This window comes from Tachypleus tridentatus, chromosome 13 (assembly GCF_004210375.1).
Source record: "Tachypleus tridentatus isolate NWPU-2018 chromosome 13, ASM421037v1, whole genome shotgun sequence".
Classification (NCBI taxonomy): domain Eukaryota; kingdom Metazoa; phylum Arthropoda; class Merostomata; order Xiphosura; family Limulidae; genus Tachypleus; species Tachypleus tridentatus.
In genome coordinates, this window is record NC_134837.1 from 217,467,841 (window position 1) to 217,539,929 (window position 72,089).

The 72,089-nt window shown below is 32.8% G+C and overlaps 1 protein-coding gene across 2 annotated transcripts; it reads left to right on the forward strand.

Moving 5' to 3' along the window:
- The first annotated feature begins 1,840 nt into the window (after nucleotides 1-1,840).
- Nucleotides 1,841-48,021, forward strand: LOC143238085 (tyrosine aminotransferase-like). 2 transcript variants are annotated; one of them, XM_076478022.1, is made up of 13 exons: nucleotides 1,841-2,048; nucleotides 11,904-12,036; nucleotides 18,798-18,960; nucleotides 26,475-26,579; nucleotides 27,960-28,027; nucleotides 31,380-31,538; nucleotides 32,363-32,554; nucleotides 33,565-33,647; nucleotides 34,912-34,981; nucleotides 41,233-41,361; nucleotides 44,839-44,922; nucleotides 45,697-45,795; nucleotides 46,841-48,021. In XM_076478022.1, the coding sequence occupies exons 1-13, from the start codon at nucleotides 2,023-2,025 to the stop codon at nucleotides 46,994-46,996; spliced, it is 1,467 nt and encodes a 488-aa protein (XP_076334137.1). In that variant the 5' UTR covers nucleotides 1,841-2,022; the 3' UTR covers nucleotides 46,997-48,021. The 2 variants fall into 2 exon arrangements, with proteins under 2 accessions (XP_076334137.1, XP_076334138.1); XM_076478023.1 differs by having other exon boundaries at nucleotides 1,842-2,048; nucleotides 11,900-12,036.
- The last annotated feature ends 24,068 nt before the right edge of the window (nucleotides 48,022-72,089 follow it).

Below are 72,089 nucleotides of genomic sequence, written 5' to 3' on the forward strand. Positions count from 1 at the left end.
AAGTTTACCTAGACTGGATTGCTTTAATTTCACCATATAACTTTCTTCTCGAAACTATTACTTTATCTATAGACGTACACCTAATCGTGTCAAGAGAAACTAAAACCGCTTGACAAGTTGATAATTCAGTGTCAGTCCTTCAATAAATTATATGCTTTTTTATTCTTTTTTGACAAGTAATGAGGTCCTATTTAGGAAAATTCATGCAATCATTATAAAATGTTTTCTTACTTGATTCTAGTTTCACTTCTAACATTACAAGTAACACTCACGGATATTAATTTTTTACTTAAAACGAATTTCGGTAATCATGTGCAGACACAAGTTATTTACTTGACATAAAGGGATATATTTTGTACAAATTTTCAAACAGATACTTAACTTCAAACCACTTTTTGAAATAACGACCTTCTATAAGTTAAAACTAATATTGAACTGAAAATAAATACTTCTCTCTTAGTAATTTGATGTTCTATTCACGAATACAATAATTTCTATAATACATATGTATATAAGTAATCAGTAAAGATAGATAACATTAACGTTAATTGTATAGTTGTTTAATATGGAGCCAATTTTGTGCTAATTTTCTTTCATTTTCTGACTCAAATTATTGTGAGCTAATGTGAGAATGGTAATAACTGAATATAAGTATAGAATTTCTATTTTATATTTTGTTTCTTTATATATATATGTGTTAATAAAAGCTATTATCTTAAGTTTTTTTTTCCAACAATTTGTTTATCTTTATAACAGCAATTGAAATAAACGAATTAATTATTTATGTACGTATAAATCATAGAAAGAAAAGTTAACCGAGATCTTATAAAGTGAACAAACTAATTGGTATTTTTTTTTCTTATTCCATAGGTATGGAAGAAGCACGCGAGGCTGTACCAGTTTACACAGTTCAGGAGCGTCAAGTGAGGCCAGGGTAAGGTAGACGTATGTTTTTTTTTTTTTTTCGGTGTTTATAAATATTTTCTACATTCTGGTGGTAGAAACTACCCAAGACTAAACTTATTATTACTTAGATTTGCCGAATAAATTATTTTATAAACGTGGGTTTTTTGTTTTACTTAATTGACATCCCGTTATAATTGTGTAAAAATTCCACACTAAAGAAGAAAAAATATATAGAAGGAATGTTTATCACATCATGAGAATAATTTTTTCATTCTATGTCCATTTTATGTGAAAATATAATGTTTTCTCTATAATATATGATATTTGGTTCATATTTTTCCTAATAAAAATAATAATTATAATAAGTTTTCCGATATTTTGCACAATATTAATTATCAAATAAACTAATTTTTCTTTAGATGAGATAGTTGAGTATTTCGAAATTATTTTATTTTGTTCTGAACATACCGTTTTTTGTTGTTGTTTCTTTTTCTTTGCTTTTCTGTAATAAAGACTTTTGCCACCTTGCAGCTGTTTTCAAAATCTTGCTTGTGTCACACCGTGAAAGAATGTCACAGGATTGTGTTGGTTTGTTTGTTTTTCGAATTTCGCGTAATGCGACACGAGGGCTATCGGCGCTAGCCGTTCCTAATTTAGTAGTGTAAGACAAGCGGGAAGGCAGCTAGTCATCACTATCTACCGCCAACTCATGTGCTACTCTTTTACAAAGGAATAGTGGGATTGACCGTCACCTTATTAAGGCCTCCCAGGCTGAAGGGCTAGTACGTTTGCCTTTACGGCGATTCGGATCCTCCACCCTCAGAGTACGAATCGTATGCTCTAAACACCTGGTAAACAAATTAATCCTCCCACGGAGCGTGCGATTGTTTATGCGCATGTGCTTACTACTCAACTTGTAGCTGTACCAGCTAGATAAAAATAAAGTTGACTACGTATATTTTATAGATCTAGCTACGATATAACTTATGAATTTATTTTTATATATATCTGACTCAAAGGTTTTATATTGGATAAAACAATTTTATCGTAGAAGTCGGTGCTGAAAACGTGTAGACAAACACTATCACTCCCATAGTCTGGCACGGCTTTCCTCTAATGCTCCGGACTGAAAAACAAAAACGGTAAGTTGTATAACTTACCTTCGCCTTTTTTTTATGAAAATGTAATTTTCACGATAAATTTTTGAAACACTATAACGTTATTAGCTATGAATGTCCGTATACAATATATAAAGATGTATATCCATGTTAAGGGTACACTTATATGATAACGAAATCTATTTAACTGAGCGTCTACTAGAAATTGAGTGTTTAAAAATGTGACACAAACTCAGTTTGTTCAAGGTAATAGGTAAAGTTGTTTTGACATCGGTTTAAAAAAATAACGAGAACTTATATCAACCTCTATAAATTGTAACGGGTTTTTTAAGTACATAGAAAAAATAAATAAAACTGGTAAAACTGTTTCCAGATAAATACAACTCACTCTTTGTTAACATGTTTCCTCGTTTAGTTACTAAAGCAACTCTCTACATGAGTACTTGATATCACAGCAGGTGTTTACACAGAAAGTATATAAAGTGTTCCACATACATAAATTACCACAAACTCAGCGTAAATGCATTGTGCAAACTCCATCACGATCTGTTTTGTATTTTAACCTGAGCTAACACATAGAATTTTACTTTAAGCAATGTGTGAAGTGGATACTCAAAACAAAACCTTACAACAACAAACTTGAAGATTAAACGCAACATCGTTCCAGTTTTCATACATTTCTCAAGTTTCAACGCACATATGATACTAAATACAATTTCAGAGTGAAAGATCTTGTTGTAATTTTCATATGTGTTGTTGAAGTGTGAGTTTCATGTTACACAAAATGTGTGTTAAAAATAGTATTCCGTAATAATTGTGAGACATTTCTTCTGAGGGTCGCGGGTTCGAATTCCCTCAACCCTAATTATGCTCGCCCTTTCATCTGTCTGGGCGTTATAAATTGTAGATCAATCCCACTATTCTTTGGTAAAATAGTAGCCCAAGAGTTGCCAGTGGGTGATGATGAAGTAACTGCCTTCCCTCTTGTCTAACACTGCTAAATTAGAGACGACTAGCGCAGATAGCCCTCGCGCAACTTTGCGTTAAGTACAAAACAAAGAAATAAATATTCTGTGTTACCATATTTCGTGATACAACAATATCATGACAAGAAATATTTAATACTTTCTTTAATTAATTTATACTTATAATGAACTAAACTTTGTTAATAAATTGCTTTTTTCAATCGGCGTCACTGCAGAATTATATAGAATTATATAGCTTTGAGCGAAACTGAAAAATGTACACCTTTAGTTCAACAAAGACCATAAGTTTCTGATATTTTATTTAATCATGACAATTTCTGCAAAATTTCACACAGTTACAGTTTCAGTGACTTTAGAAGCCAAATTAAAAAACAAGTAATTCTTTTCTACTCTGTTATTACAATACAATCCGTGATTATTACAATTTAAAAGTCATAACAACACACTCTTTAAGCCAAAACTCGCGACTACTCAGACTATATACTTTTTCATCTTTTTATAATAAAAACGTGTAAAAACTGATAAAAACTTATCAGTATATATATATGTTCGCAGCAAAAATCTACACACTACTATATATTATGTGATACTACTATACTCTACTAAAGAAACGCAAAAGACTCAAAAGGTTTAAGTAACGTGACACCAATTTACAACAATTGATCTACACAACTGTTAGGTAATTAAATATGCCAAAATTATTGCTTCTAAAATAACGTACTTGAATATTTGCACTATCTAAAACAAACAATACTCTCCTATTAAACTTAAACTGAATACTCATGCATTCCTAACGATAAGCCTCTCTTCAAGAAAATATTTACAGTATATTTTTATTTTATATACAAAAACCATTCTCAGTTCATGCACTTTGTTTACTCACACAGTCGGAACCAACATTTGCAATTCCATTGATGGCTATAATGTTGAACTAGTTGGTACAATGCTCACCTCATGATCCTTGCACTGTCGTTTTATACCTCTGAATGTATGCAAATGGATGATGGTCTATGTGAATCATGAACTCTTTTCTCTAGAGCAGTGGTTCTTAACCTTGTTGGAGGTACCGAACCCCGGAAGTTTTGTACTTGCATTCACTGAACCCTTCATAATTGCAAAAATAAAATATGATTTTTTTCAAATTCAAAACATAAATAGATATTTTATTAGTGCACAAAATGAACCATGCATCAGTTGCACACAATATCACTGTGTTCAAAGAACAAAACCAACAAAACATGAATTTCACACAAAAACAAAAACATAACTCAATGACTAGTTACTGCAAATCAATGTGACTTTTGCTGTTGCCTTTCAGAGAGAAGTTCAGAAACGTGCGGCTTCACCTTGGCAAGTGCCACTCTCATATCATTTTCGCAACAAAGTCTGTTCCTTTTCTTCGTTTTTATGTCTACCATCCTCGAAAAGATTGCTCTCAAAGATACGTTGTAACAAACGGAATGAGTATCTCAAGGGCTTTCTTAGCAATAAAATGGTACGCAAGTATTTGGTGACATCAAAACGTTGAGAGCGTTGTTGTTCTAAAAAGTTTCTGTTGAACCTGGCTCTGCTGAAGTTCAATGATTTCGTCGAGGTATTCATCATTGACATCCGCTATCGCAACACTAAACGTGAATGGCTGTCTCACCCATGCTGGATATGACTCTCTGGTGGGGAAGTATCCGTCGAGAGACTTTGCGAGCTCATCTAAGTGCATGGCAATTGCTTAATTGCTTGTTTCAGTTCCCCGGGTACAGAAATGTCTCTGATTTCAGACACATCTTTGATCTTACTTACACAGTCGTCCAGCAGGGGAAAGTTTGCGAAGTTATCATTCTCTGTTTGTCGTTTCCATAACGGTAGCTTTTTTTGAAAAGTCTTCAGGTTTTCTTTCGCTTCGATGATGTTGACTTCACTGCCCTGCATCTGTTGATTGACTGATTGAGAACATTGAAGATATCGGCCATGTTCACCAAAATGAGAATGAACTCAGATTTTTTCGAAGCAATCTGCATGACAATGTTGGTGCTCTCGCAAAAACAGGGCTAATACCACACGCATGGCAAAAACACGATTCAGCACTTTTCCCCGGGATAACCACCAATCGTTAGAATGGTACAGAAGTACCTCGAATACAGAGCCCATTTCATTACACAGCTCTTTGAAGATGCGGTGCTTCAGGGTACTATTTCGCACAAAGTTCACACATTTCACTGCAATTTTCAATACTTTTGCCAGTTTTGAAGGCAAGGTTTTCGATGCCAACGCATGTCTGTACAGAATACAGTGCGTTACAATGATGTGTTGTCCATCGGCTTTCACCAGCGCACTAAAACCAGAGTTTCGTCCCAGCATGACTGGAGCTCCGTCCGAACAAACTGCAGAAACCATATCCCACGAAAGATCGTTGTCTTTGAAGAAGTCATCCACAAGTTTCTTCACGTTGGCTGCCTTAGTTGTTGTTGTAAGAGGCTTACAAAATAAAAAATCTTCATATCTCGTCGTTCTTCACATAGCGCACGAATACAACAAGCTGGCTTAGATTGGAAACGTCGGTCGTCTCGTCAAGTTGAAGGCTGAATTTTGCTGGGCTTAAAATTATATCTGCAACTACTTGAGCCAAGATGTCATCGTTCATGTCATCTATTCTGCTGCTGATGGTGTCATTTGAAATACGAATTTGGGATAACTTATTTTCAGCAGCTTTTCCAAGCATGATATTGGCCATCTTCAACGCAGCTGGTTTTACGAGTGCTTCACCAATGGTGTGTGGTTTGCCCTGCTTTACGATCAAGTACGTAACTTCGTACGACGCGGTGAGGATCGGTTTGTCGATGGATACAAAGCCAAGAACAGGAAAAATAGCCTTTTCATCGAACCTAGCTCTATTTACCTCGAATTCAGCAAGCGTTGTGTTCTTGTATTTCCCATCTCCATGCAGCTTTAGGGAGTGTTATCTTAGTTTTGCTGGTGCTAGACTAGAATTGCTCAACTTGGCATTGCAAATCATGCATTGAGGACGTTGACTCCCATCTTGTTCCGTTATACACGTGAATCCATATTGTATGTATTCGTCCGACCACTTTCCGTTTTTGTTCGACATAGTTAGTATGAAGTGATTGAAAGATTAGAGAAAAAAAATTACCCACGATTACTACAGTCACAAGTCGAATGCTAAGCGCACAAAGTTCCCTGCAGCACAAATATTAAGGCCAAATGATGTGACGTAATCAGCCGCAGCCAATGATGGCTAAGTGGAGCATAACGTCACGAATCATACGAGTGGGGTAAACGGAATGGACACACACACAGTGTGTGTGCCTTGACCTCCGCCGAACCCCTAAGACTGACTCACAGAACCCCTGGGGTTCGATTGAACCTAGGTTAAGAACCACTGCAGTCTAGAGGTAGTTCTGAAATTTCTGGATGACAAATATGATGGCCAGATACTCTTGCACGACCACAGAGTAAGTAGTTTTTCACATTACTCAAACAGTTTTTCTACTTACGTAAATTACCTGAAAGAGTCCATCTTCAGATTCTTGTAGAGTACTGGTCCAATTTCAATATCTTAAGCATCGAATTAAATGATGAATGGTTTGTTGAAGTTTGTAGAACACTTCTAGGAGGGCTTCTGCTACTCTCTCTGTTTTCGACAATGATATGTCTTCTTGGTAACATGTTACATAGTTAATTATTGTCAGAATGTACTAGTTCCCTTGTCAAATACATGAGTTCAATCAAGTTCATACTCACTCTGCTGAATGGATATTCTATAAGAGACATCTCACCCAGTAATCTAAATATTATTCTTTAAGAGATGTCACATGACACGCAAAATATCTCGAAACCTTCTGGCCAATGGAAGTTGCTGGCGATTCTTTACGCTATCTTCTTTGTTCCTAGATGTTCCACCACAATCAATTCGTGAGCCAGTTTCATCACTCAAGGTCTCCCACGAAGTATGGAGTTGCACCTTTATTCTTTCTGAGGGAAATTTACTCACAATTCCACCAATCAGTAAACACAGATGTACCTTACCACTCATATGCCCATTAGATGCTAAACTAGTTCTCAGAAATGCACCCAATGTCTCAAAGGACGTTTTATTTCTTCTCTTCAACATAGTCTTCACGTATTGGCATGTTGGTGGTTTCTTCTCAATGTTTGTCATATGCTCTGATCCTTAGTTACACTGTTGATCTATTTACTAACTTTAGCCGACAAGCAACCATGTACTGTTTATCATGGTGAAAGCATGGCGATTCTAACAAGTTTTCTCAATTTTATTAGCAGAAGTATCCATGGTGATAATCAATTATTTCTTGTTTCTTGTCAGGAATGTCTACGTAGATACCTCCAACTGCTTTATGTTGACTTCTGTGGCTGCTTATTGGTGACAAACGTTCACTCATTTGCAATATGCTCCTTTCATAAAAAACATAAAATTTCTTTTCGCTTTTGTGTACTAATATCTTGACATCTTTGGTGACATCTTACTTCTTCACAGCCTGATTATTCTTGGACTTGCTAGTTATACTCCCTCCATGGTTTGTTTGCAAACTTTCTTCCTTAGCCTTCATGTACTGTTTTGTTTTGTTTCTTGTCAGGAATGTTTACGTAAACAGCTCCAACTGCTTTATGTTGATTTCTATGGCTGCTTGTTGGGTACATATTTGAAATGTGCCCCTTTGTATAACGAGCATAGAATCTTTTCTCTCTTTTCTGTACTAATATCTTGTCACATTTGGCGATATCCTTCTTTTTCTGAGCTTGGTTATTCTTGGACTTGCTAGTTATCCTCCCTCTGTAGTCTTTTATGTACTATTCTGCTATTTCGCTCACGTCTTAAGGTGCTCTCTCCTTTAGGAACAGTGATATGTTTGTTGAACACATGATCATTAACTGCTCACGCATTAGCAAATCTGTCAGTATTTCAAAACTATTTTCACACTCCTTCTTGTCAATCCATGTTGTGAAGTAATTTTGTAGCCATGCCTCAGACTGAAATGTAGTTTCTCCAACGTAAGGTGTGACTTCTATGAATTTCCATTGAAAACTTTCCATAATACGTTTATAACATTTTAGGAATGCCACATTTAGCTTGTCATAGTTCAAGGGATCTTTTGGTGTCATTCTTACATAGGTCTTTCGTTGTGAAAAGTGGACTGAAACAGATTACGCAGTTGTCTTTGCCCCAGTTTTGACATTGGGCAAATCTTTTATATCTCTCTACGAAGTATTTCATATTGTCTTTCTGTTCATTGACCCTAACTGCATTGTTATTTATGTGTTCTTTCTCTTTCTATCGGGTGGACTTTGTAATATCAGTTTGTATTCTCTCTAATTGAATATTACCAGTGGCACAGTGGTAAGATTTATAATACTAGCAACTGGTATTTCACACAAGTGGTGGGGAAAGCACATATATACTATTGTGTAGTTTTGTGCTTAACTTCAAACAAACGAATCTAATTTCAGTCTCTATTTATTTTCATGTATTTCGATATATTTATATTATTATTTTCTGCCTTTCTCCTGTGTTGAAACTCATTTCTCTCTTGTCTCAGTTTAACAAAATCTTATAGATTATTATCTTTGAAACCACGTCACTGAACTCTATCTAATTATTAAATTCAGTTGACATAGTTGGATAGTGTGGTGGGCAACATTTCCACTATCATTACTAGTTGTTTTAAATTAGTTTGCTATGCATTGTTGGAAGTAAATTTCAACGACAAATGTACATCATGTTCTCCACTTGTTTTACAATAATACGGTGAAAACAAGTTAAACATATATATATGAAGGTTCGTTATACACTTAACTACTAAAGTTGAATCCAGAGCTTCTTCTAATTCTTTTATCGTCCAGGTCCACACAGGCTGGTTTAGTTACTTTACAACTAAATAGACAAGACGAATTATTCTTGCCTACTCTCTTATTTCAATACAATCTATGTTGAATATCACTATACACTCTTTACGATTAGACAGTTAATATCTATCTCTATTTCTATAGTACTTTAGAACTATATACAAACAACTAGAAGTTATATGTAGCAACAATAATCGATTAAAGGAACGAGAAATGTTTAGAAGGTTCGAGTAACACGAAATGAATTTGCAACAATTTAACTACACTACAAATCCCTCAAAAATCACTTACGTAAGTAAACATGCCATATCTATCGCTTCTAAATATAACTTATTTTAACTTCCCACTACGTAAACAAAATAAGACTCTAGTATTAAACTTCAAATGAACACTTGTATATATCTAACAGAAGATAACAGACCTTTAGATTTTATAGTATATTTAGGTGGCTACCCGGGATTATTCTACAAAATTACAAGTTTGTATAAGTCACGGTGACAAACCATAACGTAACCCATTGATCACATATATTGTGGTTCACTTTTATAAATATTTCTCCTAATACTCCCTTTTACCACCAGGTTCATTTGTTTGTTTTTTTCACGGATAGAAATTCTGACCTCAGTGTAAATTACATTATGGATGAAAAATTATGCACTCATTTCTTAACCAATGCGCATAGAGATACAGATAATGCTCGACCATCTTAACCAATGCGCATAGAGATACAGATAATGCTCGACCATCTTAACCAATGCGCATAGAGATACAGATAATGCTCGAGCAGAGCTCATTTTGGAATAAACTTATTGTATATACTTTTTGGAAATTTGGTTTCATTGACGGAATCTAATTACTTTAAACTTCATATAACTCTATATCAAAACACATTGTGTTTTAATTCAAATTTGATTAATCTCATAGAGATAGTTCTCTTGGGATTTAACGTATAAATATATACTGGTAAACAGACAATAGAAAGATAAAGTTAACAAATTCTGCTTAAATATTTACAGTCTCCACTTAAATGAAGCATCTTTTTTTTTTATTTTATATCTTATGATTTCCTTTTTCGGAACTACAGATAATAAAATACTTTATATATGTTTTATTCTCTGTACATTCCATTTATGAGATAGGTCGGTGAATTAACTACAATGTAAATATTAGAACATATTCTACTCTTGTAATATATAGTAGTACGTGCATTTCGTGACATTAGATGGCGAGTTCAAATTTATAAATCTGAAGGCTTTGAACTGTTATTTGAAAACTCTAGCGAAATTATGCTCTCTCGAATGCAGAGAACCAAAGGACCTGAAAAATATAGAGTTAAAGTAGGTGTTCCAATTACCTTTTTGTGGGTGTGGGTGTATTTTGTAGTTATAGTTTATAGAAATATATTATTATATTTGCTTTCAACAGAGTTAAACAACATTGTTCATTAAAGTTTTCAACCTGATTTGTCTAAATATTTTTAGTATACAAACGTTTCAGTTACCACAATTTATCTAAGATCAGTTGTCCAGTATTTCCCAGGTTATTTTTATTTAGATTTACTGTTGTTTCAAAACTCGAGAATGAAATGGGAGTGTTGGGTATTTAAACTTGGCTTAAGTAACACCAGGACGAAATTCGTAAAGGAACTACATTAAGATATGGTATATATCTAAAAATTAAATAAAGGTGTTACACTCTATGAGTCCTACATTGGATGTACTGGTTAATTTAAAAACAACTTTTTGAATATAGGTGGTGTTTCATTACCAACACGAAATTTTGGACATTAACCAAAATCTTTTGCATCTTTAGACTCTTTACAGGTCTCTGTTGAATGAGAACGTGAATAGTCCAGCTATTAGAAATTTTCCAATGGAAACACACCACTAATATTCAATCAATAGAAAATCTTTCAAAACATCTACTAAGAGCCTAAAACTAGAGCTCGAGGAAACCTTTGGAACGCGACATTATATATATATATAGGAGGTATTACAAAAACAGCAAATACATTACAACTTAGATAGGTCAACGAGCGAAAGGTTGAAAAATATCCATGTCTTCTTGAAACTGAAGGGAATAAAAGAATCTCACACTTTCACGATCTGAAGATTTGGTAGCAGAAACCTGACAAAAAAAGAAGCAGTTCAACCACTGTCTTTTTTTTATTCTGAGTTAATTAGTGTTTTTCAATTCTCTTACAATTTGTGTTTACTGATACAGAATATTTAATAGATAGATAAGGATTCAACGCTTTATACCAATTTATTAATAGTTTTCAGGTATGAATAGGTTATTGGAATTGTTTTAATTTTATTAAGGTATAGAATATGGTGTTAAAAGGAAAATTTCTGCTACTCATTAACAAGTTATGATTCTGTTAACATCCTTTAGGCTATTCTTCACTTTACTGGAATACAAGCTCTCCATTCCATTTAAAGCTGACGAAGTTTCTTTATTGTGGATGACAAATTTGAAAAATAAATAAGGTAAAGACAACCATTACAGTATCGTTGTTTCAAAAACTTTCAAATTATTAATAGATTTCCGATACTGATGGTTAAAAACATTTATAATCATATTGGACAGTCCAGTAACTTGCATCAGCTCAGTGCTTCTCTGTGACAGCGGAAATCTTTGAATTTAAAATGTTAAAATCAGGGGTTCGATTTCCCTTCCTGGTCATAATAAATAGACCAATTCGGCTTTGGTATAAGAACGTTTAGAAAAGAAAGGGATATTGCACTAATAATATCATTTTTCTGAAAATACAAACTCAACTTAGTACTAATTAAATGTTTTATCCAAAAAACACATACAACAGAGAGTTATTGCTCTAAATGAAGAAGATTGCTCCAACAAATGAGTATTGTATTAATTATAAAATATACATATGAGAGTTGTGATTAGTGTAGACTAGAAATGTATATCGTGCTCAGTAGAACATTTATAATAGAGAGTAAAACCAATTACTATACGATTAAATAATTAAATCCGGGTTTATTTCGCCAGATAGATTACTATCATATAAAGGAATAAAGATGTCTTACTTTTCAACGGAATCTCTTCCTTCTTCATCATGTGAACGAAGCTTGAAATTGTCAAGACCTTATAGAGCTTGCGACAACTTGAAACTGAAGGTTTTACAGGTAATATAAAAACAAGTTCCTTTTCTCCAATCTTACCTTATGTGAATTTCATTATTGTTTTTGTTTGCTTACAATACTGGGTTTAATATTTGATACTTATCATACCTAATGTTATATAATAACGTTATTCATTCTTCTTTCCTATTCAATCGTTGACTAACATTGTGTAACGAATTGTTCATTTATCACTCAAAATAAGAACTAGTCAAGGCGACTACTTTTGAATAGTAAATCAGGTAGTCAAGCGGTGCCAAAAAAGACTCTCCAAGTAGTCGCTACAATCGATGACTACCTAATATGACCATTAAATATTAGTCATTTGTACTATTGTGTAGTCGGGAAATAGTCAGGTGATGGTGGCAGGGATACCTTTCAAGTAGTAAATTTAACTGCTCTATGATAGGCGTTATGACTTTCGTTAGGTAGTCATTCTGACCAATGTTGACCACCTGACAATAGATTCATTGCCTACCTGCAAACCACTACAGAGTAGTCATGACATAGTCAGTGGGACTCTATTCGTCCAAGGAGCGGTTGTCATAATGACTATCCATTAACAATGGACTGTTGCCATTATGACTATCCAACGACCATGGAAGATAGGTCATGTTGACCCGGTCAGGACCACCTCTGCAACAATGTCACTGTTAGGCAAAGAGACCATCTTCAGTCAGTTGTGGTTAGCAGAACCATCACAGAACAGTCAACCCCGCTATCATCTGATGATTCAAACGAAGTCCCAGTAACCTGCCACTATCCTGAAAAATATAAAATGCATTTTAGCAGCACCATTTTTATTCCAAACTGAACACAAGTGTACATCAATATACATGTACCAAATGAAAATTCAAAATGCAGCAACAATTTGAAAATAAACAACTGAACTTTACACTTGATTTTTGAAAATTCGCCCTGGATCAACTACACATGACAAGTTACTATTACCAGATCTAATATAACTTTATGGCTTTGAACACTGTCCTCTTCCTTTACCTTTGGACGTTTTGATAGATTTCCCGCTGCTATATTTTTTGACATTCAAGAGATCAAGCAACTGAAGAACACATCTGTCTGCATCTTTTTCAGATTTGGTAATTTTCCTGGACTCATCATAGAGCTTCAGAACAACTCTTTCAAAATTGAAAGTTTTCTTGAGTTTTGTTGGAAATGTAAAGTTGAAGATATAAAAACATACATAGTGAATGCTTCCACAAAATCTTCAGTGACACAAATATCAAAGCCATCAACATATAGCTTGAATTCCTGATCACAAAACTGAGAAACTGAAATACATTGAATGTATATACCACTCTCAGCAAGTTCCCTAACATCAGTAACCACCATGATACTTTCACTTTCTTTTAGAAGAAAAGGGATACCAAGAATGGCAATACTAGATGTAACATCAGGCATGTGTGAGGACTGTTTCATAAGAAATGCAAGCAATGGATTATTTGCTGGTGATATGTTTCTGCCCTGCAGGTGAGAATTTACTGAGTTCTTATAGTGAGAGAGAAAGTTGGACACTCCTTTTTCTGCATCATTTCCTAGTCGCTTAAATTCATTCAATAGCTGTGCTGATGATGCCACAAGGAAGGATAATGCTCTATAAGTTCATTGACAGGAGTGTTGTCAATGACAAGTTTCCTACGATCATGCAGAGTTTTGTCCATAAGCAAGTCCACTTTACAAAGATCACCCTTTTTTCTGCAATGCAGATGAATTTTCATCCATTCCTTGTGTTTTTCGGTGGAAGTTTCATCCACCCACTGGCTTTTTACACAAGTATTGCTTTAATCCATATAGACTCTGTTCTGTATAGTCTTTTTCTTTCTCTCTTGGACTATAGGCAATGATGAATCCTTCCGCTTTCTATTATTCTGGAATTTCTGACGAAGCCTCATCCTCCACAGCTCCTGCAATTAAAATCGACAGAATTAGTTCTATTGAGAATGAATAACAAACCTGCCCTGGAATAACTATAATTATTTTAAACAGTATTTCTTTTAAACCACTTTTGGCATTTTTCAGATTTAATCTGAGAAACTGAAAGTCATACACATACTGGTTAATAACTCAGTTGTACGAGTTCATCTTGACAATGTATTCTCTTTAGCGTCAAATTAGTTGAGTTTCATTAGTTGAGTTATGTTACATCGTATACAAACAAAACAAATATGTCAAAGTATCAAAATAGTATTTTCCACAGCCCCTCCTTATGTACTTGTGTGTATCTTAAAAAATACAACTTCCCACAAAATTTTCACTTGTTTCTTCACTAATATTATGCAACACAAAAAATGCCATTTATTTTGTAACTAATGAATATATTTCTTGCAAAATACATTTACACCGTTACAAGTGGTGATATAGTCATTTCTGTTATGCACTTTAGGACGAATTTTATTGTGCTCATGAAGTCATGTGTATAGATAAAAGAATATATTTGTGATGAAAATATATTTCACAACAAACATAACATAATGCACATGTGGATAGTACTTACACGAACACCTTGAGGTGTTAGATTTGGCAGCCATAATAGAACAGGACTAATTTTAAAACATTACTTGCAGTTTTGTAAGTAATTTTTTGTCATTTTCATGCAGCTGCAGAATTGTTTCAACTTAGGTTCTTCACTTGCCTGTGACAACCATCTTCTTATTACCATCAACTGCCTCATCACTGTCAGAGTTTTTGTACCACTGTTCCATAAAGTATTCGGCACATTCACCACCAGCTTCATTATCATGTATACTGGTAGTAGCAAACCATCCATGCTTTTTATTTATGTGTCTTTTCAAACATCTGATGCTTTTGAATGGTCTTTCACATCCATTAACCCCACATGGGACAACAAATCCAGGCTCATGCTTATGAACCAAAGAAAAATGTGAAAGAAGCTTGCTAAAATGCCTAACCTTATAATTACATTTAATGCAAGAGAAAATATTGAAAACTTCTGACTCTTCTGCCATGTTTAACTCCAAAGTTTACCAAACTTCACAGTGTTTATTAATAAATATCATGAAAGACATGCATCCAAATGTCACGGGTTTTCATAATGGAACGTAAAATGTATAATTTATTTAACTAAATTTAATGATAAATTTCAACAATAACAACCAGCAAATGTCGGTCGCCCGCGAACCGACGGTGTATTCTCGGACTTGCCCTCAATCTAGCGAATAAAAACGTGCTTCAAAATGCAAATTCTTGCCACAATCCCCCCCCCCCGTGGGTGGCCAAAAACATTCATTGGCCAGACCTCAACCTAACTAACATATTCACCAAATTTGACAGAAATCCGAAAGGACTTGTGGACTGTAGAGGGAACACAAGGAACTCTCTGCAGACGCATATGCATGCTGATGCGTGATCCATAGTATCCCCCGATTTTCGTAAGGGTATACAATTTTCATTATATTATTTTAACTACACAACTCGGCTGCTCATGATTCGATGCAATATCCCCCGGATCCTACATTTCTCTCACCGATATGGATGTGGTATGGATTATGGGAGGGACTCAAAGTCTGAGACAATTCCTGGGAGCAAAGAAGGGAGAGAGGTTGGGGAATATTTTGCAGGATCACAGGCCTTCTATTCATAGTGTACGGCCTGGCACTGGCTCATATCTCGCACCATTCGATTTCAAAGTATAGAGTTTAACATTTAAATACATTTTGTACCTAAAGAGATTTTTAGATAGTTTGTAATATTAAATTAAAGAAACACACATTAAACACAATATATGTTTCACTTTTTCGCTGTTTTCAAATGATTTGTCTTGCCGCCCCTATTTGTAACTCCATTGTTGGCTGTGTCAGTGGATCCCGCCATGATACACACGTTGCATAAAGTGTGTACGCTTTAGCATTTGTGGCTCTGCTGATTTATTAAAAATAAGGATTTATTATTTACGTATTATTGTATGTCATCTTTCATTATCAAAGGTCTATAAAATAATAACAGACGAGGTCCCTTTTAATGAGTATACAACTTTCACCTGTGTAGCGGTGGCCGTAAAAAATCTTTTTAGCTGCGGTGTAGTTGGCGCTAAATTTAACAGAGCAGCAACATGGATCATTGCGAGCTTTTGATTCTACCACAGGATGTGCATTCACTTTATAGTGTCATCCCTACCTTCGGCTGCCGCTAAGGAGTGGACCGTGCCGTCTTCACTCTCCCCCTGTGTATGTGAGCCCCTAAATCCCCCCTCGACCACCTTGAGGAATGATCAACCTCTCTCCACAAATAACACCTACAGCCCTCCTTGCACAAGGAACTCCCTACAAATAAACTCGACCTGATACACCCCTCTGGAAAAGAGAGTCTCGCTCGCGCCTGATGTAGCTGCTTTCCATTTGTACTCGATTTGCGCTCGGACCCACTAGACGAATCAGATGCATTTCCCGGACGTGTAGTGTTAGCGCGAGTGTTAACCACGTGGGGAAAGCTTATTTCAGTCATGACTTAGATCGTTGTGCATTGTAATAATAAATGTATTTATTATTGGATTTCATATTCGAATATTCCGACACACGCACACAACAAATAAAACAGTGAAGAAATAGTAGTGGTAGATAAATAAGATTTATTTGGGTAGGATTTATTTTGTGTGAAAGAAATGTATTCCCCCTCAAATAAAAGTAAATAAATAAATAAATTCTTGTAAAGTTTAGTCCTGGTCACGTTTCAATTGTTGTATTTATGAAACAAGATGCATGTATACAGTCATTTGTTTGAACTGTGCCTTAATACTATAAGAAACATCAAGAGTACCAATTCATAAGTTAATGCTTACTGTGGTGTTGATCTTCCTAACCATAAAGTAATCCTTGAGACTAGCATAGCAGTGCTGCTATGAAGTAGTCAAGGTGACTGGGAAGTAGTCAAACTGACAAGTAATAGATCATCGTTACTACTTAATAGTCAATTTCATATCCACGACTACAAAATGATAGTCATCTTGATTATTGATACATTTTAGATAGTCAATTTGACAGCGACCACGATATCTCTAAAGCAGAAAATAGACCTGACTATGCCGTGGTAGTCATAATGAACAACTTTTATTTATAGTGATTCATTATTCTATAAAAGTGATAGTTTGAGGTTGTCCATGTTTTGTGTGTGCTGAGTGTTTGAATGATAACAGTTATTCTTCCACGTTTACTCTACAGTTATAAGTAGAAAGGCTGACCAGTCAAATTACAAAACCAAGAAACACACTAGATTGAAAAGGGCGTGCTACAAATAGAATAAATGAAAATAAAAACTTTAAAGTTTCATTGTGTCATAAGGAACTTTTTCAGGTGTTATTATTATTTTTATTCAATTAATAGTGCGTGAATTCCTTGTTTTTGGAACCGACATTTTAAATGGATTTATATTTCCATTATTTTGTTTATACTTCAAAGTGTTTAATAGCGTGTAAATAATACTCGCTGGTAACTAAACTATTTTTCAAGGAAAGGAAGCGTTCTGATTCTAAAACACCAAATTCTGATATTTTGTGAAAGACTTTTGTGAAGCGTTATCCGGAACAGATAATACGAGAATAATTAAACAAAGAAAAGTGAGATATATGAGAGTACAAACGTACAGATTGAATGAAAACGAAATATTTTCTGATGTGAAGCTATTATGAATCATTCAATATTTGATAAAAATGAATAAGAGAAGAAGAAAAAACAACAATTTGGAATCAGATAAAAGATTCAAAACATCTTAATTCAAGCGTTTCAAGAGAAACAAATAATTTAAGTAATGATGAAGCAATAAATTAGTTATTCGATTATGAATTCTGTTCACGTTCAGTCTAAGTTGGGTCAGCAAGGAGGGCATTTCTTAATCACATATTGACCCTCAGGACATAGATAAATAACACGTCTCAGCGCTGTTAGAATATACATTAAAATTTATTGTAATTAGCAATAAAATAATAAGTGGAATTTCATATCCCATACCAACAAATTCACAATTAAAGGAAAGGAAGAATAAAACAGTCAGCATTGTTATGTTAATACTTAATCACAAGCAGAAAAAATAAACCATTTTACTTAACCCTGATTAGAAATCTTTCGGCGGGTGGGAATAAATTGTTCGTTTTTTAATTCCGCGCAAAGCTACATGAGGGCTATCCGTTCCTAATTTAGCAGTGTAAGACAAGAAGAAAGGCAGCTAGTCACCACCACCCACCGCCAATTCTTAAGCTACTCATTTACCAACGAATAGTGGGATTGACCGTCAGATTATAACGTCGACACGGCTGAAAGGGTGAACATGTTTGGTGTGACGGAGATTCGCACTAGCGACCATTGGAATACTATTCGAGTGCTTTAACCATCTGGCCATGCTGTTTGGAAGCTGTCTCTCGTTGACTCTATAAAAACATTTTTTCGCATTTTTATTGGCCCTAATTAACCATCTTAAAGAAATTATTGTTTGAAAGTTGTTATTCGTTGATACCATAATAATATTTTTGGTGTTTTTATTGTCCATAGTGAAACATCATATGAAAATTATTGTTTGTTAACTGTTATTTGTTGACTGTATAAAAATATATTTTTGTTACCACTATTTAACAATTTTACGGAAATTTATTTTGGAAATCCGTTATTAATTTATTGTATTAGGATATTTCTGATATTTTTAATGTCTCTCGTCGTTAATTAATAAAAGTAAGATACAGCAGTTCATAACTGAGGTAGGACTTACGAAATAGGTCTGATGAAGTTGTTACTATTTCTTCTCAGATTCATGATTTTGATGACGAGATTCCAAATCTTGTGACCAGACAGTCCTGGAATGTTATTCCTTCGCAGTTAGCTGTCAACATCGTGAGCTCAATTCGCAGTTTTCTGGAGAATATTGATATCAAACCAAATCCAAATAAATATATGATCGCTTTATCAATTGGTGAGTTTTTGGAAATAATTTTTCCACTTGTTGTTTACGTGCTTATGTGCCTATAAAGGATGTGCAAACTTTTAAACCTGTTTACATCTAAAAATTAATCCTTAATAAAGATAAATGTCTTAACATAAAGAGTTCATAGCCTAAATGACAAATGCTCTAAACTGGTTTTTATAGAACCTTATGTCAGTCTTACGAAATGTACTTTCTTTAAAAATGGGCTAATTTAATTAATTATTTATCTATCAGGAGTTCACTATCACCAAGAAAATCGTCTAATATCGATTAGTTCAACGGGTTATTACAATTTAATTTATTATTAGATGGAAAAAGTAAGAAATACAGATAAGATAATCCACCTCTATTCTTAAATATTGTTTTATGTATTGTGCAAAGTGATACTTATAAAGAAAATTTATTACTCAACTACATCACCAGGATTGGCAAATTAAAAAACAGATCATACAAGTAAATAATTTTTAATTAAAAACTGAAAAAAATATCGTGTGAAACTTAGTCTATAAACCAGTGTTTATATTTTAAAAGAACACACCGAAATAATACAAAATATAATTGTCCTTATTCATCCATACATACCATGTGAAAGTCATTATTAAAGCATCGAACTATTTTTATATCAAAACTAAATTGAAATAAAACTTGGAAAATGTGTTTGTTTTCTTCTTTCTTGAATATGGACACCTAAAATAATTGAGAACTGTTAAACGGCCATATTTAGAGAGAGAGACGATTACTGAATGTATCACAATAGTTTTCAGATAGAACAGCGGTATGTGTACCAATTGAAAACGCTAAAATCAAGGGTAAGATTCCCCTCAGTGGATACAGCAGATAGTCCGATGTGGCTGTGCTCTGTAACAGGGGTTCCCAAAGAAAAAACACTTCGAGACCTTAATAAAAAATATATTAAAAATAGAAACAATCGGTCACTAGTACCAGATAATGTTTATTTCAAGCTTTTAAAATACAAATTTATTAAAATTATCAATATTTAAAGAAACATTTTACTTCTACTTCTTCAACAATTTCTGCTTGCAAAATTTATATCAGTAAATGTACAGTATACTTATTTATTTATTAGTGGCTGGGATGGGCTTCCTTTTGTTTACAGAGGAGTTTGATATTTAGAGTTATGATTGTTACATACAAGCGCAAATCATCTTCAATATTTAACCTCTTTTTAAATTTGGTCTTTGTAGCTGTATACAGTGAAACTGTTTGTTCACAAAGATATGTTGTTGGAAAACGCATCAAAATTTTCAAACTCTGTTACTTATTTCAGGGTATTCCATGGCCATTTGAATCCAATGTTGTGTAATTTCTTGCTGAAATTGTGTTTAGGGTGTAATCAGTTGAAATTTCTATAAGCTGTTCTTTCTCTTTCAAAAGCAAATCGTTAATATTTGTAGAGTCAACAAAGGGATTTTGAATCCACAGTATTTTTTCAAAATGAGGAGCGAAATACTCCCCAATACTCGGAAGTTGGATATTTTAATGGGAAGTTTTGGTTTCCAGATGCCGTTTTAACTTTGCTGTATACAAACACTGTTACTCAACACGCAATCCATCTTCATAACCCTTACATCTAAAAACCACATTCAATAAAACTTTCATCATACTTCCTTGTTTCTGTACTTCTTACATCATCCTGCGTTGAAGTGCTTCCACACGACGATAACGCCGATGAATTGATATTAGGCCTAGGAAGATTTTTACTCGTATCAGATTCATTACTGATATTCAGCCACTTATCCATTATAAGGATGACAACTAATAATTAATTTGTCTAAAAACGTATTATTATATCTTTGGCACTTCAAAAGTATTTTCACGGACACAAAATAGCTTCTTAATGAAAACTCCTTCAAGCACTTGAGTTTTATCATCATACAACAAAATGTTGACCTAAGATTAGTGTTGCCATAACGAAATGATAAATAACAATTTATAGAAAAAAGGCTAGGCCGCTAGAATAAAATATTTTTCTAAAGGAAAAAGTTAACATATTATTTTTACATTTTTTTTTTTTGTTTTTAACAGAAATGATTAAGCCAAATAACTAAATATTAAGTCAGTTCTAACGTGCGTCTAAATCTCGAACGAAATGAAATAAAATGAAACATGACGTTATGCGGGCGTAAAACGTCATAGAGCTCATTGGTACCAAGTATGTCAAATTAAACTACAACGAATCTAACCTAAGCTAACAATTAACAATTATAATTGTCATAAATGTAATTATACTTCATATAAGTATACTTTGAAATTGAAACAGTTGATACTGCATCTAATTGCGTCATTTTGTGTCAAATTTGGACCAGTTTCAGCTATGACGTCATGTTTTATTTTGATTAATTTCGAGACTTAGCCGCTAATCCAGATTTGACTTTTAAAAGACAGTTAGCATCACTACCCAGGGTTAACCGATGTTTCATACGAAAATTACAAGGCTATCTTGCATCTCTAATGACGCATGAGGTCTTGAGATGGTGCTATATCTTCAAGCAACCAGTGGTGCCACTGTCAAAGTTAATTGAGATTGTATTAACATTTTCACCACGAGAACTTCTCCAAAGCTAAATAAAACCGTCTGGCATTAGGCAGAATAAAATATTCAAAAATTTATATGCAAAAACGGCTCGTTTGGGTTGAGAAAATATTTTACATAGAAGAGCGAACAACGTTTCGACCTTCTTCGGTCATCGTCAGGTTCACAAAGAAAGAGGTAACTGACCGGAAGCTGACCACATGTTTAAAGGGGTTGTGTAACTGTGTGTCGAAATGTAGAGGGCGGTATTAGATGTTTGAATATATAATTTTATTTATTTTATTATATTAATATAGGTATGAAGGCGTTGCTTTATATTGTTTTATTTTGGGTTTAAGTTGTTGTATAAGTAAGGCTTCTTTAATTTTGCGTTTGTTTATGTTTGTTTCTTTATTTAGTATTTGAGTGTTTTCCATGGTTATGTTGTGTTTATTTGACTTGCAGTGTTCGAAAACGTGTGAAGGTGACTTTTTATGTTCTTTGAATCTGGTTTCCATTTTCTACTTGTTTCTCCAATATAGAAGTCGTGGCAGTTATCACGTTGTATTTTATAAATAATGTTGGTGTGGTGTTTGTCAGTGTAGTTTTTACATAGTATAGACATCAGTTTTGTGCCGGGTTTTTGAATAAATTTGGTATTAACTGGAATGTCATATTTTGTTACTAATTTTTGCCAAATGTTGGTTATTTGTTTGCTGATGTCAGGAATATATGGTATACAGCAGTATATGGTTTCGTGGTTTTTTGATTCGTGAGCTGTATTTACTTTAGTTGGTTGATTTTGCTTTCTGTCTAGGTGTGTGCGTATAATGTTTTCTACGGTTTGTGGAGGAAACTTATTGATGTTGATGAAGTATTGTTTTATTTTGTCTAATTCATCGTTAATTTTATCTGGTGAGCATAGTTTTATGGCTGTGTTTATTTGGTTTCTTAGTGTGTTGAGTTTTTGTTTTGTTTCATGTGCTGAGTCCCAAGAAATATATAGTCCAGTATGGGTGATTTTTCGGTGGATTTCTGTTTTGAATTGTGTGTCAGTTCTTGTAATTTTGAGGTTAAGAAATGATATTTGATTGCTTTCTTCCTGTTCACATGTGAAGTTAATGTTGGGATGTATAGAGTTAATGTGATTGAAAAAATTAAGTATGTGTTCCGTAGATTTAAATCCCGCAATCGTGTCATCTACATATCTGTACCAGTATAGTGGTGGATGTAATGCTGTGTTAATTGCTTGTGTTTCAACTTGTGTCATAAAAATATTGGATGAATACATCCAAAAAATGAATAACATCCTATCAGACACGAACAAGTTTAAACAAATAAACACAAATCCAACAAAGACACACGAGACACAACTGAACAAATTACTACTACAAATGAAAAAAAGCCAACACAATTTCACAAACACTTTATTCCTACCTACGTAAAACCGACTCACGCACACCGCTAATATACGGCATCCCCAAACCTGATAAACCAGATTGTCCATTACGACCAATAATGTCCACATATGAATCGTTTAATTACAATATTGGCAAATACATAGCATGGGCATTCTCCAAATATGCAACATCAGCCAGCTCATTCATCAAAGACTCGATCGTGGTGAATTCTATGAGGGTTGCTAACTGGTTACTGGGAATTTCTATAGTTGGGTTAGGGTCTCGGATATAGAGTTCTAAGGCTATCTTGCAGGCTTCAGTGGTTGGAACTTCTGTAAAGAGGGATATAACATCGAAACTGGCCATTAAGGCTTTATGATTAAGTTGATTTAAATTAGACTTGAAATTAAAAGAGTCTTTGATGAATGAGCTGGCTGATGTTGCATATTTGGAGAATGCCCATGCTATGTATTTGCCAATATTGTAATTAAACGATTCATATGTGGACATTATTGGTCGTAATGGACAATCTGGTTTATGAGGTTTGGGGATGCCGTATATTTGCGGTGTGCGTGAGTCGGTTTTACGTAGGTAGGAATAAAGTGTTTGTGAAATTGTGTTGGCTTTTTTCATTTGTAGTAGTAATTTGTTCAGTTGTGTCTCGTGTGTCTTTGTTGGATTTGTGTTTATTTGTTTAAACTTGTTCGTGTCTGATAGGATGTTATTCATTTTTTGGATGTATTCATCCAATATTTTTATGACACAAGTTGAAACACAAGCAATTAACACAGCATTACATCCACCACTATACTGGTACAGATATGTAGATGACACGATTGCGGGATTTAAATCTACGGAACACATACTTAATTTTTTCAATCACATTAACTCTATACATCCCAACATTAACTTCACATGTGAACAGGAAGAAAGCAATCAAATATCATTTCTTAACCTCAAAATTACAAGAACTGACACACAATTCAAAACAGAAATCCACCGAAAAATCACCCATACTGGACTATATATTTCTTGGGACTCAGCACATGAAACAAAACAAAAACTCAACACACTAAGAAACCAAATAAACACAGCCATAAAACTATGCTCACCAGATAAAATTAACGATGAATTAGACAAAATAAAACAATACTTCATCAACATCAATAAGTTTCCTCCACAAACCGTAGAAAACATTATACGCACACACCTAGACAGAAAGCAAAATCTACCAACTAAAGTAAATACAGCTCACGAATCAAAAAACCACGAAACCATATACTGCTGTATACCATATATTCCTGACATCAGCAAACAAATAACCAACATTTGGCAAAAATTAGTAACAAAATATGACATTCCAGTTAATACCAAATTTATTCAAAAACCCGGCACAAAACTGAGGTCTATACTATGTAAAAACTACACTGACAAACACCACACCAACATTATTTATAAAATACAATGTGATAACTGCCACGACTTCTATATTGAAATGGAAACCAGATTCAAAGAACATAAAAAAGTCACCTTCACACGTTTTCGAACACTGCAAGTCAAATAAACACAATATAACCATGGAAAACACTCAAATACTAAATAAAGAAACAAACATAAAAAACGCAAAATTAAAGAAGCCTTACTTATACAACAACTTAAACCCAAAATAAACCAATATAAAGGAACGCCTTCATACCTATATTAATATAATAAAATAAATAAAATTATATATTCAAACAACTAATACCGCCCTCTACATTTCGACACACAGTTACACAACCCCTTTCAAACATGTGGTCAGCTTCCGGTCAGTTACCTCTTTCTTTGTGAACCTGACGATGACCGAAGAAGGTCGAAACGTTGTTCGCTCTTCTATGTAAAATATTTTCTCAACCCAAACGAGCCGTTTTTGCATATAAATTTCTCAACAAGTGGGTTTCTCGACATCACTGAAAATATTCAAAAACACAACACGCAATAAACGTGTTATATTAAAAATATATTTTACTTTTTTGTACAGCGTATTCTCATTCACTTTTATAGTTTTGGGAAAAAATATTAACATTTTAGAATTTCCTCGCAGAGCTCCAGATAACTATAGCGGAGTTTGAGAGCTCCGCGGAGAATAGTTTGAGAAACCAAAAAACCATGTTCTTAAATACATACATATTACAATAAGCCTGTTAGATTACAATATGAAACAAAATTTTTATTTTCTCTTGTTCCTGGACAGAAAGTGTTATTTTCCAATTGCTTATGCCTAAAGTAAATGGAAAAGACCTATTTTTCTCTTCAAACTTTGCTTTTGTGACCTGGAAGCGTATAACGGAAACATGATGGGAGACTATATTTGGGGTTTGATACATGAAAGCGATTTACATTACAGTCGCAAATCTCGAAAAACTACTCACTTCTAAGCATTTTTGTTTATTTTTGTATGACTTTAGTATAAATACATGTAAATATTATTCATATGTTGTTTTATTCAGACCTTATGTAAATCAAAATGTGCAAATTTGCTAGTTTTTAAACAGAAAATAGATTAATTTCTAAATTTCATTATCTAGGTCACAAAAGCACAGTTTGAAGGGAATAATGACCATTTTCTGTACTTTTACAACATAAGCAATGTAGAAATAACACATACTATCCTGGAACAAAATTTGTGTTATATAGTGTTATTCGTGCTTTCATTGAAACGAGCTGAACCGAACTGGAAAGGTTGCACTGTACCATATTTATACCCATTAACTAACTATCTTATAAGTTACCATGTGACGTTGTAAAATTTACATCTGTATAGAAACCTCACATGATAAAAATAAGTTTATAAAATAAAACAGATTTCTATCTCTTAACTGTTTGTTAATTATATCACGTTTGTCTTCGAGGGTTCACATAAACTCTACAGTCGAAATATAAAATTCTATTTTGTTTGTTGAGAAACAGAAATTTATACACAGCTACCCGTTTTCCTTCAGTGGGTCATTCAGACCCTCTAAAATATGAAATTCCATTTGGCTTATTTGTTTTTCTGTTAAGCATTAAGCTAGAGAAATGTTTCTAGTGTTATAAGCCACCTGATTTACCGCTAAACGCATTCTATTTGGTTAAGATAACTCTCCAAAGTGAAAGTAGTACATTACAAATGTTATTGAAAAATTAAATTAATTCGTTATATTCATACGGACTTGACATATTACCATCTAACCTATAATAACCCGACGAACAAGAGAACCCTTCATAACCAAAAATAAGGAAAAAACAAACAGTTAAACAACGTCATTATGAGATTTTTCTGTGCTATTTTATAAAACAAATTATGAATATTTATAAGTAATTATTATTTACTAGTAATTCAAAGATATCAATACCTTACTTTATCATTATTTCTTTGCAAAATATTGTTTTTTGTTTTATACATTAAAATAAGATTTATTTGATTTAAAAATAAACGTAAGCAAAACTTACATGTATCTACTGTTTATTTACCAGCTTATTAATATGTTATACATTCCATGTATTGCGAATGTTTTCTGCTTATAGTATAGGTTATGTTTATTATATAGGTGATCCCACAGTATATGGCAACCTGAAACCACATGAGAAGATCACAGAAGCTATTGTAGATAGTGTGCGCTCAATGAAATTCAATGGTTATGGAATATGCGTAGGTAAGATCCCTGAATTACTACTACTTTCTACAATTATCTCACTTAAAAAACAGATGTGTTTAATATCTAATTAAAAACACTGAACATATCTGTACATCTTTGGGTTTTACTTAGACCTGCATCAGATATAACAGTTACTGAAATTGAAACTCGGTCTTTTCACTTTTGCGCTAGGCTTACATAAGACGTTGGGCTCACTGAGACTGCATTCTAGCCCTACTTTAAGAGCTACATCAGAAATTACACTTGTGTTATTTTGGTGATAGGTAGTTATGGAATGTGAAAGAGTTTGTTTTCAAATTCAAAATAGTGTTCTCTAATCTAAACATAGTACTCTGCTAATAAATACTAACTCGTTTATTTGATGGTAGATCTCATAAGATATTAATGTAGAATCTACTTAAGTGACGTTAAGACCTCTTTCATCTTATTACTGTATCTGTGATGGTTAGTTGTCGTTCATTTCGCGAATACTGTTGTGATTATATTCGTGTATGGGAGATGACATGTGATGTTACTGACATTTTGATTCAGCGATATCCAAAGTTTACCTAAATTGGATTGCTTCAGTTTCACAATTTAACTTCTTTTCGAAATAATTACTTTATTTATAGACGTGCAACCAATCATGTCAAGAAACACGAAAACCGATTGAGAAGTTGATAATTCAGAGTGTCAGTCACTTCAATAAATTATATGCTGTTTTATTCTTTTTTGACAAGTAATGACGTTCTATTTAGCAAAATTCATGCAATAATTATAAACGTTTTTCTTACTTGATTTTAGTTTCACCTCTAACATTACAAGAAAAACTCACAAATTTTAATACTTTTAATTAAAAAGAATAATGTGCAGTTATTGTGTATACGCATGCTCAGACTCAAATCATTAACCTGACAGGCAGGACATATTTTGTACAAAATCTCAGGAACTTGTTTAACATCGAACCAGTTCTTTGAAGTAATGAGCTTCTATAAATTAAAATTATATTGACTAAAAGAGATTATTTCCAAGTAATTTGATGTTCTATTGACGAATACAAGAATAATTGTGATACATGTGTATGTAAGAAATCAGTAAAGATAACAAATTAACGTTAATTGTATAGTTGTTTAATGTGAAGCCGATTTTATGCTAATTTTATATTTTCTGACTCATATTCCTGTCAGGTTAACTTTGGAATGATGATTATTGAATGTAAACATATTAAAGAGCGCTATTATGTTAAAAGCATTTTTCCATAAATTGATTCTCTTTTACATCAGTAAATGACATATAAGAATTAATTATTTATGTACGTATAAATCAGAGAAAGAAAAAGTTCACCGAGATCTTATAAAATGAACAAACTAATTGGTATTTTTTTTTCTTATTCCATAGGTATGGAAGAAGCACGCGAGGCTGTGGCAGTTTACACTTCTTGTCCAGGAGCGTCTATTGAGGCCAAGGTAAAGTAGACGAATGGTTTTTGTTTTTTTTCGGTGTTTATAAATATTTTCTACATTCTGCTGGTAGAAACTACCCAAGGCTAAACTTATTATTACTTAGATTTTTCGTATCAGTTATTAAAGAAATGCGTGCTTTTGGTTTTTCTTAATTGATGTCCGGTTATGACTGTGCTTAAGAAGAAATCGATTTTCCAGTTTTTACATTAATAGTAAAACGTAATTTCGTATTTTTCTTCAATAAAACTTATTTAGATAACAAATTTGATACAGATGCTCAGCCTGAAGGAAACCTATTCAGTAGCTTAGTGTTTCGGCTTGGATGAACAATAAATTGCGTATGAATCATATTAATAAGGAGAGTTTTCAAATGGATCTGATCACAGTGTTACCAAAATACACTGTTCTTTATTGTTTTGGCTATTTTGTTAGTACCTAACACTGTTCTTCGTGTTTCTGAATATTATATAACTAGGGAACATTGTTTTCACTGTTTCTCGTATTGATGAGTCAGATTTTATTGCAAAGTTTGTTTTCAATTGTGGATAAATATGAGACAAGCATTCTTGGCAATATTTACCAGCATGTCGTTTCTTCCATGGTATATCAGTTCAGCCATCACTGAAAGTCCAAGATATGCGGTAAAAGCCTTAAAGTCAAAGTGAACTCTTAGTCCATAATGGACTTTCTTATTAACGATCTTGAAATACACTACAAATGTTTTACCTTAAAGGTTTTGTAGGTTATTTGACGTAGACTGTCTCCTACATCATTTTTCTCTTAAAAATTCGAAAAATATAAAAATTAGCCAAAACCAAGCAAAATATATGCTAAGAGTTTCTGTAGCACTCATTTTCTAAACAACTGTTGTAAAACAGGGGAGGTGGGTTGAAAGTGAACAGATTTAGAAATTGAGAATCTTGGAAGAAATGGAAAAGCAGTTGCGCCACGTTTCGTTAAAATCAGCTTGTTTTGCAGCAGAGATGCAGTCAAGATCTCTATTCTCTGGATTTGGTACATTTAAAGAATTAAATTTAATAATCTTGAATTCTGCTTTTATGGAAAACTATGTTGTGCACCAAAGAGTAAGAAACATCCTAAAATATTTAAATTATTAAATTATTCTCTAATTTAGGGCTAAGCATTTAATCTAACCTTAATATAAATCGGAAATTAAATGGTGTGAATCAGAAAAGAGAGGAAAACTTAAACATCAACATTATATTTATTCTCCACACTGAATACGTGAGTATACTACTACAGAGGGAGGGGTGGTTTACCCTATACTCTTCATCATGTATGTAAAGGATATGCCTTTAACAGATCCAAATTATAGTCTTGCTTCTCAATTCGCAGAAGATCTGGTGGCAAGAAAGAGTTCCACGACCCCTACAATAATCGCCACAATTCTACAGCCAATAATAAATTAAATAGTTGAGTATTGCGAAAAACATAGAATTCAAACAAGTGATCCAAAACAAACTTAGTTCTATTCTCGGAGTCAAATAAAATACATAGATATTTACCACAGTTTTACTTAAGGAAATTCTCGTTCATGTTGTCACATAAGCAAAAATTCTACAACTAACATACGATTCAGATTTAATATGGATAAATCATATCACAAAAAATTAGAAATAAAATATACCAAACTTCGCTTAGTGTCTGTCGGGTAAATATAGAGTAACATAGCCAAGAAACTTATTAAAACACTTTAGTTCAGTAATAGAATATACCTGTCCAGCATGGACTAACATCGTACCATCACATAATAAGAACATACAATAGAGAATTCACTATTTACCAAAACAGTTAAAAGTGCCCAAACAACAAACACAAAATTTATGAAGAAATGAGGAAACATACACTTTCCACATTGCTTATTTAAATATTTTTACGAAAACCTTTACAAAAATAGGTTATATCGTACATAATGATGATTGCTATAAGAATCTTTCTTCGCTCATTATGTTCCATAAGCAATAGTCCATGTACGCTAAACCATAATATATCACTTACATTAAGATATTAAAAGTATATTTAAAAGGTTATTTATGTCAAATGCGTCTCTGATAACGTAATCTAGTGAAACGTGATGATTTGCCAATGGAACAATTTGTTATTATAGGACCATTACACAAGTAAATGAATAGAAGTTGCAAGTAGTACTTAATGATGTGAGTTTAACATTCATGGTAATGGCCTTAAAGAGGGGCATAGGATGAGTGTTTTAACTTAGTGTTTCAGCCCTTATCCTGTAAACGATTCAAACATCATTTGACACTAATATACCAACTGTCAAGGAGTTAGGAAGGATCTGGCTAGCACCTGGCTCTCCCAGGTTGTGCAAACCTAACCTATTAATTCTATTCCGCATCATAGCTGGATATGTTATTGCTGTATATTTCGTTTATTATGGAGAACAAGCTAAAATGCTGAATATTTCATTTACAGTTTTTGACTTGTAGAATTGCCTTATGGTTTGAGCATAATTCAAGTTCAACTATATACAAATACATACTGCGGTAATGATATAGGAATTATTGAGTAAAAACTTTTAAGTGTTTAAAATATGTTGGAAAATTTAATATAAATCTCATTTGTCAAATTTGATCTGGATTGGTTAACTCGGTTAAGGGGAGTTTACATGTGACAAGTTTTCCTTGATATTATATATTTCCCGCATGTGTAGCGGATATTTGAAGAACTACAGTTTTCATGCTAATCTTTGCCTCGATCTGGTTGCTTGTGATGTATAATATTCATACAGAGGGAAAACCTTGAAGAATATTTTCATTCCAACATTTTAATAATCTGTGTATACAGGAGGATACATTCTTCAACAATGCACTTTTATAATTTGTACGGACAGAGTAATGCTACTTAATGAAGTATTTCAAATAACGTAGTAATGAATTAAATGTAGAGTAGATCAATGTTGAGGGGTATTAAAAGAATATAAATTTTACCATATTCTTAAAATAATTTATACGTTGTCTATCCTCTTATATTTTTTTCTCAATTATCATCAACTGATAAGCCTTTTCAAGGGCACGACCACGTAAATTTCTAGCTAATAAATGATGTACTTTGATAAAACCATCGACCAAATGTCTTAGCAGATTTTTTATCCAACTGCTGCTTTATGCAGATTTATTGACTGATATAAGTTATAGTTCATTAAATACTTGTAACATCTGTAATTTATTGGATAACATAACTATTTCAAGATCATATCAGTTTGTTTCATGTGGTGTTTTGTTTTTGTTTCGTTTTTCGTCCTTGTTTTTTTACGGTGGTTTAATATAAAAACAAAATAAATAATATTACCAATGTTTTACCATTCTATTTAAAGGACGTTATTTTAACCAGTGGCTCTTCTTGTGCTTTGGAAATGTGTATCACTGTGTTGGCCAATCCTGGCCAAAATATCCTCGTCCCCAGACCTGGGTTTCCTTTTTATCGTACTCTGGCAGAATCAGCTGGAGTAGTGGTTAAATATTACAATCATTTGGTAAGCTTTGAAATAAGAATTATTAGATCATTAAATTATATATTCATGAGTAGAGCAAGAAGTAAGTTATTATTCATCCACTAATGTTTTTAGGATTTTAAAATCTCAGCTTTTACATTTATTGTGTCCGAACTTATTTAAAATTTTATAATTTTGAAAGAACTATATCGATATTAAAAATTCACATGTTGAAATAAGTTATTATAAAGGTTCATCAATTTAAGACAACCCCTATCGAACATTCTGAGAAACAAAATTTTTTTCTTGGTTTATCGTCAACATTGCGTTGCAGGTGGTGACACTAACATTGAAAATAAATATTCTATTCGCTTACAATAATTGCTTTAAATGAAACAAATGGATTCACTAACTATAAAGGTATTAATTATACACTTTTTAACACTTTCCAAAATTTGTTTGCTTTAGCTCAAAGCTATACAATAAACTATTTGCACTCTGCCCACAGTGAAGAATCGATTTTAGCGGATTATCGGTTTGTTAATCTGTAAACTTATTGTTCATCATACGTATACGAATAAACAAACTTTAGTGATAAATTAATTATCTATTTCGTTTTTATTAGGTTTCAGATATTTGGTGTAATTTTATATACTGATTAAATTAGTTCTACTTGGTTATTTTTAAGGGGTAAAACTAAACTTTGAAGTATAAAAATAATCAGTAACATGAAATAATTATTAACCATAATTTTAATTTTCTATATAACGTTATATGTGACGTGTATCAATAAATTGATGAAAATTATAAATTTTTGTTTTAATATATTTATTTTTACCGAACTACTAACATTTTTTTCCATTCAGCCTGAGCAGAATTGGGAAGTGGATCTAGCAGATCTTGAAAACCAGGTTGACGATAATACTGCTGCAGTCATCGTGAATAATCCATCTAACCCTTGTGGATCAGTGTTTTCACAAAACCATATACAAGCAATCCTAGATGTCGCTGCCAGAAACTTCGTTCCTATAATTGCGGATGAGATTTATGAACATTTTGTAAGTTATCAGAATTACGACCTGCTTCATTATTATTTGTTTCTTACCTAGTAACATAAAAGAGGTTTAATTTCCTCAAAGTCTAAGTTCTAAATTTATATGCGTGTAAGGAACAGGTGTAGATATTACATTGGAAGTAAGAATTGTTTGTCAAAGTGTAAGAATTTGTCTAAAGAAAGTGTATGTGGTTTATTACACTTCGCTTTTGTCATTACGTACGATGTTAGGTTTGTAAAACCCTACGGAAGTACTTGAATAACAATCTGTAAAAAATTAAGTTTAAAATGGTTTTAAATCACACTTTAAAGTAGTTCTGTTTTAATACCAGAATGAATGATGTGTATGACAAAGGTAACAGTTTAATCCTGTAACAGTTAACAACACTATAGAAATTCCCTAGCACTGCAGCTCAGTCCTAGAATATGTGACTTCGGCATCGAAATGCATACATGCGAAAAAATTACTAACCGTGACTTTTACCGGTATTAAGAAGTGAACATATTCAAAGTAAGCTATTTTACAGATAAAAATGAATTATTGTTGTTACTATTTAAGTTTATTAAATATTTATCTTTGATTTTTTAATGAATTTTGAAACTAAGTGGAAATTGAATCTCAATAGTACAACTTCTTAATGGTCAACCCCGTCTCAGATATTGTTTATAAAAAACAGATAAATTTATATCACGCCGACTTTGCATTCATAGTATCTTACCTTCCACATGGAGATCTTTCTGTATAAAACTTATAGACTAGAATAGATCCGGGTTTACTTAGGCGTAAAGTTACTACTATTAAACACACAGCATTGTTTAATTAATGAAATTTCGGAATTTATACTTCAGATTCACTTTCGTTTTGCTTATGCTTGACGTCGTTAACCTGAAATAATAACTTTTAAGCTGAACTTCCCCTTACTTTACACATTTTTTTGTTGGCAACATCATGTTTTTATATGTTCGTCCTGTAACAGGTGTTCCTACTCAGGACTCAATAAACGTACTTTTCAGGTGTTTCCAGGGTACAACTACCACTCTATTGCTTCTCTGTCAACTGAAGTGCCTGTTCTTTCCTGCAGCGGTTTGTCCAAAAGGTAAAACAATTTTGTTCTGCTTGATAAACACCATCTTGATTGGTTAGTTGTGAATCTACTGTTTCGGGATTATCTATTTGTTTTGTTTAACAACTTTTATACACAACAGACCTCTTGCATTTATAGCCTCACTGAACTTACAATGGATGAAATAGAAACAAGTTTATATTATTATCTGTAGAGGAAGGTAGTTTTTCTATCTTTATTATCAAAATATCTATGTCCTATCAGCATGCACAGTAAATTCTGAAAAAGAACAACATATTTAATTGATATACTATAGAGATATGTATATTACACTTAATGAAATAATAGTGGTAATTAATATTTAATAATAAAAGTAATTTCAGTAAGATTCAAAATCATGTAATTAATAAATATCTACTATACATTGATCTTCAGTTATCTGTTAGTGCTGGACATACCAGAAACATATGTTAGACATCCTCATTAGGAAATATGTTTATTTATTGTTATGTATTAACTGGATATCAGTTATCAATTTTATTCATTGTCAGCTCAGTTGCATTTAAATTATATTTTGTTACTCTGGGTTTAATTGATTTTGCAATGGTTGATAATGATAGTCAAGCTGGTTTATTGGTGTGTGGGTAAAATTACGTTGTAAAACTGTATTAGCGTGTATTGTGTTGGAAATGTTTGATGTGGGGGAATGATGCATTTGGCATCTTCATAAAGGGACCAAAACATTCTCGCGTATTCCCCCCCCCCCTAATGGTCCTTTGCCATCGACAGCATTATTGACAAACTCTTAGATAAAATAGTTAATACTGAATTATTCTGGTGTTTAGAAAGGAATTAAACTTTTATCTGAAACCAGAAAGGCAACACGTAAAAAACAAAGAGCTCATCTGTTAATCATTGTGAATGCTTGACGTTTTAAAGGCTTTATATATTGACGTGGCACGATATGAATAATACGTTGAAAGCTTTTCTATTATTAAAATATTTTTATTCAGTTACTTATATTGATTTGCTCTCTGATTTAATGTTTTATTATTTTACTAATCAGGCTGTTTATTAGGTCGATATTATAATTTTAAGCTAAAACTAGAATGATTTTTTGTGCTGTTACTTAAGTTCCAGTAATAACAGTGAATGTTGTAATTATTCAGATTTATATTTATGAATAAAGAAATTTAGTATGTTGTGGTTCAATCATTAGATTGTTTAAGTTCCGGTACATCCAACACTACGTGTAAATAATTAAAAGACAAAGGTACTTAAACTTCCATCTGCTTAGGTTTCTTGTTCCAGGGTGGAGATTGGGATGGATAACCATTCACGACAGAAAAGATATTTTTGGGCATCGTGTACGTATTTTTTTTAAATATTTCTTATATGATTATATATTTAGATTTACTTGTACCATAAAAACGGCTTTATCATGTAATGTTCTGTATATTATTAACAGTTTACTTTAAAAATTCATCCTTTCCAAACATCGAGACGTTTCGTCTATCTTTCTCTTTATCTCATTGGGTTCACCAGTAAGTTATGAACTTACATTGATAAAAGCCTCCTAGTGGCACATAGATATATCTGTAGACTTATGGTGTTAGAAACTCGGCTTCGATACCCGTTTTGGGCAAAGCACAGATAGGCCATTGTGTAGCTTTGTGCTTAACTTTCAAACAAACAATGTTAAAATCTGAGGTTTGGTTCTCTCTAGTATACAGAGAACAAATAGCCTATTGTGTGTTTTTTTCTCGAAAAGAAATAAAGCATTCTCGCAGTGACTTCCACATTTCTCGAACAAACTCTCTCCAACTTCCATAAAACAGACATTCATAGAGAACTCAACTTTTATCTTTCAGAAGAACTACAACGTGGATAAAACTCTTAATTATTCACAAGGAAACTGACAGTATTCTTAACACATTTTTCTCAGCTTCAGAGAAACGTACTTTTAATTCAAGCATGAAGTTTATACTAATTTCTTTAGTATGCTTGTGAATGTGCAGATAGTATTCACATCCACATGCAAAGAATTCTTGACACCTTATTGGACAATTTCTAAATCTTCCTGGTTTTTCCAGAACCACAACCAAACGTCTGTAATGATCGGTTGCAGTTAGAGTTGGTAAATTGACAGTCTATTTACTTATATTTCTCGTCCCTTCTCTTGACATTAATTTCACTTCAAATTTCCGATTACATTCTCTAACATAAATTTTTCTCTCTATTTTTTTTCTGCTATAATGGAGTCACTCTGTTGAGGATAAACCAATACCTCACCCATGCACTGTAACAGTTGTAGGTGTGTCACTTTCGTAACTCTTAACGTGGAACATTCTACTCTGATTCTGTGTTGAGCAAGCATTAGAATGTAATTGTCTTTCCTATGTATTCTCTGTATTACAAAACATAATTTGTTGTAGCATATATTCATATATTGTCTGCGTTTGAACAAAATGTATCAGATCTTCTCATAACTAATGTTCGAAAATTTAATGGAGAAAGTGCATCAAGATTTCTACCTTTGTAAAAGGCTTTAATAACTAAAATATGTAGCAGGACGTATATAAAAATGTTCAGACAAATAAAGGAAACTCACCCAACTCCACTTTTCCAGATTATTAATCAAATAATTCCATATGAAGATAGTTGTTTCTGAGAAGCACATCAGGTATATAATGTTTTATGAGTTTAAAAAGACAGTAGTACAACAGAAACTACACGAAACATTCAAGGCGTTTATGGTGCGGAGTCTCTCAATGAAATAAAACGTCGATGGTGATTTGACAGAAGCCAACCTTAGAGCACGAATGGGCATTTGCACTTCTCTACACTTTCGTGAACGTAACTCACCTTTTTTTGGACAGCTTAGTGACTGGAGATGAAAAATGGATGTTTTATAAAAGGTTTATGCGCCGCAGACAATGGCTCAGGTAAACTGGCTAAAGCACAGCCTCAATGGGCTCTCCAAACCATGTAAAGTCTTGTTAAACGTCTGGTGGGATATTTTTGGTGTGATCCACTTTGAGTTGCTGCCACTCAATGTAACGATTACATCAGACTTCTATTGTCAACAGTTAGAGCACTTGAATGTTTTATTGAAAGAAAACATGCCTGCTTTGATCAATCGTAAAGGTGTTGTGTTACACCAGGATAATGCATGGCCCCATACAGCAAGGATCACATTTGCAAGGATTGAAGAGCTAGACTGGAAAAACTTCCACATCCTCCTTATTCTCCAGTCCTCGCCCCATCTGATTATCATCTATTCCGAAGTTTGCAAAACTATCTTGATGGAAAAGAGCTTGGAACACATGAAGATGTCAAAACTACCATCTCTACATTGTTTTCCTCCAAACTCCAAGAATTTTACAGAAGTAACATTCAGAAGCTTGTGAATCGTTGACATGATGTAATTAATAATAATGAAACATGCATTATTGATTAAATAACATTAAAAGCGTTTGAAATCTTCTTTTTTCTGAAGAAAAAATCAGACATTATTTAAGGGATGACCTGATACATATTTTCATTAATTATTGAAACATTTGACATATAGTAACTGCTTAAGTATTCGCAAATGTTTGAAAGTTTTTATTCAGTTCGCTACCTTTTCTCTTATATGTTTTCATGTTTCATCAGTATAATGAAGTGTTTTTGCTAATTTAAATGAATTATATTTTCTCTACCTGCATTGATAAACAATTGTTATTATCATTACCGATATGTACATAATTCTTCTCAGTTTCCTATTTCTTCACTATTAAGTATGGTAGTACTTAATAATAGTAGGGATCGATAACTGACACACTGAAAATTCACCACATGGAATTCTTTAACGAAAACCGACCATTTAAAGTATTGGTTACGATATAATCTGTGCATTTAAACACTAGTAACATGTTAAAAAGGTGGCTAACATTTCTGGTATGGTAATTGAAAATTTTTTAAAACGGCAACTGTTTAATCTATTACCTACCAATCTACCTGATCACGTCAGCGGGGCTAGACCCTAGACTGCTCATAAAATTGCTACAAGATTTCTCCAGCCTATATAACTGTTCTGAGATTATCCGCCTTTGATGTTTTGATGAATATATAGAGAATTGTTTCTATAACTAGCAAACATATCATTGACATACTTAAATATAGAAAGCCAGTTGAACCAAACAGATGGCACTGCGTATCGAATATTTGAAAAGCAATGGTTTTTGGAGGTAAAGTATATGCTTAATACAGGAATAACATACAAAGTAAACAAATGTGTATTTTAAAGTATCCTGTTAAAACAGTAATGAAACAAGAACTAGTACCATAGTTACATGCTCACTAAACTTTAAATCATTTAGGCATCAAAATGTCTTTTTGACATTACATAGTGGAGATATGAACTAAAAACTGAGCAATTTGTCTTTGGGAATAATTTTCTGATTTATCTCTTCTTTTACTTGATGTATTGTGAAATATGTATTCGTCAAATGCTGAACTAATGGGTCAAGAAAAAGTGTATGGACTTTTCAGTGATGTCGAGAAAACTCACTTGTAGAGAAATATATATGCAAAAACGGCTCGTTTGGGTTGAGAAAATATTTACATAGAAGAGTGAACAACGTTTCGACCTTCTACGGTCATCGTCCAGTTCACAAAGAAAGAGGTAACTGAACGGAAGCTGACCACATGTTAGGAAGGGGTTGTGTAACAGAGTGTCGGAATGTAGAGGGCGGTGTTAGTTGTTTGAATATATAATTTTATTTATTTTATTATATTAATATAAGTATAAAGGCGTTCCTTTATATTGGTTTATTTTGGGTTTAAGTTGTTGTATAAGTAAGGCTTCTTTAATTTTGCGTTTGTTTATGTTTGTTTCTTTATTTAGTATTTGAGTGTTTTCTATGGTTATGTTGTGTTTATTTGATTTGCAGTGTTCGAAAACGAAAGACACCACGACAAACCGTTGACTAACCTGATAATTAACAGATCTGACCGACAATTAAACACAGACGAGATACATCTACTTAACAAGGGACTCAACTTCGCAATAACACCTAGGTACATTCCAACCATAGAAATCAAAACAAGTTTAGAAGATCTAACCAGGAGACTTGTGATACTTTCTACAGAAAACAAAAATCAACCAACAGAAAGAAGACAACTTAGATAATTTTATTGAAATCCAACAGCCAAACTTCCCAGGTAAAATTAAAAATTTATATTTTCCAGAAACACCTAAAAACAACATCTTAAACGATTTTTTCAAAGACTTTTCTCACAAAACCATCAACATACTTTCACAAAACAGAAAACTAAAAAACAATCTTACAAAAAGAGACATTAATTCCATTAAAAACCTAAAACAAAACAAAAACATAAAAATAAAGATAAAGGTAACGCTACAGTCATAATGAACACGAATGAATACATCCATAAAATGAAGAACATCCTATCAGACACGAACAAATTTAAACCAATACACACAAATCCAATAAAGAAACACGAGACGCAACTGAACAAATTACTGCTACAAATGAAAAAAGCCAACACAATTTCACAAACACTTTATTCTTACCGACGTAAAACAGACTCACGCACACCACAAACATACGGCATCCCCAAACCTCATAAACCAGATTGTCCATTACGACCAATAATGTCCACATATGTATCGTTTAATTACAATCTCGGTAAATACATAGCATAGGCATTCTCCAAATATGTTACATTAGCCAGCTCATTCATCAAAGACTCTTTTAATTTCAAGTGTAATCTAAATCAACTTAATCATAAAGCCTTAATGGCCAGTTTCGATGTTATATCCCTCTTTACAGAAGTTCCAACCACTGAAGCCTGCAAGATAGCCTTAGAACTCTATATCCGAGACCCTAACCCAACTATAGACATTCCCAGCAACCAATTAGCAACCCTCATAGAATTCACCACGATAAAGACAAACTTCATGTTCAACAACCACAACTATATATAAACAAATGGCCTAAGCATGGGCAACCCAGTATCACCAGTTCTAGCCAATATTTTTATGACACAAGTTGAAACACAAGCAGTTAACACAGCATTACACCCACCACTATACTGGTACAGATATGTAGATGACACGGTTGCGGGATTCAAATCTACAGAACACATACTTAATTTTTTCAATCACATTAACTCTATACATCCCAACATTAACTTCACATGTGAACAGGAAGAAAGCAATCAAGTATCATTTCTTAGCCTCAAAATTACAAGAACCGACACACAATTCAAAACAGAAATCCACCGAAAAATCACCCTTACTGAACTATACATTCCTTAGGACTCAGCACATGAAACAAAATAAAAACTCAACATACTAAGAAACCAAATAAACACAGCCATAAAACTATGCTCGCCAGATAAAATTAACGATGAATTAGACAAAATAAAACAATACTTCATCAACATCAATAAGTTTCCTCCACAAACCGTAGAAAACATTATACGCATACACCTAGACAGAAAGCAAAATCAACTAACAAAAGTAGATATATCTCACGAATCAAAAAATAACAAAACCATATACTGCTGCATACCATATATTCCTGATATCAGCAGACAAATCACCAACATTTGGCAAAAACTAGTAACAAAATATGACATTCCAGTTAATACCAAATTTATTCAAAAACCAGGCACAAAACTAAGGTCTATACTAAGTAAAAACTACACTGACAAACGCCAAAACCAACATTATTTATAAAATACAATGTGATAACTGCCACGACTTCTATATTGGAGAAACAAGTAGAAAAATGGAAACCAGATTCAAAGAACATAAAAAGTCACCTTCACACGTTTTCGAACACTGCAAATCAAATAAACACAACATAATCATAGAAAACACTCAAATACTAAATAAAGAAACAAACATAAACGCAAAATTAAAGAGGCCTTACTTATACAACAACTCAAGCCCAAAATAAACCAATACAAAGAAACACCTTTAAACCTATATTAATAAATATATTCAAACATCTAATACCGCCCTCTACATTCCGACACTCTATTACACAACCCCTTCCAAACATGTGGCCAGCTTCCGGTCAGTTACCTCTCTCTTTGTGAACCTGACGATGACTGTAGAAGGTCGAAACGTTGTTCGCTCTTCTATATAAAATATTTTCTCAACCCAAACGAGCCGTTTTTGCATATGTATGGACTTTTATCACTAAAATTCAGTTATAATACCATGTTGGAAACCAAGTACAGATAACCCGTTGTGTAGTTTTCTGCTAAGAAAAACAAGAACAGTCGCATCAACATCAGGTATGTCATTATGATGTACTCTTGCCACAAGAAAAACAAGAACAGTCGCATCAACATCAGGTATGTCATTATGATGTACTCTTACCACAAGAAAAACAAGAACAGTCGCATCAACATCAGGTATGTCATTATGATGTACTCTTGCCACACGCAGAGCGTTATATTAGGAATTCCGTTATTCTCTGTATCTATTATTTGTTTTTGTTATTTTTAAATATAACTTATGTACATTGTTGTTTTACATGTTGCATTCTTAAAATATGTATATTAATAACAATCTAATGGCAATACTTTGCAACTACAGATACGAAAAGGTTTAGAGTTACTTAGTCAGAAGTTCCTGGGACCGTGTACATTAATCCAGGGGGCGCTTTCTACAATCCTGAAGGAAACAACTCGACAATTTTTTAACGGAACTGTGGAAAGTGTCAGGGTATGTGTTATGTATAAATCTATTTTATGGGAAGGTTAACTTGACAAAATAAGGGCTACAGTGCAGGAATACATGACTTGGTGTAGAAAATGGTTAACTGATAGTTCAAAGAAATTTTTTATGTAATAATAAAATTACAATTATAGAAAAATATATTTTATATCATAAGACGCAGCTTCCTAGCTGGGACAGCAGTATGTTTATTGATTTACAACGTTAAAATCAGGGATTCGATTTCCCTTGATAAACACAGCAGACAGTCCGATGTGGCTATGCCATCAAAAAACACATTATACAGTGATTTTTGAATATATAATGACACTGTTATCATTCTAGTGTGTGAAACCATAAATTTGACTGTAATTAAGTTTATAAACAATGTATATTAATAACATATTCCTGGTAATTATATCCAGTACCATTATAATTTTTGTACGTACAACTAATAAAAAAATATTAGTGACATTTTAAGTAACGTACGGTTTGGAAGATTTGTTGTAGGATAACTCAATAAAGAATAAATATATAATAATAAGTCTGAACAGTAACCTTTGAGGTTCATAACATTGTTGAATCTCGGTTTCAGTCCCCATGGCATGAATACCACAGATAATATATTATGTAACTTTGAACTTAAAGTGAAGCAACTAAACAGAAAGTGAATTATTTGTTTGCCATCAGTCAAATTGAATTAATTAGTATGATTAATATTTATCAAGTTTTTAAGTATCTGTGGGACAGATTCTTTACAGTAGGAGTCTGTGACTACTTGGTAATAAATTCCAATATTAAACAAAGAGCACACAGTTCACTTGTTTAAAATGATATTTTAAGACATACCAAATGTATATATCTATGTTTGTTACACACTTAATTATTACAGTTATATCTAGAACTTTAAATAATCCTCTCTTCTCGTCAAAGTCCACATACGCTGGTTCAGTAACTGTAATACACAACTGATAAGACAAACTATCCTTCTTTACTCTGTTGTTACAACGTAATCTCCAATAATTTCAATTAACAAAAAGTGCCACTACACGGTCTTTATGGCTAAACTTACAAGCATACAGTCTAGATTTTTTTATTATATTTTTCACTATCTTTTTGTAACTTGAACAACATTTTGGACACATGATTATAAATAGTTAAACTAAGGCCTAGGACTTTCCAGATATTATGATGTAATAATACTAGAGAAAAATTTAAAAGGCTCTTGTAATATGATGGAATAGTACAATACTTGCCGGCTTACTACAACTGTGCTACGCAACATATGATTTGCATAGTTACATAAACAAACCTGTGATAAACTATCACTTCCAAAAATAACTAAATTTAATACACGTTCTATGTTTAAATTAAAACATTCATGTTTATCTGAAAATAAACATCTCTTCCAGAAAAAAAAATATTTACTATGTAGACGTGGTTTGACACATCCCTCTTCTGAATGGTTATGACAGATGAGCAGTGGGTTGACTTCAAAGGCTCAGTGATTCCAGTTTCTGACATCACTACGCCTTCCTCATAGCTTAGTGTATCTGGTAGGGCTTCGCCTCGAGTGGATCCCTGGTCGTGATCTCGATCTTGTATTGTACGTTTGTCGTGCCTGTGAAGATGCCTGTATCATGTCAGAGTAAATCTTACAGCTCTTTGTTGTTATTGCTAATGAGTTCTGCTCTGGTGTTGACACCTTTGTACAACACATCTCCATGTAGTAAACTTAAATCTAATAGGTCTTCATGTTCTGTGACAAAGGCACCACCTTCTGTTTTTGAATTTATGACAGCTAAACCTAAATGGCCTTTTGCGCTTCAATAGTTGCACCCATCGAGACGTTTTCCCTCTAAATTAACTTCTTCAACAGTTCGGTGTGGTAGATCTTAATGTTTCCATCCTATTTCACCTTATAGTCCATTATATTACTCTCTGCACAATGTGATCGCATTTCCAATGATTCCTGGCCAACTAAGTGTATTGGTGGTTCTGTCTGCTATATTTTTTATTTCAACCATCGACTCTTGATGCAACTTTATCGCTTGAGTTCAGTATTCTGTTGTAACTTCCCCAGTAGAAGTGCCTTGATAAATTTGATACAGCAGAATAGGTCAGTATTCACTGTTGCACACTTTGTCTCATAGGACGTTCACTTTTTTCTCCCGAGTATAGTTTTTACCTACTGATATGTTGTAATTTGTTGGTACCTATGGTACTAGACACTTTAGTACCATATGCTGTATATTGGTATTTCCGCTGTTTATCGTTGGTGGCAGATTTGTATTCATTCAAAACTCGCCCGATTTTATAATAGGAATAACATCACCTCTACATTTTGTCTTTTGAGTTCTTATTACTTTTGGTAGTACCTTGCTTGTGGTGATCCAGTCCTGGTTTCGACTGTGATTATTCTTGCATTTGGCAAGGAGTTATGCTCCTTCCATGTGCTTCCATATACTGTTTTGCCAACTTTTACATCTTTTTCAGTACACTGTCCTTTAGGAACACTAAAATATCATGAAGCGTGTGATAGTACCCTGTCCGTATTAGTAGATTTGCTTGTAATAGAAAACTACTTTCAGTTTATTATATGTCAGTCCATTTTGTTAAATATTGCCGAAAATGAACCACAAACTGAAACACAGTTACCGCTGTGTGTGGTTTGACTTATCTGAACTTCCGATGAAAATCGTCATATACCTTATATATACATTGTTCGAATCCTGCAGATGTCTGTGACTTGTTGGTAATATATTTCAACAATAAACAAAAAGCACATAGTCCACTCGGGTTGTAAATAATATAAGACAATTAAAACCTATATACAAATGTATTCACACAGTTAATCTCCACAGTTGTATCCAGAGCTCTAAATCATCGTCTCTTTTTCGTCAAAGTGTAAGTTTTGTTACCACAATTTCTACAGACAAATGTTTTTTTCTCTATTCTGTACTCTAAAGATAGAAATACGCTGTCTAGATCCATTTGAATATATCTTTCACTAACTTTGTCAAACTTAAACTATATTTTGGACGCGTATTTACAGATAATCCAATTAAGGTGTGGAATGTTTCATTCATTGTAGGATATTATGATCTAATAATATTCGAGAAAATATCTAGTAACATGACGCAAAATTCCACAATCCGAAATTAAACTAAACATACAAAAACACCGGACAACATTTTATTGTACATTTACTGATTGTTTGATCTCTAACTTGTAGACTTCGTAAACTCAAATCATTTTGTTTTATTGATGAATTATTTATCATATAAAAATACAAGATAAATGAAACTCTATTGTTATTTGTGAATACAATTCCTTCTGTACTGTTGATGAATTACTTATTACGTAAGAAACACAGAATAAATCACATACTAACATGATTTTATGTTAACATTAAATATATTAAAAAATCCTGTGCACTAACTAATATAAAAAACACAATAAAATTTTCCTCGTCTTCTTCTACAGAGAAATGCTGAATTGTCGTACACAATCCTTTCTCAGGTCCCTGGGCTGAACCCCGTTATGCCAGCTGGAGCAATGTTCATGATGGTAAGTTTCATACCACCAAGACTCATTGGTTCAAGACTAACTTTACTTAAAGTCTTTCATGGTACTCATGTGTAAGAAAATAACTTGAAAACCTTTCGTGAGGAAAGAAGTTAACTGTTACGTGATAATAACATTCGAAACCAATCGTGACAAATTTATAGATCCAAGCGGCAATTCTCGAAAACGTTTTCTAAATATTATGAAGAAACATAAGTGTATACTTTGGACAAAAAGAAAAGAGAGGAAGGAAATAGTCATCATTATATAATTAGAATATAATATTTATTTTGAACATACAATTTAGAGTTTACCATGATACTTGTTGTAGTTTATTTAAAAAAGAAGAAAACATTTCTATCAAGCATTACATCGTGTGTGGTATTTAAATGAAATTATTGTGGTAACTGAAATCATAGCGAAGACACAAACACAAGCATCATATGAACTTCTTTAGTGTTAATAATGCATAGTTTGGAAAGAACTTTATAATTTATTTTATTTGTTCTGAATTTCGCGCAAATCTCTACGAGGACTACCTACGTTAGCCCCCCTTAATTTAGAAATGATGGACTAGAGAGAAGATAGCTAGTTAACATCAACCACAACTAACTATTGGTCTAGTTTTTTGTCAACGAATAGTGTTATTGATATTACATTATAACACCAGCACAAATCAAACGAAAGTCAGAAATAATGTTTTATGTATCTTATCTTCCATATATATTGATTAACCTGTGACATTACTGTTTATATTATTTTGTTTTGTAATTACAGGTGGGCATTGATATGGATCGGTTTAGGGAATTTACAAGTGATCTCGAGTTTGTGGAACGCATGGTTAGTGAGCAATCTGTGTTTTGTCTTCCTGGAACGGTAGGTGGCGTGTTTTGAAATAATACCAGACGTTTGTCTTTTTTCATTTAATTATAAAGACTCGATATAGATTTAGTCTGTGTGTTTTAATATTAAGTTTTCAAATGAAATTGTCTACGTATAGAACGAGGTTTTTCATTGGTTAAGGTGGCATCTCTTTCGATACATATAACGAGCTTGCTTTCTTCCGAACTGAGATTAGTGGAACATTGGAATAAATTATATTTATGTTTGTCTCTAAGTAAATATTAAATTTGGCAAAAGTTGTCTTCAATCTTTTACATTGTCTAAGCTCGATTATCAACGTATAAGAACGATCTTTCTCATTGGTTAATTTGATTACTGGTATAGCTTGCTTTCAGAAAAGTTCAGTAAGCTTTGTAAAGCCCTAAATATGGGTTTCCTTTAATAAAATAAAATTACTTAGTTACACCAAAAATAAATTATCATAATAATTCCTTCATTCGAAGATGATGTTAGAAGAGCTTTAGAGAAAACCTCTAAATTATGTCTAGGATGAATTAGGATGGTTGCTTATTTTATATCAAAATTACATAGGGGGAATCTGCCGTCTCTACAGTGGTGAATCAAACCTCGGATTTCAGCATTGTAAGTTGGTAAACGTAAAACTGTTAATAGGAGATAAGATGAATAAGAAAATAAATAAAAGTTAATAAAATTTTAAAAACAACCCCAATTAATAAAATAAAATACAACTAAATGATTAAATGAGTAGTTTGTTCCAACAAAAAAACCTTTTTTTAAGAGCTAAAGGATAAAACCAGAAATTTCGAAAGGTTTAAACCATTAGTCACCACTTACTTTGTTCATCCTCAGAATGTAATGGAATTGATATTTATAGTCTCAAATTCATTTTTGTTAATTCATTCATAAAAAGAATGTGTGTTAGGTAGTGTCTAGTTAGGTGGTATTTGGTAGTTTGTGTAAATGAACTGTCTGGATTTGTAACATTTACTATTCAGTTCCCACAAATTACTGATTAAGAATATATATATAACATAAAAATGTTTCTTTTTATGCTCAGTGCTTTAACTACCCGGACTTCATGAGGATCGTGTTGACTGTTCCAGAAGAACAAATGCAAGAAGCTTGTGAAAGAATTGCTGATTTCTGCAGCTGCCATTATGGGGACTGTGACAACCTTAACGAGAACGAGATCAGTCAATTTTCAGACGTCTGAGGACAAAGACTTGAATTTGTAACTCTTATAAATCATGCCCACGCTTTTTTGACATACATATCTCCGAATGGACTTTGATCTATATTAAACTACGAATGACAATTAAAAACTTTCAACAGGGAAGTTGATCACGACCTCTAGCTTAGCTTACCAGTTAAATGTTTCTATAATACACTCTCTTGTAATATAAGACTCACCTATCAGATGTTAGCAGCTGTAATTTTATGAACTCTCCTGCTTGTTAAATTTCAAGTTATTGAGCACAACTGAATAATCTCCATATGTCTTGTGAAAAGTAACGTGTATTTTGTGATGTCGGTTTCATATACTGAATCTTTTACTCGGTGTTGAACTCTCACAATATTTACCTCTAATTCAAATGTATCTGAAAATAAACTAATACATGTCACTTTATATGGAGTTTTTATGTTTAGGGAGTTGTTACAGGGAACTTGGGTAACAATGTTGTTGCTTCATGTTAACTACGTGTGTGACATTTTGTTGTTTTTTTTTAACTCTGAAGAAAGTTGGTCCTATGGAAGAAAAATGCGTGAATTGTGTCTCAGAAATGGTAAAATCTTCGTTTGGCTTTACGGGAAAACGTAACTGTAATATAACAAAGTCTAAATTATGACTTGTTGTGTAAATTACATTTGTTCATCCAGAGGAAACTAATTTTAAGTTTTGTACATTATACAGAAAATGTCTGTTATATTATTACTGTTCTGAATCATAAAACCGTTCGTTACTGTATTTATGCTAGATTATGCTACTTTGCAGCACTGTTGTCTCGAGGAAACAATACGAGGATATAGTGTAAATATGTACTGTTCTTCATTAGTTAACACTGTCATACCAGACTATGGTAATCTTAATTAAATCGTTTTCTTGTAAGTATAGCCAGCTCCATTGAGTTGTAGTTTTACAGGTTTTCTCGTTTTAAGTTCATGTTTCTAATTACCTGTAATGTTCCTTCGCTGTATCATTTTGTTGGTAAATAAAACTACTAGCTTCTTTTGTTGAAATTATAGTACGTGTAATACTATTGCCTTGCAACATAAGTAATGCCTTCAATTTAACAATTATTCTATATTACAAGTTACAGATTTTACATTATGTAAGAGATGTTTTAGAACAGGTGTGACGTTTCGATCACTCTCAAGTACACATTTTTATTTATTGGTTCCTTATTTTGCCTAGTTAACAGATGGTGAAAGTTGTTATTAATCATTTTTGAAGATCCATTGGTCACAGGGAAGTTTACATTATGCAGATTAGTGAATTTTGTAAATACCGGTAAAGAGTCCTTGCTAATGTTAAAAGTTCTCTTAAGAAGAACAAATCTTTGTCCCCTGTAAGTAAAGGTGCAGTGTTTAAAGTTTCATCATTACACTGAATCCATTTTCGTTTCACTGAAAGGACACATACTTAACCAATCTTTTTGTTATTCCTGGTGTGCACACTTGATTCCAAATTAAACAGACGATCTCCTACGTTAATTGAATTATTTCCGAAAAGTTATCAAGTGTTTTTTCTTATACATGAGTACCATGAAAGGAAAATAAATCTTGAACCAATGAGTCTTGACAGTGTGAAACTTACCATCATGTACATTGCTCCAGCTGGCATAATGGGGTTCAGGCCAGGGACCTCAGAAAGGATTGTGTACGACAATTCAGCATTTCTCTGTAGAAGAGAAATGTGCGCAGGATTTTTAATATATTTAATGTTAACATAAAAATATGTTAGTCTGATTTATTCTGTGTTTCTTACGTAATAAGTAATTCATCAACAGTACAGAAGGTACAGGATTTACAAATAACAATAGAGTTTCATTTATCTTGTATTTTTATATGATAAATAATTCATCAATAAAACAAAATGATTTGAGTTTACGAAGTCTACAAGTTAGAGATCAAACAATCAGTAAATGTACAATAAAATGTTGTCCGGTGTTTTTGTATGTTTAATTTAAATTTCGGATTGTAGAATTTTGCGTCATGTTACTAGATGTTTTCTAGAATATTATTACATCATAATATTCTGCAATGAATGAAACTTTCTCCGCCTCAATTGGATTATCTGTAAATACGCGTCCAAAATATAGTTTAAGTTAGACAAAGTTAGTGAAAGATATATTCAAATGGATCTAGACAGCGTATTTCTATGTTCAGAGTACAGAATAGAGAAGAAACATTTGTCTGTAGAAACTGTGGTAACAAAAGTTGCACTTTGACGGAAAGAGACGATAGTTTAAAGCTCTGGATACAACTGTGGAGATTAACTGTGTGAATGCATTTGTATATAGGTTTTAATTGTCTTATATTATTTACAACCCGAGCGTACTGTGTGCTCCTTGTTTATTGTCGACATATATTACCAACAAGTCACAGACATCTGCATAATTCGAACTACGTATATATAAAACCTGGCATTAGTGATCCCACGAGAATATTCAGGGGTAAACGGCAGTAGAAAAGACGTAAACAATCGTCAAATACACCTATTTATATACACAGCTGTAAGGGTGGCAAAAATATTGTAGAGGTCCTAACAACAATACATAACCATGTTGACTGATTTTTGATAAGTGGAGAGAGAGACGAGCAACATGGGCTTAAAAATGGTGACCCATGAGAGTTTATGAAACAACAAAAGAGAGTAAAGTGTAAGCAGAGAAGAGTGGAATAAAAAATTGAAAGAATAAAAGAAGAACAAGAGAGAAAAGACTGAAAATATAGAATAATAAGAATAAAAATTGAAAAAGAGGAAAAGAAGAGACTAGAAATACAGAGTGAGAGAGTGGATAAAAACACAAACTGAGATTATTAAGATCACTCAACAAAAAGATGAACGACCCAACCTACCCAAATTTAAAGAACAGAAAAACGACATGGATGATTTCCTGATTCACCCAAAGTCAGAAATAGGACAAAAGCGACTCAGCAGTCTGTCTTAGTTCAATTCTGATAGCAAAGGAACTATCAGTGTTTGCAGGCATCACGCCAAATGATGTTATCGATTATGACAAGTCAAAACTGGGCTTGTTGAAATGTTAAGAACGTACTTATGGAAATTTTCATCGGAAGTTCAGATAAGTCAAACAACACACGATGGTAACTGTGGTGCATTTTCGGCAATATTTAACAAAATGGACTGACATATAAAAAATCGAAAGCAGTTTTCTATCACAAGCAAATCTACTAAAACGGAGAGGGTGTTATCACACGCTTCATGATATTTTAGTGTTCCTAAAGGATAGTGTACTGAAAAAGATGTTAAAGTTGGCAAAACAGTATATGGAAGCACATGGAAGGAGCATAACTATCAAATTCAAGAATAATCACAGTCGAAACCAGGACTGGATCACCACAAGCAAGGTACTACCAAAGTAATAAGAATTCAAAAGACAAAATGTAGAGGTGATGTTATTCCTATTATAAAATCGGGCGAGTTTTGAGTGAATGCAAATCTGCCACCAACGAAAAACAGCAGAAATACCAATATACAGCATATGGTACTAAAGTGTCTAGTACCATAGGTACCAACAAATTACAACATATCAGTAGGTAAAAACTATACTCGGGAGAAAAAAGTGAACGTCCTATGAGACAAAGTGTGCAACAGTGAATACTGACCTATTCTGCTGTATCAGATTTATCAAGGTACTTCTACTGGGGAAGTTACAACAGAATACTGGACTCAAGCGATAAAGTTGCATCAAGAGTCGATGGTTGAAATAAAAAATATAGCAGACAGAACCACCAATACACTTAGTTGGCCAGGAATCATTGGAAATGCGATCACATTGTGCAGAGAGTAATACAATGGACTATAAGGTGAAATAGGATGGAAACATTAAGATCTACCACACCGAACTGTTGAAGAAGTTAATTTAGAGGGAAAACGTCCCGATGGGTGCAACTACTGAAGCGCAAAAGGCCATTTAGGTTTGGCTGTCATAAATTCAAAAACAGAAGGTGGTGCCTTTGTCACAGAACATGAAGACCTATTGGATATAAGTTTATTTTTTTAAGGTTAGATGTACAAAGATGTCAACACCAAAGAAAAACTCACTAGCAATAACAAGAAAGTGTTACATCAAAGGCACGAAAAGTGTTGTACAACACGAGATCGAAACCACGACCAGGGATCTACTCGAGGCGAAACCCTATTAGATGCACTACGCAGTGAGAGATCTGGTGAAACAGGAAGTCGTGGTGATGTTAGAAACTGGAATCACTGCGCCTTCGAAGTCAACCTACTGTTCCTTAGTCATAACCATGAAGAAGAGGGATGTATCAAACCACATCTACATAGTAAATATTTTTCTCTGGAAGAGATGTTTATTTTCAGATAAACATGAATGTTTTAATTTAAACATAGAACGCGTATTAAATTTAGTTATTTTTGGAAGTGATAGTTTATCACAAGTTTGTTTATGTAACTATGCAAATCATATGTTGCGTAGCAGAGTTGTAGTAAGCCGGCAAGTGTTGTACTATTCCATCATATTACAATAGCCTTTTACGTTTTTCTCAAGTGTAATTAGATCATAATATCTGGAAAGGTCTAGGCCTTAGTTTAACTATTTATAATCATGTGTCCAAAATGTTGTTCAAGTTACAAAAAGAAAGTGAAAAATATAGTCAAATAGATCTAGACTGTGTGTTTGTAAGTTTAGCCATAAAGACCGTGTAGTGGCACTTTTTGTTAATTGAAATTATTGGAGATTACATTGTAACAACAGAGTAAAGAAGCATAGTTTGTCTTGTCAGTTGTGTACTATAATAACTGAACCAGCGTATGTGGACTTTGTCAAGAGATAATTATTTAAAATTCTAGATATAACTGTAATAATTAAGTGTATAACAAACATTGATATATACATTTGGTATGTCTTAATATATCATTTTAAACAAGTGAACTGTGTGCTCTGTGTTTAATATTGGAATTTATTACTTGGAAGTCACAGACTCCTACTGTAAAGAATCTGTCCCACAGATACTTAAAAACTTGATAAATATTAATCACACTAATTAATTCATTTTGACTGATGGCAAACAAATAATTCACTTTCTGTTTAGTTGCTTCACTTTAAGTTCAAAGTTACATAATATATTATCTGTGGTATTCATGCCATGGGTACTGAAACCGAGATTCAACAATATTATGAAGCCCAAAGCTTACTGTTGAGACACATTATTATACATTTATTCTTCATTGAGTTATCCTACATCAAATCTTCCAAAGGGTACGTTACTTAAAAAGTCATTAATAATTTTTGTTAGTTCTATGTACAAAACTTACAATGGTACTGCTTACAATATCCAAGAATATTCTATTAACATACATTGTTTATAAACTTAATAATAATCGAATGTACAGTTTCACACAGTAGAATGATAACAGTATCATCATATATTCAAATATCACTGTCGAATGTGTTTTCCAATAACATTCCACATCGGACTATCTGTTGTGTTCTTCAAGGGTAATCGAACCCATGATTTTAACGTTGTAACTCAATAGGCTTAATGCTGTCCCAGCTGAAGCTGCGTCTTACGATATAAAATATATTTTTTTTTAATTGTAATTTTATTATTAGTTAAAAATTTCCTTGAACTATCACTTTGAACTATTCCTTAAACTGAATTTAATCATAAAAGCCATAAACTTTTCCTTGGCCCATTAGTGCAGAATACACGAATACATATTTTCATAATGCATCAAGTAACAGATAAGACAAATTGCAAAATTATTCCCAAACACAAATTGATCAATTTTTAGTTCATATCTTCACTATGTAATGTCAGAACGACATTTCGATGCCTAAATAATTTAACGTTTAGTGAGTATGTGACTACAATACAGATTATATATAACATCTCAGTGTTCGTACGTTAGCACAAAGCTGCACAAAGGAGTATCTATGCTGTTCTCACAACGCGATTTATAGCAGTAAAAGCTCACAGCCTTCTATGTTTACAGATTTATAACATTAATTAAGTTAATTTTGGAATCTTTAATTATCTCTGTTTCGTTCGTTGCTTTTATCACTGCTACCAAAGTATGGATTGAAAACCGTATCAAAACCTGTCCAACTAGAATCATGGTATCATCTCGTGTATCGAAATTCAGTTCTAAGATTATAAGCACAGAGACAAATGTTGTGCCACTGAGGAATATGTCAGTATAAACATATGCGTGATAGCTATAACTTTTACAAAATTTAAAATTTCAATCACAGATTTACAAAATGAAATTATTTCTTTACCTTTTTAAACCACTGCTTTTCTAATATTAAATACGCACCGCCATCTATTGGGTTCAATATGGTTTAACTGGCTTTCTATGATATTTAAGTACGTTAATGATATGTTTGCTATTTATAGAAACAATTCTCTCTATATTTATCAAAAGATCAAAGGCGGATAATCTCAGACCAGTTATATAGGCTGGAGAAATCTTGTAGCAATTTTATGAGCAGTCTAGGGTCTAGCCCCGCTGACGTGATCAGGTAGATTGGTAGGTAATAGATTAAACAGTTGCCGTTTTAAAAAATTTTCAATTACCATACAAGAAATGTTAGCCACCTTTTTAACATATTACTAGTGTTTAAGTGTACAGAGTATATCGTAACCAATACTTTAAATGGTCGGTTTTCGTTAAAGAATTCCATGTGGTGAATTTTCAGAGTGTCAGTTATTTGGAATACGTATCGATCCCTACTATTAAGTACTACCATACATAACAGTGAAGAAATAGGAAACTGAGAAGAATTGTGTACATATCGGTAATGATAATAACAATTGTTTATCAATGCAGGTAGAGAAAAAATAATTCATTTAAATTAGCAACAACACTTCATTATACTGATGAAACATGAAAACATATAAAAGAAAAAGTAGCGAACTGAATAAAAACTTTCATTTCAAATATTAGTGAATATTTAAGCAGTTACTATATGTCAAATGTTTCAATAATTAATGAAAATATGTATCACATCATCCCTCAAGTAACTTCCCATTTTAGGTTCAGAAAAAGAGGATGGATTTCAAACGCTTTTAATTTCTTATGGGATGATCTGATACATTTTATTCAAACCCAGACAATATATGAATATATGCTACAACAAATGATGTTTTGTAATACAAAGAATGCACAGGGGGGAGAATTAGATTCTAATGCATGTTCAACCCAGAATGAGAGTAGAATGTTCCACATTAAGAGTTACGAAAGTGACTGTCCCACAATTGCTACAATGCATGGGTTAGGTATGGGTTTATCCTCGATAGAGTGACGCCATTATAGCACAAAAAGGATAGTGAAAAAATTTATGTTAGAGAATTTATTCGGAAATTTGAAGTGAAACTGAAGTCAATTTGTCCTTTGTATACTGGAGCGAACCAACCTAAGATTTTAACATTGTTAGTTTGAAAGTTAAGCACAAAGCTACACAATGGGCTATATCTATGTGCCACTAGGAGGCTTTTAGCATTGTAAGTTCATAACTTACTGGTGAACCCCATGAGACAAAAGATAGACGAAACGTCTCGATGTTTGGAAAGGATGAATTTTTAAAGTAAACTGTTAATAATATACAGAACATTACATGATAAAGCCGTTTTTATGGTACAAGTAAATCAAAACAATAATTAAGTAATTTTGAAAATAATTACATGAGAATTATTTACAAAAAATACGTACAGAAGGCCCAGAAATATCTGTTCTGTCGTGAATGGTTATCCATCCTAATCTCCACCCAGAAAGAAGAAACCTAAACAGAAACAAGTTTAAGTACCTTTTTTTTTTTAAATATTTACACGTAGTTTTGTATTACCGGAACTTAAACAATCTAATGATTGAACCACAACATACTAAATTTCTTTATTCACATAAATCTGGATAATTATGACAATCAGTGTTGTTACTAGAACAGCACAAAAATTATTCTAGTGTTAGCTTAAAATTATAATATCAACCTAATAAACAGCCCAATAAGTAAAACAATAAAACATTAAATCAGAGAGCAAATCTATAAAAGTAACTGAATGAAAATATTTATTTTAATAATAAAAAAGCTTTTAAATATTAAGTTTTACAAACAGATACGAAAACATTAAGGATAAAAATGTAATTAAAACATAAAAATTACAAGAATGCCACATCTCTCTCATGTGAAAATTAACTGTTCCAAGGTACAGCGATGTGCACTGTGACTGTAATTGAGCTACTCAAAAATTGCCTTTAAAAGTTTAGGTTCCTTTCTAAATACCATAATAATCATGTTCTAATTACTTTCTCTAAAAGTTTGCCAATAATATTAGGTTAAACTCAATATTTGTATTGTGATTCTGGTCCTTATTCCACAGGTTAAAATAACGTATGACAAGTATACAGAAATAAATGTTGTTGATAGTCAAGAATTACTGGGGGATATACACATCTTAAAACATGATTTTTACTCACACACTGAACTTAGCAACCTGCCCCAAATGGTAATTCCTTGGAGTCATACCGCTAGAAACCAGGTTACGATACCCGTGGATGGCAGAGCACAGAGAGCCCACTGTGTAGTGGTGTGCTTAATTCCAAACAAAACGAAGAAACCAATCAGTGCATGTGAATGCGCAAACTGCACATGTATATGAATGAGAAAGATATTCCTGTTGAAAGTTTAAAACTTCCATTCGTTGAGGAGAAATGTTTGTGGATCAGTATCATTTAAATTTTTCAATTTATTGCAGTACTGAAACAGCCAAAAGACAAAGTTCTCATGGAAATAATAATAATAAAATATGATTCAGGTGTTTCTTCAGCTGCATGGGGTCCTAAACTACTAACTCCTATCAATACTACTGTTAAGTCTTCATACAAACTGTAGTGATGAGATTCATGTAACAAAAGGAGGTGCATTCAACTCCAAAGAAAATATGTAAAATTGACACAATTTATAATAGATATGATTGAAATAAAAAGCAACAACCTTCCAAAGACCTTGCTGGAAATACAGAAATCAGTATTACCGAAAATTGTGTGTATGTGATTTTCTAATGAGAAAGCTACATCACGCTATCTGATGTGTCCACCAGGGGGAGCTGATCCCTAATTTTAGTATTGTAAATCTGTAGACTTAATATTTTCCCACCTTTCAACGGCTATTTAGTTCCTACCTTTATCACATTTAAATCATTATTGTTGGCATTCAATAAACATTGAAAAGCAATTAAATATACTTTCAATGACAAAGACAATTCCAGAATTAACAGAAGATCAATGTATAGCAGATATTTATTAATGACATGATTTTGAATCTTACTGAAATTAATTTAATTGTTAACTGTTAATTACCACTAATATTTCATTAAGTGTGATATACATAACTTTATAGTATAGCAATTAAATACGTTATTCGTTTTCAGAATTTATTGTGTACATTGATATGACATAGATATTTTGATAATAAAGATAGAAGAACTACCTTCACTGTACAAATAATAATATAAACTTGTTTCTATTTCATCCATTATAAGTCATGCATAAGACAAAGCCATTTTTCCAATAATGACATGAAACATATGGAAGAAAATTCTTTTGGTCATTCGATGCGATGATTAATACTTCAAGAGCTCTTATGGGCAAACAGTATATAATCTAGATTCGCTGTCATGAGAATTACAATGGGCACATAGTAAATATAAGTACAATGTAAATTTTACAAATTAATGCTGTATGTTACTGATCAACACTATGATTTACTGAGTAGGCCAGGAATATGAGGTCAAAATTCTGTACAAGATAAGTTAAATAAGTAAGACCCTGGAGAAAATGTTCAAAATAACTCTGGTGATTGGTATGCTGGTTGTGACCTCATTATCCTCAAAACAGGGTTTAAATGCCAGAGTAGAAACTACAACATGCATTGATTGTAAGTAGTATTTTACTATAAGATGTTTTCACTATACTGCATGACAACTGAATTTTACAAAGTTATGAGGCTTTATTGATTACAAGATCAAATGTAATTAAAGAGGATATTTGTCCCTTTCTTTCCAGGTTATACAGAAATTTACATTTAGCCAATAGTGGCTCAGTTCTTCACAACATTTAAAATGGGTGATGTCATTCGTGCATTCCTACACACCAAAATGTCAGCGTTATAATTTTATGACTGAAGATAATTACTAGCCCAAAAGTTCATTGCAGCCCTCACTTTGCTAAATTAGGGACGACTAACTATGGAGTGATTTTCTAAGAGAAAATATCACTATTTAAATATGTATCGTTACTACGTTTAAGGGTGTTCATAAACCTCATCCATGTACAGTAAATACGTTGTGTTCCTTCTAAGTACAAAATTTTAATGATGTTGTAATAAATAAAACAGGACTGGTCCATGGTATATTTCACTTGTCTGTATTTAATTTTTTCCTGATTAGAACTGTAGTAATTGAATTGACTTACAAATTGTGAAATGTTACTAACGAACCAATAAAAGACCTTGACTTGTCTGATTGTTTATTGATTTCTACAGTAGTGACAACAGTAACATTAAACCTGGATAAAATAATATTTAGCTGAAAAAATTAATAAGCCAAATTCTGCTAGTGATTATTTATTCTGTGATGGCAAGAAAATTCAAACAAAACATCCCACAACATAAATAAACAAGATTGAGTCAATTTCTTCGGAGAATAATATAAATTAAAATAGTTATATAATCTGCTGGTTTGTTATCTGTATTTGCTGTTAAGAGTAGAGCCATAAAACGTGAAAAATGAACTTTCACAAACAGAACAAAACAAAACTTTTTACAACATAAAAACTCGAACAACACAAACAATAAAATCCTGAACAAAATAAACATTCAGCAAACAAAATTCTACACAACAAACACAGAAAGAATAATACTGTATACAACACAAAAACACTAACAACACACATAGAGAACAAAAATGTATATATCATAATAACTCCTACACCAAGAAGAAGAAGAATTGTGTACACAACAATAAAAGTCAAGCAACAAACGTGTAAATCACCTTTTTAATGTGCAAACAATGGACGCCGGGGTCAGGATCATTGACATTTCTCTTCTCCTTAACTATGTCCACGAAAGCATTGCCCCAGGGTCATGTTTTAAGCTTTAAAAAGTAGGAAAAGCAGAAAGAACAAAATCGCCGAAGAATAAAATGTTCTTAATACTATTATATACTAACATGTCGAACTTATTAATTATTTACATGAAGTCCAGGTAATCTTTCGTAGAATTACCAATGAAAGCACTAATATAAACTGCCAAAACTGTGCCAGTGGCACAGCAGATTGTGTGCGGACTTTGCATAGCTTTGTGCTAAATGACAAATAAAAAATGGAAAAGCACACCAACACTTAAACTGTCCCCCGGTAACACAATGGTTACTTTACGAATTAACGCTAAACTCCGGGATTCGATCCACCACAATGGACACAGTAGATAGTATGTCTTTTCTCTAAATCTATATTTCAGAAAAAAGAAGTAATGGTCAGTGTGTCTTATGTTTTCTTGTTTAAACCTTTGAGCTGTAAGATGTACGAGCTAAATCATTGAGTAACAACAGGTACTTCAGTTGACAGAGAAGCAACGGAGTGGTAGTTATACCCTGGAAAAACCTGAAAAGTACGTTTATTGTACCCACTGTTAACTGTGATAAAAAGGAACATCACCCGTTGACGCCGGTTCTGGTACTAAAACAAAGCTACTTTAAACTGTGATTTAAAACCATTTTAAACTTAATTTTTTACAGAGTTTTTTATTTTGTTGTTGTTTTTTATTTCGCGCAAAGCTACACCAGAGCTATGTGCGATAGCCGTCCTTAGTTTAGCAGTGTATGACTAGAGGGAAGGCAGCTAGTCATCACCACCCATTGCCAACTCTTGGGCTACTCTTTTACCAATGAATAGTAGGATTGGCCGTAACATTATAACGCCCCCACGGCTGAAAGGGCGAGCATATTTGATGCGACGGGAATTCGAACCCGCGCCCCTCAGATTATAAGTCGAAAGCTTTAACTCACCTGTCCATGCCGAACCTTTTACAGAATGTTATTCAAGTATTCCCGTAGGGTGTTACAAACCTAACATCGTAAGTGAGGGCAAAAGCGAAGTATAACAAACCACATACACTTTCTTTAGACAAATTCTTACACTTTGACAAACAGCACTAAATTCGTGCTTCCAATGTAATATCTACACCTGTTAATTATACGCATATAAATTTAGAAGTTAGACTTTGAGGAAATTAAGCCTTTTTTACGTTACGAGATGAGAAACAAATTATAAAAAAGCAGGTCGTAATTCTGATAACTTACAAAATGTTCATAAATCTCATCCGCAATTATGGGAACGAAGTTTCTGGCAGCGACATCTAGAATTGCTTGTATATGGTTTTGTGAAAACACTGATCCACAAGGGTTAAATGGATTATTCACGATGACTGCAGCAGTATTATCGTATAACTTTATACATTATCAAACCGAAAATCCGTTAAAATCGATTCCTCACGGTGGGCAGAGTGCAGAGTGTTAAAAGACGTTAAATTAATACCTTTCTGGTTAGTGAAGCCATTTGTTTCATTTAAAGCAATTATTGTAAGCTAATGAAATACTTACTTTCAATGGAACAGTTTTTAATTTCTAGTAAGTGTCAGCACTTGTTATGCAATATTGACGATAAAAAAAAAAAATATTGTTTCTCAGAATGTTCGATAGGGGTTGTCTTAAATTGGTGAATCTTTAATATCACTTATTTTAATATGTATTTTTATACCAATATAGTTCTTTCAACATTATAAAATTTATAACAAGTTCGGACACAATAAAGGTAAACCCTGAGATTTTAAGATCTTAAAAACATTCGTAACTGAACAATAACTTACTTGTTGCTCTACTTATGAACATACAATTTGATGACGTAAGAACTCATATTTCAAAGCTTACCAAATGACTGTTGTGTTTAACCACTATACCAACTGATTCTGTCAATGTACGATAAAGAGGAAACACAGGCCTGGGGACGAGGATATTTTGACCAGGATTGGCCAACACATTGATACACATTTCCAAAGCACAAGAAAGCCACTGGTTAAAATAACGTCCTTTTAAATAGAATGGTAAAACATTGGTAATATTATTTATTTTGTTTTTATATTAAACCACCGTAAAATAAACAAGGACGAAAAACGAAACGAAAAACAAAACACCACATGAAACAAACTGATATGATCTTGAAATAGTTATGTTGTCCAAAAAATTACAGATGTTACAAGTTTTTAATGAACTATAACTTATATCAGTCAATAAATCTGCATAAAGCAGCAGTTGGATAAAAAAATCTGCTAAGACATTTGGTCGGTGGTTTTATCAAAGTACATCATTTATTAGCTAGAAAATAACGGGGTCGTGCCCTTGAAAAGGCTTATCAGTTGATGATAATTGAGATAATAGTATGAGAGGGTAGATCAATTATAAATTATTTTAAGAACATGATAAAATTTATATTGTAATAAATACTTCTAAAAATAGATCTATTCTACTTTTAATTCATTATTTACGTTATTTGAAATCCTTCATTAAGTATTGATTTTTGTTTGTTTGTTTGTTTGTTTGTTTTGAATTTCGCACAAACTTACTCGAGGGCTATCTGCACTAGCCATCCCTAATTTAGAGTGTAAGACTAGAGGGAAGGCAGCTAGTCATTACCATCCACCGCCAACTCTTGGGCTACTCTTTACCAACAAATAGTGGGATTGACTGTCACATTATAACGCCCCCACGGCTGAAAGAGCGAGCATGTTTGGTGCGACTGTGATTCGAACCGCGATACTCAGATTACGAGTCGAACGCCTTAACGCACTTAGCCATGCCGGACCCTTCATTAAGTACCATTACACTGTCCGAACAAGTAATAAAAGTGCATTGTTCAATAATGTATCCCCCCTGTATACACATTATTATAACGCTGAAATGAATTTTTTTCCTAAGGTTCCCCTCTGTATGAAGATTATACAGCGTAGTTCTTCAAATATCCACTACAGATGCGGTAAATATACAATATCAAGGAAAACTTGTCTCGCGTGAATAGAGACACGAGATAACCCTTAATCGAGATAACCAGTCCAGACCAAATTTGGCAAATGAGATTCATATTAAGCTTTCCAACATATTTTAAACACTTAAAAGATTTTACACAATAACGCCTTTGTCATCTTTAAAGCCATTTGCATGAATGTTAATCTCACATCATTAACTTGTGCTTGCCACTTCTATGTATTTACTTGTGTAATAGTCCTACATCACAAACTGTTTCATTGGGAAATCATCACTTTTCACTATATTACGTTATCAAACACGAATTTGACATAAATAATCTCTTAAGTACACTTTGAATATCTTAATGTAAGTGATATTTTACGGTTAGCATAGATGGAACATTACTTATGGTACATAATGAGCGAAGAAAGATTCTTATGGCTATCATCACTGTGTATGATTAATCTATCTATAGGAGTTAATATATCATCTTTGTTAAGATTTTCGTAAAATATTTCAATAAGCAATCCAAAAGTTTGTCGTGGACTGATTGTATGTTTCCTCATTTCTTCGTAAATCTTGTGTTTACTGTTTATGGACCTTTTAACTGTTTTGGTAAATAGTGAATTCTCTATTGTATGTTCTTATTATGTGATGGTACGATGTTAGTCCATGCTGGACAGGTATATTCTATTACTGAACTAAATTGTTTTAATACGTTTCTTGGCTATGTTACTGTATTTTTATCCGACAGTCTCCAAGTGAAGTTTGGCATATTTTAATTCTAATTTTTTGTGATATGATTTCTCCATGTTAATCCTGAATCTTATGTTAAATTTAGAAGTGTCGCAAATGTGACAACGTGAACGAGAACTTCATTAAGTAAAACTGTGGTAAATATCTATGTATTTTATTTGACTCCGAGAATAGAACTAAGTTTGTTTTGGATCACTTGTTTGAATTCTATGTCTTTTCGCAACACTCAGCTATTTAATTTAATACTGGCTGTAGAATTGTGGCGATTACTGTAGGGGTCGTGGAACTCTTCCATGTCGCCAGATCGTCTGCGAATTGAGAAGCAAGCCTACTATTTAGATCTGTGATATCAAGAAAACACACTTGAAGAAAAATATATATATATATATAAACGGCTCGTTTGGGTTGAGAAAATATTTAAAACAGAAATCCACTCAAAAATCACCCATACTGGACTATACATTTCTTGGGACTCAGCACATGAAACAAAACAAAAACTCAACACACTAAGAAACCAAATAAACAAAGCCATAAAACTATGTTCACGAGATAAAATTAACGATGAATTAGACAAAATAAAACAATACTTCATCAACATCAATAAGTTTCCTCCACAAACCTTAGAATACATTATACGCACACACCTAGACAGAAAGAAAAACCAACTAACAAAAGTAAATATATCTCACAAATCAAAAAATCACGAAACTATTTACTGCTGCATACCATATATTCCCGACATCAGAAAAATAACCAACATTTGGCAAAAACTAGCAACAAAATATGACATTCCAGTTAATACCAAATTTATTCAAAAATCAGGCACAAAACTAAGGTCTATACTATGTAAAAACTACACTGACAAACACCACACCAACATTATTTATAAAATACAATGTGATAATTGCCACGACTTTTATATTGGAGAAACAAGTTGAAAAATGGAAACCAGATTCAAAGAACATAAGAAGTCACCTTCACACGTTTTCGAACACTGCAAGTCTAATAAACACAACATAACCATAGAAAACACTCAAATATTAAATAAACAAACATAAACAAACGCAAAATTAAAGAAGCCTTACTTATACAACAACTTAAACCCAAAATATACCAATACAAAGGAACACCTTTATACCTATATTAAAAATAATAAAATAAATAATATAGAATTATATATTCAAACATCTAACACCGCCCTCTACATTCCGAACTCAGTTACACAGTTACACAACCCCTTTCAAACATGTGGTCAGCTTACGGTCAGTTACCTTTTTCTTTCTTTGTGAACCTGACGATGACCAAAGAAGGTTGAATCGTTGTTCGCTCCTCTAGTGCAAAATAAAAATGAGCCGTTTTTACATATACAATTTAGATTTATTAAAGGCATTTATGCTAAGGTTAGAATAAGCGCTTAAGCCTAAATTGGAGAATAGTTTAAATATTTTAGGATGTTTCTTACTTTCTGGTGCAGCATAAAGTTTTCCATGAAAGCAGAATTCAAGATTATTAAAGTGAATGCTTCAAATATATTTAATTCAGACAGTAGAAATATTGACTGCATCTCTACTTTACAATAGGCTGCTTTTAACACAACGTGACGCAGCTGCTTTGGCATTTCTTCTAAGATTATCTACTTCTACATGTCCTCACTTTCGACCCACTTCTCCTGTCTTACAACAGTTTTTAAAATATAAATGTTACTAAAAATTCTAGCAGATATTTTGCTACACTTTAACCGTATCTCTTGGACTTTCTCTGATGGCACAGCTAGATATGGAATTTCCTGCTCAAATGTGAGTCAACTTGCACATCAACTTAATTATAACGTTACTACGGTTAACTTGCTCAACAATGTTTTTCCTGTGTACATAGATTACTGTGACGTTGCTTAACAATTTCCTTCTGTATGTAATACTGTAACGGTACTATGATATACAATGGAAGAAACAACGTCTGATATATATTGTCAACAACGTTTATCTCATATTTATCCACAGTTGAAGCCAAACCTTATAATTAAGATTGATTCATGAACGCTAGAAACAGTGATAACAATGTTCCCTAGTTAAATAATTTTCGAAAATCAAAGAACAATATTTCCTAATAACATAATAACTACAACTATAGCACAGTGTATCCTGACAAACCATTGTGATCAGATCTACTTGAAAACTCTCCTACTTAATATGGTTATTGCGCAATTTATTGTTTATCCAAACAGAAACACTAAGCCCCTGAATAGCCTCTGTATTAAATTTTGTATCTAAATAAGGCTTTTTCTTGAATAAAAATATGAAAATAAGTTTTAGTACCAATGTAGAAAATATTTATAAACACTAAAGGAATAAACAAAAACAATACGTCTACCTTACCTTGACCTCAATAGACGCTCCCGGACAAGAAGTGTAAACTGCCACAGCTTCGCGTGCTTCTTCCATACCTATGGAATAATAAGAAAATTACGAAATAGTTTCTTCACTTTATAAGATCTCAGTTTACTTTTCTTTCCATGATTTATACGTACATTAATAATTAGTTCGTTTGTGTCCGTGATGACGAAAAAACCCACTTGTAGAGAAAGATATATATGTGTAAAACGGCTGGTTTGGGTTGAGAAAATTTTATGTAGAGGAGCGAACAACGTTTAGACCTTCTATGGTCATCGTCAGATTCACAAAGAAAGAAGGAGGTAACTGACCGATAGCTGACCACACGTTAGAAGGAGATTGTGTAATTGAGTGTAGAAATGTAGAAGGCGTGCTTAGATATTTGATTATATGTATTAATATAGGTATAAAGGTGTTCCTTTATATTGGTTTATTTTGGTCTTGAGTTGTTGTATAAGTAAGGCTTCTTTAATTTTGCATTTGTTTATGTTTGTTTCTTTATTTAGTATTTGAGTGTTTTTATGGTTATGTTGTGTTTATTTGATTTGTAGTGTTCGAAAACGTGTGAAGGTGACTTTCTGTGTTCTTTGAATATGGTTTCCGTTTTCTATTTGTTTCTCCAATATAGAAGTCGTGGCAGTTATCACACTGTGCCTGGTTTTTGAATAAATTTAGTATTACTAGAATGTCATATTTTGTGCCTGGTTTTTGCCAAATGTTGGTTATTTGTTTGCTGATGTCGGGAATATATGGTATGCAGCAATATATAGTTTCGTGATTTTTTGATTCGTGAGATATATTTACTTTTGTTGGTTGATTTTGCTTTCTGTCTAGGTGTGTGCGTATAACGTTTTCTACAGTTTGTGGAGGAAACTTATTGATGTTGGTGAAGTATTGTTTTATTTTGTCTAATTCATCGTTAATTTTATCTGTTGAGCATAGTTTTATGGCTGTGTTTATTTGGTTTCTTAGTATGTTGAGTTTTTGTTTTGTTTCATGTGCTGCGTCCCAAGGAATGTCTAGTCCAGTGTGGGTGATTTTTCGGTGGATTTCTGTCTTTACATCAGTTGTTGTTACAAAGAGAAACAAATTGTTTGAAAAAAAAACTTTTAACATAATAGCGTTTATTAACATATATATATAAATAGACAAAATATAAAATAGAAGTTCTATATCTATATTCAGTTATTACTATTCTCACATTAACCTCACAATAATCTGAGTCAGAAAATGAAAGAAAATTAGCAAAAATTGGCTCCATATTAAACAACTATACAATTAACGTTAATGTTATCTATCTTTACTGATTACTTATATTACTTATATGTATTATAGAAATTCTTGTATTCGTGAATAGAACGTCAAATTACTAAGAGAGAAGTATTTCTTTTCAGTTCAATATTAGTTTTAACTTATAGAAGGTCGTTATTTCAAAAAACTGGTTTGAAATTAAGTATCTGTTTGAAAATTTGTACAAAATATATCTTGCCGATCAAGTTAATGACTTGAGTCAGAGCATGCGTATACACCTAATAATTGCACATTATTCTTTTAAATTAAAATTTTAAAATTCGTGAGTGTTTCTTGTAATATTAGAAGTGAAACTAGAATCAAGTAGGAAAAACATTTATAATGATTTCATAAATTTTGCTAAATAGGACCACATTACTTTTCAACAAAGAATAAAACAGCTTGTACTTTATTGATGTGACACTTGGAATTATCAACTTCTCAATCGGTTTTCGTTTTTCTTGACATGATTGGTTGCACGTCCATAAATAAAGTAATTATTTCGAAAAGAAAGTTAAATTGTGAAACTGAAGCAATCCAATCTAGGTAAACTTTGGATATCGCTGAATCAAAATGTCAGTAACATCACATGTCATCTCCCATACACGAATATAATCACAACAGTATTCGCAAAATGAACGATAACTAACCATCACAGATACAGTAATAAGATGAAAGAGGTCTTAACGTCATTTAAGTAGATTCTACATTAATATCTTGTGAGATCTACCATCAAATAAACGAGTTAGTATTTATTAGCAAAGTACTATGTTTAGATTAGAGAACATTATTTTGAATTTGAAAACAAACTCTTTCACATTCCATAACTACCTATCACCAAAATAATATAAGTACAATTTCTGATGTAGCTTTCAAAGTAGGGCTAGAATGCAGTCTCAGTGAGCCCAACGTCTTATGTAAGCCTAACGTAGGAGTGAAAAGACCGAGTTTTAATTTCAGTAACTGTTATATCTGATATAGGTCTAAGTAAAACCCAAAGATGTACAGATATGTTCAGTGTTTTTAATTAGATATTAAATACATCTGTTTTTTAAGTGAGATAATTGTAGAAATAAGTAGTAATACAAGGATCTTACCAACTCTTGTACCATAACCACTGAACTTCGTCCACCGCACACTATCCACAAAAGCTTCTGCGATCTTCTCTTGTGGTTTTAGGTTGTCATATACTGTGGGATCACCTATATAATAAACAAAACAAACTTTTACCGTAAGCAGAAAAGATTTGCAATATATGGAAAGTACAGCAAATTAAAAATCTGGTAAATAAACAGTAGATACATGGATGTTTTATTTACATATATTTTGAAAATCAAATAAATCTTATTTTAATATCTAAAATATAAAAACAATATTTTGGTATCTTTGAATTACTAGTAAATAATAATTACTTATAAATATTCATAATTATTTTTATAAAATAGCACAGAAAAAATTCTCATAATGACATTGTTTGACTGCTTGTTTTGTTTTTGTTTTTCTTATGAATCGTTCTGTTGTCTGGCGGGTTATTTTCGGTTAGATGGTAAAATATGTCAAGTTCGTATAGATATAACGAATTAATTTATTTTTCAATAACATTTGGAGAGTTTGGTTAACCAAATAGAATGCCTTTAGCGGTAAATAAGGTGGCTTATAACACTAGTCACCTTTCTCTAGCTTAATGCTTAACGGAAAAACAAAGAATCCAAATGGAATTTCATATTTCAAAGGGTCTGAATGACCTACTGAAGGAAAACGTGTATCTTTATATAAATTTCTGTTCCTCAACAAACAAAATAGAATTTTATATTTCGCCTGTAGAGTTTGTGCGAACCCTCGAAGAAAAACGTGATATAATTAACAAACAGTTAAGAGACAAAAATCTGTTGTATTTTATAAACTTATTTTTATCATGTGAGGTTTTTATACAGATGTAAATTTTATAATGTCACATGGTAGCTTGTAAGATAGCTAGTTAAAAGATATAAATATCTTTTTTAATGGGTGCAGTGCAACCATTCCAGTTCAGTTCAGCTGGTTTCAATGAAAGTTCGAATAATCTAATAGGCTCACTGTAATATGTGTGTGTGATTTAAAGCACAGCCACATCGGACTATCTGCTGTATCCACCGAGGGGAATCTTGCTCCTGGTTAGAGTGTTATCAATCGGTACACATACCGCTGTTCCACCTGAAAACTATTATGATATATTCAGTAATCGTGTCTCTCTCTAAATATGATTGTTTAACAGTTCTCGATTATTATAGGTGTCCATATTCAAGAAAGAAGAAAACAAACATATTTTCCAAGTTTTATTCCAATTTAATTTTGATATAAAAATAGTTAGTTCGATGCTTTAATAATGACTTTCACATGGTATTCATGGATGAATAAGGACAATTATATTTTATATCATTTCGGTGTGTTCTTTTAAAATATAAACACTGGTTTATAGACTTAGTTTCAAACAATATTTGTTTTAGCTTTTAATTTAAGATTATTTATTTTCTGTTTCTTAATCTGACAATCCTGGTGATGTAGCATAGACTAGTTGAGTAATAAATTTTCTTTATATATGTAGAAGCGGCTGGTATGGATAGAGAAAGCACTATGTAGAGGAGCGAACAACATTTCGACCTTTTTCGGTCATCGTCAGGTTCACAAAAAAAAAACCTGACGTGAACCTAACGATGACCAAAGAAGGTCGAAATGTTGTTCGCTCCTCTACATAGTGCTTTCTTTATCCATACCAGCCGTTTTTACATGTATATTTTTCTCTACAAGTGGGTTTTCTCGTCATCATAAAATTTCTTTATGACTTTGCACAAAACATAAAACAATATTTAAGAATAAAGGTGGATTATCTTATATGATTTTCATTCTTTTTTCCAACTAATGATAAATTAAATTATAATAACCCAATGAACTAATCAATAATAGACGATTTTTTTGGTAATAGTGAACTCTTGATAGATGAAAAATAATTAAATTACCCCATTTTTAAAGAAAGTAAATTTTCTAAGATTGACTTTAGTATCTATAAAACTCTTTATGTTAAGACATTTATCTTTATTAAGTATTAATTTTTAGATTTAAACAGATGTAAACGTTTGCATATCCTTTATATGTTGGTAAGAAATACCCTCCTTACTGATACTACTTCTACTACTAATTCTGTTCACGTTCCTTCATAATCTAATGACTAATCAACTGCTTAATTATCACTTAAATTATTTGTTTGTTTTGAAACGCTTGACTCAATTTGTTGTTTGGAATCTTTTATCTGATTCTAAATTGTTGTTTTTATTTTTCTCTTATTCATTTTTATCAAATATTGAATGATTCTTGAAAGCTTCACATCACAAAATATTTCGTTTTCATTCAATCTGTACTTGTGTACTCTCATATATCTCATTTTCCTTTATCTAAGGATTCTCATATTATCTGTTCCGGATAATGCTTCACAAAAGTCTTTCACAAAATACCAGAATTTAGAATCAGAACACTTCGTTTCCGTAAAAAATAGTTTAGTTGCAAACAGATCTTCTATACACGCTCTAAAACACTTTGAGGTGTAAATAAAATTTCCCCCAGTGGCTCAGCAATATGTCTGCGGAATTACAACGCTAAAAACCGGGTTTCGATACACGTGGTGGGCAGAGCACAGATAGCCCATTGTGAAACTGTGTGCTTAATTCAAAACAACAACAACAATAAATAAAATAATGGAAGTATAAATCCATTAAAAATGTCACATTCAAAACGTAAACAACGAATGTACGCACTATTAATTGAATAAAAATAATAATAACACCTGAAAAAGTTCCTTATGACACAATGAAACTTTAAAGTTTTTATTTTCATTTATTCTATTTGTAGCACGCCCTTTTCAATCTAGTGTGTTTCTTGGTTTTGTAATTTGACTGGTCAGCCTTTCTACTTATAACTGTAGAGTGAACGTGAAAGAATAACTGTTGTCATTCAAACACTCAGCACACACAAAACATGGACAACCTCAAACTATCACTTTTATAGAATAATGAATAAATGAACAATTCGTTACACAATGTTAGTTAAAGATGGTGGCAGGTTACTGGAACTTCGGTTGAATCATCAGATGACAGCGGGGTTGACTGTTCTGTGATGGTTCTGCTAACCACAACTGACTGAAGATGGTCTCTTTGCCTAACAGTGACATTGTTGCAGAGGTGGTCCTGACCGGGTCAACATGACCTATCTTCCATGGTCGTTGGATAGTCATAATGGCAACAGTCCATTGTTAATGGATGGTGATTATGACAACCGCTCCTTGGACGAATAGAGTCCCACTGACTATGTCATGACTACTCTGTAGTGGTTTGCAGGTAGGCAATGAATCTATTGTCAGGTGGTCAACATTGGTCAGAATGACTACCTAACGAAAGTCATAACGCCTATCATAGAGCAGTTAAATTTACTACCTGAAAGGTATCCCTGCCACCATCACCTGACTATTTCCCGACTACACAATAGTACAAATGACTAATATTTAATGGTCATATTAGGTAGTCATCGATTGTAGCGACTACTTGGAGAGTCTTTTTTGGCACCGCTTGACTACCTGATTTACTATTCAAAAGTAGTCGCCTTGACTAGTTCTTATTTTGAGTGATAAATGAACAATTCGTTACACAATGTTAGTCAACGATTGAATAGGAAAGAAAAATGAATAACGTTATTATATAACATTAGGTATGATAAGTATCAAATATTAAACCCAGTATTGTAAGCAAACAAAAACAATAATGAAATTCACATAAGGTAAGATTGGAGAAAAGGAACTTGTTTTTATATTACCTGTAAAACCTTCAGTTTCAAGTTGTCGCAAGCTCTATAAGGTCTTAACAATTTCAAGCTTCGTTCACAAGATGAAGAAGGAAGAGATTCCGTTGAAATGTTAGTCATCTTTATTTATTTGTATGATAGTAATCTATCTGGCGAAATAAGCCCGGATTTAATTATTTAATCGTATAGTAATTGGTTTTACTCTCTATTATAAATGTTCTACTGAGCACGATATACATTTCTAGTCTACACTAATCACAACTCTCATCTATATATTTTATAATTAATACAATACTCATTTGTTGGAGCAATCTTCTTCATTTAGAGCAATAACTCTCTGTTGTATGTGTTTTTTGGATAAAACATTTAATTAGTACCAAGTTGAGTTTGTATTTTCAGAAAAATGATATTGTTAGTGCAATATCCCTTTCTTTTCTAAACGTTCGACTTAGTACGATAAGCACTTTTAATGTAAACGTTCTTATACCAAAGCCGAATTGGTCTATTTATTATGACCAGGAAGAGAAATCGAACCTCTGATTTTAACATTCTAAATTCAAAGATTTCCGCTGTCCTACAGAAGCACTAAGCTGATGCAAATTACTGGACTGTCCTACATGGAAAATAAATGTTTTTGACTTTCAGTGTCGAAATCTATTAATAATTCGAAAGCTTTTAAAACAACGCTACTGTAATGGTTGTCTTTACCTTATTTATTTTTCAAATTTGTCATCCACAATAAAGAAACTTTGTCAGCTTTAAATGGAATGGAGAGCTCGAATTCTAGTAAAGTGAAGAATAGCTTAAAAGATGTTAGCATAATCATAACTTGTCAACTTAAGCTAATGAGTAGCAAAAATGTTCTATACCAAAAGAAAATTAAAGCGATTCCAGTAAGCTATACATACCTGGAAACTATTAATAAATTGGTATAAAGCGTTGAATCCTAGTCTACCTATTAAATACTCTTTATAAGTAAACACAGATTGTAAGAGAAGTAAAAAAATAATAATAAAAATACAGTGGTTGAACTGCTTCTTCTTTTGTCAGGTTTCTGCTACCAAATCTTCAGATCGTGAATGTTTGGGATTCTTTTATTCCCTTCAGTTTCAAGAAGACATGGATATTTTTCAACTTTTCGCTCGTTGACCTATTTAAGTTGTAATGGGCCTGGCATGGTCTAGCGCGTTAAGACGTGCGCTTCGTAATCTGAGGGTCGCGGGTTCGCGCCCGAGTCGCGCCAAACATGCTCGCCCTCCCAGCCGTGGAGGCGTTATAATGTGACGGTCAATCCCACTTTTTGTTGGTAAAAGAGTAGCCCAAGAGTTGGCGGTGGGTGGTGATGACTAGCTGCCTTCCCTCTAGTCTTACACTGCTAAATTAGGGACGGCTAGCACAGATAGCCCTCGAGTAGCTTTGTGCGAAATTCCAAAAAACAAACAAAACCAAAACAAACAAGTTGTAATGTATTTGCTGTTTTTATACTATCTCCTATATATATATATATACGATGTCGCGTTCTAAAGGTTCCCTCGAGCTTTAGTTTTAGGCTCTTAGTAGATGTTTTGAAAGATTTTCTATTGATTGAATATTAGTGGTGTGTTTCCATTGGAAAATCTCTAATAGCTGACTATTCACGTTTTCATTCAACAGAGACCTGTAAAGAGTCTAAAGATGCAAAAGATTTGGGTTAATGTCCAAAAATTCGTGTTGGTAATGAAACACCACCTATATTCAAAAAGTTGTTTTTAAATTAAC

Excerpts from the sequence above, each read along its gene's own strand:
- LOC143238085 (XM_076478022.1), top strand. The coding sequence starts at position 2,023 with ATGCTCCGGACTGAAAAACAAAAACG. Across the intron at positions 12,037-18,797 it reads TGAAACTGAAGGTTTTACAG|ATTCATGATTTTGATGACGA; the intron begins GTAATATAAAAA and ends ATTTCTTCTCAG. Across the intron at positions 33,648-34,911 it reads TGCAGCGGTTTGTCCAAAAG|GTTTCTTGTTCCAGGGTGGA; the intron begins GTAAAACAATTT and ends CCATCTGCTTAG.